At 36.4% G+C, this 72089-nt stretch overlaps 2 pseudogenes; one reads left to right on the top strand and one right to left on the bottom strand.

Moving 5' to 3' along the window:
- Positions 1–13881: 13881 nt before the first annotated feature.
- LOC144251781 (tRNA (32-2'-O)-methyltransferase regulator THADA-like) lies at positions 13882–52157 on the top strand (annotated as a pseudogene).
- On the bottom strand, positions 47897–48122 carry LOC144251780 (ATP synthase F(0) complex subunit C2, mitochondrial pseudogene; annotated as a pseudogene).
- Positions 52158–72089: the final 19932 nt, after the last annotated feature.

The following is a 72089-nucleotide window of genomic DNA, read 5'->3' as shown; positions in this document are numbered from 1 at the left end:
AATAGCATATATAGAAATAGAATATAAAATTAGTAGGAATAGAATTCATGATGAACTATTAATATAGTCTCTTCATAGTACTTATCCTGGCTTCTCTCTGTTATGGTTTGGACTTAAAATGTGCCCCAAGGCTCATGTGTTGAAGGCTTGGTAAATGCATCAGTGTTCAGAAGTAGGGCTTTTAGGAAGTGATTGTATCATGAGGGCTCTGACCTCATCAGTGGATTAGTCCATTGATAGCTGAATGGAATATCAAGAGGTAATGGAAAATGTGGGTCATGGTTCATGTCCAAGAAAGGCATTTATTCTCTCCCCCTTTCTCTTCTCTGTCTCTCCTTCCTGGCTGCTGTGAGCTGAACAGTTTTTCTCTACCACACCTTTCTGCTGAAATGATCTGAGTCACTTCAGATCCAAAAAAATGGAGCCAGTTGACTATGAACTGAAACTCTGAGCTAAAATAAGGTTTTTTCTCCTCTGTTTTCCTTGGGTATGTGTCACAGAAATGAAAAGCTAACAAAATTTCCTGAAAAAATTTTTTATATACATTACAAGTCAGCTGATCCAACTCTCCAGTCCATGTTCTCTTCAGCTCTTCATTTACATTTAGGATCTACATTGCAGTGGAATAGAGGAAAAAGGATAGGAATGATCTCTTTTTAATACCAGGATTTTGCCTTTGAAGCAATATAAACATGATTAAAAGGTGATTCAGTAAATAGAAAAATTTTCAGAATTTTCAATTTTTATCTACCTTTTTTTCATTTTGCAGCCACTCACAACTTCTCTATCAAATAATAACACATTTGAACATTGTTTTAGTAGTATGTATAGTGTCTTAGACAGTTTGTGATGCTATTACAAAACACCACAGACTGGGTAATTTTAAACAATAGAAACTTATTTTTTACATTTCTGGAGGCTTGCAGTCCAGGATCATGGCCCCAGCAGTTTCAATATCTGTTCAGAGCACCTGTCTCTGCTTCCAAGATGGCACCTTGAACATTGTATCTTCACATGTTAAGATACAATGGTAAGAGGTACAGAAGAGAAAAGAGGAGGAAGGAAACCTGCCTTTCTTTTCTTTCTTTTTATTTATTTTTTGTTTTATTTTGTTGTTGCAGGTTTTTGTTCTCTTGTATTTGGGATAAAACCGGAGGGTGCTTTGCCACTGAGCTACTTCCTCAGCCTTTTTTTATTTTTTTATTTTGAGACAGGGTCTTGCTAAGTTGCTTAGGGAGTAACTAATTTGAGGCTAGCCTTGAACTTGTGATCCTTCCCCCTAGTCTCCTGAGTTACTGAGATTACAAGTATGTACCATTGTGTCTGGCTACCTTGCACTTATTTGATAAGAGTGCTTGTCATCTTGAAGACTCAACCCTCATGAATTAATCACCTCCTAAAGGTCCTACGTCTTAATATTATTTAATTCATATTGAATGTGAATTTTAGAGGACACATTCAAACTGTAACCTGTGGTTTAATAATCTGTTTTATGATCATAGCAATTATATATGTCCCAAATATGCATGTAGACTCTGAGTGTGTTCCCCTAACATAATCCTTAATACAATGGTGTGTGAAGTGGGGCTGAATACAAAGTAATTAATCATCATCACCTCTCGATAATTCATGTCAGTGTCATGGGAGTGGATTGGTTATCACAACTATGTGTTGTTACCATAGTGAATTAGGACCCCTCTTGCTCTCTGCTCTCATGCTTTCTTGCCCATCTGCTATTCATCCTAGAATGATGCAGCAAGAAGGCCTTAGATGCAGGCCTTTCAACTTTAGACTTCTCAGCTTCAACTGTAAGAATGAAATCTGTTCTTTACGAATTACCCAGTCTTAGGTATTATGTTACAGCAGCACAAAAGGAACTAAGCCTGACTTTCTTGTTATCTATTTGGCGACATGACATTTCATCTAGTGGAAATACTAAAATTTACTAAATACTAAATTATGTGATTTATTTTCTTTCCCCATTGCACTTAATACCTGCAGTGAAGCAACATTTTATATATATATATATATATATATATATATATATATATATATATATATATTCCTGCTAGCTCATGATTCAAGAATATTGTACATTCTCAGTAAAAAGTAGTTCTAAAATTATGTTCTGATTTTTAGAAGAAAATAAAGTACTGCAATAATGGGGCTCTGAAAGACAAAATAGATCCAACTTACGATAGATCTAAGTAGCACTGTCTTTCATAAGTGTGTATGTCTACTCTCATGACTTCTCACTAGAAGTAAACCCAGAATTTTGTGTTTTACTGAATTGCAAAATCAGCAAATAAATACTAAAATGTATGCTAATTAAGACAATCAAATATATACAACAGGTATTTTTTGGTTAGAATAATAGGGAGAAATCAAACTTTTTAAACATGATAGCAGATAGTTTTTTTACCCTAGAAATATGGCCATATTTTTCAAGGATATCATTGTCTGACTGTCATATTTTTGCTTGATTGATATGAATCTTGATAGATTAATATTGTAAGTTATTTAGAAAATTTTATTTTTTTTCTGAAGTGTAATATGAACAAATTAATTAAGCAATATTTCTGAGAGTGGTATATTATTGCAGGTCTCTAATTCTGACATCTAGGAATATTGTGATGCTGGCCAAACAGGACTTACTTTCAGTACAAATAAAACAAGAGTTTATATGTTATTACTTTCCATCATTAAAATAGGAAAAGTCTAGGTAAACATATTATGATATGTTAAGCATATTGTATAACTATAATATAACTAAGCATATCTCTATGACATTATTAGTTATATGTCACATATATTTACCAAACCAAATTTTATTCTTTGAGAATATTAATAAAGTTTAAGTATTTATATTACTAAATTTGTAGTTAGCTATTTCACAGTGATAAATACAGAATCTAGTTATTAAATGGCATGTTTCTTCAATATGTGCTATAAATAAACTGAAGTTATTGTTTTTCCTAAATGTGCAAAATGTACATTAAAAACAAAATAAAATTCCAGTCATTCTTCTAGGTTATTATTCCTAAGGGCCTGAAAGTACCTCCATTACTTAGCCCAAAAGGTCAGCGGTCACCTTTCTGCTAATCTTTACAAAGAAGTGAAGTCAAAGAAAACACACCTTATTGTGATTTGATAGAAAGGCACCAGGGCTGTGGAATGTTTTTGCCTTGCAGTTGGTTTTTAAGCCTGAGTTTACTCAGAGAACTTTCAGAAGAATGTATTGAAAGTTGTAATAGAAAGTCCTATTATCTTTAATGAGAATTTCATGGCTAATTCCCTGTGCAGTGCTGAAAATGTGCCCCTTAAACTCTATTGCTTTTTTGCCTTAAGATAGATGGAGTGAGTGGAGTATTCAATTTAGCTCTGCTTCAGCCGCCAGGATCTCACTCAACTGTAACCCATCACTTTGCATTCTGTTCAGTGGGCCTTTCTCTGCCTTCCCTCTCTCTCTCTCTCTCTCTCTCTCTCTCTCTCTGTCTCTCTCTCCCTCAATATTTTTAAATACACATTAATCCCTTGCCTTTTGGCTCTCAAGACTATAAAACATAGGAACCCAGTATAGTCTTGGGAAGATTTCATCGGGACTGTTTGATAAGATTCAAAGAATTCATAATGCTGATAGCATCAACAGATATCCAGAGATTGTTCCTATAAATTATACTAAAAATTTGCCTGCATGATTACTGGGTTTTTGGCTTATAGCTACTCTGTTTTTAACAGTCATTCAAATTTTCTTAAAGGGAGAGTGTAAATATTTAACACTTTATTTTGTGTAGGTGTAAGATAAGATAATTCATTGATGAAACAAATTGACTGTTCTTTTTACACACACACACACACACACACACACACACACACACACAGTTTATTTGCTTCTGAAAACTGCTTTTCAGTAACCGGGGAACAAGAACATAAGCTCTGGGTTTTTGAAATCCCTGTTGACTTGTGGCAATTTTCTCAAGCTTTTCATTTGTCACCAAGGCATTGCTAAGGCTGAATAAGGTGGGAGAGATCAATAGGTCAGCAGCTGGCCTTTCCATATTAATTTTGCAGGTTCCTGCCTGTGGAGAATGACAACAGCCATTTGGGGATTGATGAGTGCTTAACATACTGCATTAGCCTTCAGGTGTACATTTCTACTCAGTGAAAGGTTATGAAAGGGAGCAGGGAAAATATAACTGTGCACCATGGAAGCTTTGGTTTCTTCAGTCAGGTGCTTCATCCTAGTTGTCAATAGACTTTCCACAATGGCACTCTGTTCTCCCATAGTTAAAAGTAATTAGAAGCTAGAATAAATGTGATCATTGCATGATGGAACACGTTTGCACAGAACTGTGCATTTTGTATAGAAAAATATATTTACTTAGCATGCGTCAAAATACTTAGCATGCTGCAAATCTAGTTCTTTTTTAATCATGAACATATTTTAGAATGACACATTAATTTGAGCTGCCTGAATTTGACTCTGCCAGAACAATGCATTTAAAATACAAATGCTGGGATCAAGATTGTTATTGTTGAATTATGGATGTTGGGAACCAGAATTCTCTAAATGTATTCATCTACGTGATTCGAATTTGGTGTCCTGCAAAGAGCCCTGGATTTTGAGTAAGAGAATGGTTTTTGAATCCTGTCATTTACTCCATTTTTATACAAGGAAGTTAGTGCCTCACCTAGTCTCTCAGAGATGTATGGGTGAAATGGGAATAAATGGTTTCTTTCACACAAAAATTGTATGAACATTCATTGAGCAGCATGCATTGTATGTGGGTGTATCTCATACAGGATTTAGCACTGGTGAGCACTCTGGTTATTCAGTCTAAATATATGTTTTTGACAGTGAATTTATCTTGTCATTGAAGAGTTAGAAATATGGAACACATCTAACTTTATTTTTTATTTTTGAGAACCTTGGGATTGAACCCAATGCCTGGCACATGCCAGACTAGCACTCTACTGCTCAGCTGCATTCTCCAGCCCACAAAAAGCATCTGCTTAAAATGACTACATCATACTTACTAAAACAGAGGAAGCCCAGTAAGAACTATTACAAAATCACTCTATAGGGTCACCAAAGGATGAAAGGGAGGAAAATTAAAAATACAAGAGTTTATTTTTCTGATTCAAAAGAAATAGAATCCACAAAACCCTAGACCCTATTAGAGCTGTATTTAGAATCCTCCTTTGATAACTCATAGGAAATCATCAAAGAGCAGCAGAACAGCTCCCCTTGAATTCAAGGTTAGGACATTTTCTTTCCAAGAGTGAAAAACCAAGAGCATGTGTTAGAGTAAAGACAAATATTTAGGACTTGAAAAGATTCAGGTGTTTTAGCATTTGTTTGTTCTTATCCTTTTTTTGATATTTTATTTTATTTTTTTATTATTAGTTGTTCAAAACATTACAAAGCTCTTGATATATCATATTTCATACATTTGATTCAAGCAGGTATGAACTCCCATTTTTACCCCGTATACATATTGCAGATTCACAATGGTTACACATCTACTTTTTTACATACTGCCATACTAGTGTCTGTTGTATTCTGCTGCCTTTCCTATCCTCTACTATCCCCCCTCCCCTCCCATCTTCTCTCTCTACCCCATCTACTGTACTTCATTTCTCTCTTGTTTTTCCCCTTCCCCCTCACTTCCTCTTATATGTAATTTTGTATAACAATGAGTGTCTCCTTTCTTTACCATGCAATTTCCCTTCTATCTCTCTTTCCCTCCCCCCTCTCATCCCTGTTTAATGGTGATCTTCTTCTCATGCTCTTCCCCCCTATTCTGTTCTTACTTGTTCTTATCTTTTAAGGCATATACATATAAAACCATTGGCACATATTAGGTAGGAATTCAGGTAACCTTTTCAATATGTTGAATGTTTACTGAATCCCAGGAATTATTGTAGGATGTAAGGCTGTGAGCAATACACAGACTAGTTCAGCCTGTTGGTGGTAGTGGTAGTGGTAGTGGTGGTATTAATAAAAAATCACTGACTTGTTGAGAATATACTGCATGCTACATACTCTGTGCTAAGTAGTAAACTTGAGTTATTTCAATGTGATCCTGGAAACAGCATCTGAGGTATATACTATTATTAAACTCAGTTTTGTAGAGGAGAAAACATTATTGAAGAGTTTGAGTAACTTGCTTAGGGTCAGCTGTTAGCAATCCCAGAATCCTACACAGGATGTTTCCTTCAGGAGGTTGTACCAGCAGAAGCAAGAGATTGGTATGAGCAGTGCAGTTAAAGAGATTTGAGGGATTGTAACAATGTGAAATCAGTAAGTCTGAAGCATACTGAAACAGATCCATTTACACACAGGACTACACTCATGTCTTGTAATGGAAGAGTTTAATTCAGTAACTTGGGCATTTATAAAATTCCTTACTCAAGAGGTGAAATATAAATAGCTTATAAAAAAATGCTAGACAAAGCAATGGAAAGCAATCAGTTTAATCCTGACCACACCACACCCATTATGGGAATGTTTTATAAAAATAGAAAGGCTGAGGTCACTTAAAATCCCTTTACAGTGCACCTTTAATGAATTAAACAATTTCTGTGTCTCATTTCTCTTTTTTTTTTTCCTCAGGGCCAATGAATCTCTAACACGTCTATTTCATACATATGCTTTTTTTATAGCTAAATAAAAAATAAAATGGGACCACAGAAATATCTAAATGCATTTTGAAACTGAGAAGAATCATTTAAATTTTACCAATAGGTAGAAATGTATGTGTGGCTTGAAAAAAATTGTTGGAACTAATCTGCCTTATACTTCCCAGGACAGAAGTTCAGATGGTGCCCTAGGATGAGTAAAATCAATTGTGATTCCCTTGCCTCTGTCATGAGAAGCATCTGTGTTTCAAAGAGTGGTGTGAAAGAGCAGGGAGAGCTGTGGACATCCAGCTTATTACACCCCCATCATTTTCCTGATATTGAAATAAGTAGTCATCATTCTTCTCCACAATTCTAATGAATAAAGTATCACAGAGAACCACAGTTGATTAGATTCCTAATAACTTGTTCACAATACTCACTTGAACAAAGATAATGAACTGACTTTTAATTGAAGGAGAAATAAAGAAGATTCTCAGAGGGTAGGGGCAATTTCGTGTTCTAAAGTCTGGATCTATAAGATTCTAAATATAAAACTAATAACTATATAAAGACATAATTCACGTGAAGGATATTATCAAAATGATGAGTTTCTCAGGCTGTCCTTCTACATAGGTTCTGCAGCGTGTGCCCTAAGGGAATTTTCTCCCTCTCATTTCTGTCACTGAAAAGCAGCACTATAGTTCTAAAGGGTGGTGAAAATGAAGCAGCACATGTGAAAGCCCAGAGCCAAAACTCAAAATCAGCTTGTGAATAATGAGGGTATCCTACACCAGGGCAGAACTCACTGATTTTAAATGTTTATTTATATTGCCAAGTACAAAATCAAATTAACCTGTTTATTGGTGCAAGGGGCAAATTTGGGTTTCTTGATTAACCAGTTTATCTCAATTGTTATGGGCCCTTTGTGTCCAGTGTATTTCCAAAGTCAGAACTACATGGTCCCTTCAACTCAGAAAACCCTGACATGGGTCTTTTAGACTTTGAATATGTGTAGTTTATCAAATATCATATTTTTATTATTAATAATTATTTTTCCGCACTGGGGATTAATCTCAGGGCCCCAAATGCCATGCTTTTCTAACAGTAGATTAGTCTGCTAATACTAAATTCATGCCCAAAAGATCCCATTTAAAGAATAGTTTTTAGTGGCAGCCAACTATGTAACCTTATTGAGATGAACAATTGAAATTTCAAACTAATGTTCAGTCCCACTGTAGATTTTCTAAATGTGGGGAAATAAATAAATGAAGCAATTTTTTATTAAAGATTGCATTTTCTACCTTTGGTTACTTTAGAAAATTTTTTTTCACCTCAACATCTGTATAATATCAGTTTATGACAAATTGTGGCAACAAATTTAGAAATCATTATCACTCCAGTTTTTCCTGTTTTAATGTGCCAGGTTATAACAAGAACCAGAATAATCCTCCTCCACTAGAAATAAAATCCTTTGTGATTGCCCCCAAGAGATAGCACTGTGATGATTAGCTACTAAGTAAAGCATCACAGGTCCTGCAAATAAATCCACTGGAGGAAACAAAATTTAAAGCCATTACCCTCATATTGTTCTCGTTCCTGTCAGTTTTGATGTGAGTTCTGCATCACCCTTGTGGCCCAAAACAGGTACTATATCTCCCCAAGTGTACTGTTTAATGCATTTCAACTCTTGGGATATTGCAATTTGGATCAATAGCACATGAATCAGTAGACCTCTGGAGGTCTCAGAATATAGTCAAAATTGTAATGATATTTTGGTATGTGATCATGGTAAATCACAAATATGTAGAAGGTCCTTACTTTTTGAGAATATTATTAAAATGTCATGGATTTTCAAAAGGAGGAGGATTAAGATGTATAAAGAGTTGCTTCAAGTAAGATGTGAAGTATTACAAAGTGAACAAATATAGCATAGTAGGTATGCATTAGTAAATGGTTGAAGGAGAATATTTTGCTTGTAAGCCAATTTAGGAAACTAAGGTTTGTCTCAGTAGTGAGGCTTAGTTGAGGAGAGATAGGAATGGGAGAGTGTACCTCCATCATTTGTACCCCTCACATCTGGTGAACAGGAGACTATTTCACATGCTTTTCCTGACCCTTACCTCTGCATCTGCAGTTGGGCATATAAAGTTGAAACCTTATGTCTAACATCAATTGAGACAAACTCATGAACTAAAAAAATCACAAATAATCTCATCAGTTCTATCAGCAAGTACCAGATTATGGTCAGGTGAACTCTAACTAAATGCCAATTTATAGAGAAGATGTTAGTGGAACTTTGTCATTAGTTTTATGAAATTATCATAATCCTACCATAATTTACTCTAAGTTGCCTTTAACGAGCACCTCTTTTTAAAATAAAGAGAATAAACTTTTTAAAAATTGGTAAATATGATAAGACTTGTGAAAGTGGAATTTACAAAAGCTCATGTTCCTCAGATTTTCAAAATAATGCCCATAATGAGGAGGCTTATGTGATATAATTCAATATGCATTTAGTAGCAAAGAGAGACAGAAATGAACTCACTATAGGTAGTGCTAAGTGACCACACACAGCACTACATGTCTTCCTTACAGACTTCATAAAGATACTGTGCCTGTTTTCTTCTTAAAGATGAGGAATGGAAACTGAGAGAGTAGAATTAACTGTCCAGGACCCCACAAGATTTTCCCAACATCCCAGGGCCTCTGAATGTGAGACTCCTATTGCCAACTGCCATTCTATATTTGGGAAGACACTCCAAGATATTTTGAAAGTCATGAAAGACAAATAAAATTGGACAAACATTCCAGATTGGAGCAAGTTTTCTGTAATGGTGCCAAGACATGGTCTACAAACAGAAGTCATTTGTTGGTTGGAGTAAGCATGCTATCCCGGGAGTTGGGGTGGAAGATGGTCGGGCAGTTGGTAGGAAACCTTAAACATCAGAATGAAGAGCTTTTATTTTGCAAATGTTGCCACTGGATAGCAATTGAAGATGTCTGGAATTCAGTATTGACATGATGTTAAGGTTAGACACTTACTGAATCAGTTTGAAAATTTGCTTAACAAATTGTTTTCTTATATTCCATAATGTGAATATTGCAATTCTTTCCATGTCAACCAAAGAAGTAAATAAGAAGCCCACTTACTGATAAACTCTGACCCCCAAGTCCTGCATGTTTGGGCCTAGGCTGTTTCCCTAACCTCATTGCCTTTGTCTTTGTATGTTCACTAGTGTATAGAGAATATCATGCTTATTTATGAGGAGACCAAATAGGTATTAACTTTAGAGCCTTCACATTCATTCTTCTTGAATTCGTTTTCCCCAAAACAGCACCTCCCTCTGCCGTCCCAAACTCTATTAGTGCCATTTTACTTTATAGTCTGTTGTCTGCTATAAAATTATTTTCTGGATTATTCCCATCTGATACTGTTGGCTTCTTTGTTTTCTTTTGTCTTACTAAAATTTGATTACCAAAAGGAATGGAACTTGACTTTGTTCATTGTTATACCGCAGATTTGCTGGAATAATGGAGATGTTGGGGGTCTAAAATTAAGTGCCCTCTTTAAGAAAAAGAATAGAAAGTTATCAAACAGAATAGAAATGAAAATTAATATTTACTCAGAATGCCAGAAAAACTTCATTGTAAAGTTTAAATATAAGCATTGTAAGTATAATCATTACAAAATCTAGAAAAATAATATTTTATTATTTTACTGCCTGACCCACTTCTTCCCTTTTCCTCCCACAATTTTTAGTAACATTGTTTCTGATTGACTCTCATAACCATTTTGTCCTATAATTTTCTATAAAGAGAATACAAAATTATTCTTTTTACTAGCATGGATGATTGAATTTAAATTACTGAGAGTTTAGAAAGCCTTTCAACATCAAAATGCATTATTGCTAATGTCTTGTAAATTTTAAATTATGGTGAAATACAAAAAGAAAATTTGGTGCTGGGCTGTAGCTCAGTGGCAGAGCTCTGGCCTAGTATGTGTGAGACACTGTGTTTGATCCTTGGCACTGCATAAAAATCAATAAATAAAATAAAGGCATGCTATCCATATGCAACTACAAAAAAATTTAAAAAGAAAAATCTCTGAAGTTCTTTAGCATTTGAGCCATAATGTTTGAAAGATTATTGCAGAGAATAGTTTCTGGCTTTATGCATTTCCAACCTGCTTCTTCTCCACCACACACACTTCGTAGTCCTGGTGTCCCTAGTACATAGGCAAAACCTCTGACCCTATATTTCTCTATTAAATGGGATAACTTTGTGTAGTGAGCAGTAGGAGTGTTTTGGAAGCAATTCCTACACCAGGACACAATAACCTAACTATAAACAGAAGTAACTGTAAATCACATAAATAAGCCCCAATAAACCTATCCTCAGTGCATCCCTAAATCAACTTCTCTTAGCTCAGTTCCAGAAATAACCAAGAGCCATTTAAACACTACACATCAGGACAGAAAGATGCTAGGATGCAAAGAAGACAGCAATTATAACCTTGCAGTTAAATCATTTTGCTTTTGCAAATTTCACATGTGACTGAGAGTATACTTCAAGGCCCCTACAAGAAACTTGAAAAAAGACCTCTGCAAGTAAGGGACTCTAAAAAAAGCATTTTTAGCTTTGCTGTGAATTCACTTCTGCCAGCACCTAAAGGTATTTGTAGGTACAAAGTAGACCCCAAGGGGGGGGGGAATATATATATATATATATATATATATATATATATATATATATATATATTGTGTGTGTGTGTGTGTGTGTGTGTGTGTGTGTGTATGTCATGTTTTATCAGGAAAGCAAATACATAAAATATATATACACACGGACATAAATTTTATATATATATATATATATATATATAAATTGTTAAATGAATAAGAAAGTACTTCTTTGTTTTTCTTTCATAGAATTGCTGAATTGAGGTGTCTTACATTTAATTGGACCCATTAACTCTAGATTTTATCTCTGAGTGATTTGGGCACTATTCTCAATACAAAATATGTCAAGAAAATATATTAATGAGAAGCACAGATACATTGACTCTTTTCTTTTCCTTTCTGTGGGGAAATGAACAAATTCTGTGCAGTTTTATCATTCCATCAAGTGCACCCACTCACAAGTACAGGGCAGAGCCAGTACTTAGAATGTCTTATTACAGACATTATGGGAAAACTTTTCTCGGTGAATATGTATGTCTTTTTAGGAAGAATAAATGCTAGTCTGTGACATTTATTCTATTATTTTTGCAACATCTAGGAAAGGAGTTTTTTTTTTACTGACATAGCAGCCAGAGGGAGCTGAAATTTTGATTGTTCATATTTTCCAGATGATATAAAAATATAACTTTACTTGAATTTTAATTTAACTGTCTAATATGAAATTAGAGATAATAATAGAAAGGAAATTGGCTGGTCAGGTAACAAACTTCGTATTGAATGGGATTTGCTTAGAGTTCCTGGCCTTCAGAATGTTCCTTTCACACTCTTGCCCAAGGTTACCAGATCAGACACTCTGGTAATTTAAAGAACGTATAAAATCAAATGATGCCTTATAAAACCAGACTCTTGAATATACATTTAAGTGACATTGAAAAGCCATGTGCCATTTTTTTGGATCTAGAGGCTTTTAAAGAACACCAGAATCAAAATATGTCTTGCAAATGCTGATTTTTTCTTCTTCTAGGCATTCAGATGGATAGAGTTGAAAAAAGATAAAAGGTTATGAGGCAAATAATGATCGATTGACAGCAAAGCTATGGATTACTGCTAGGCTTTTATTTGTATGCTTAATTTAAGATGATAGAATTTTTGTGATGCTTTGTGCGAAAATACTAAGCAATCCTGAATCAAATACAGAAAATATTTCCAACATTTACATTTTTGTCACTTTCACAATTTTTAAAAACTTCAAGACAATCTTGGGGCCTAATTGGATACACACAGTATTTAATGTGAAAGAACAAATGTAGGTGCAACAATTCATTTTGGATATTTTGGAAGGAAAATATATGTATCCATTTGATGGTGGATTTTTCTGGGAGGTGATTTGCTTTGGTTCTAAAGCAGTGAAAACTTTGAGGTACCTTGTCAAGGACCATGTTATTGGCCATATTGATTTTCTGATCATAGTAAAATCTTTTTAGTCTCTTGCAGATAATTTGCTGCTGTACTGCTGTTTACTGCAGCTTGAGGAAGGGAGGAATAGATCATTTTGAAAGGATTAAGAGAAAGGATAAAAATTATAGGCTGTCTGTTAAAATACCCTGATAATGTGTGTTTGTCAAAAGTAGAGTAGGGTGAGTCACGTTTTACCAGGAAAGCACAGATGTGTTTCAGTATGATTAGAAAAAGGTAAAGATTTTTGTCCTTAGTGTCATTCAGCTAGTATAATGAGCATTATTGATTAAAATGTTAGGATCAATAAAGATTTAAAGTTGCAGTAGAGGAGACCTTACAGAAGAGAAAAAGGTTACAGTCTGTTGAGTAGGCAGGCAATTAAATGCTTTGTAGAAAATTGATTTCTTAAACTTGAACTGTCAGTTACTCTGCTTGGTCTTCATCAGCATGGGTTCTTCTGCAGAATATGCACAGAAAACAATATGCATTCCTATAAGACTCATACACTAAATATTTGTGAACATTGTGTACAATGAGAAGTTCATTATTTAAGGTTTTCCAAAGAATTCTCCATAATGGTAATGAGGAATGATGAATGATGCCTTTCACGTCATTGAGTAATCAATAAACTTAACATTGTTTCTTCTTAGAATTTTTTTGTATATATATATATATATATATATATATATATATATATAGTCAGATTCTAGTATTTAAACAGTAATGTTTTAAATCTCTCTTTTTCTCAACTTATCAGTATCAAAATATACCAAATGTATTGGACTTTTTGTGTTACAGCCTCATAACCAAGGATAAGGAGATAGATATTCCTCACACAGAAGCAATTCCACTACAATTTGTTGTTTATTACTGTTATTTATAGAAGATAATCTGGACTGATCTGGAAAAATCTATGAATAGGATACCAAACCATACAGGGGTCAGTGCCAGAGTGGAGAAAAGACTATAATCAAACTATCAACAAGTCAAGAAAGGAAGTAAAATCCACTAATACAAATTTTAGGAAAAACATCTCAAATTAATGAGCATATTTTTGAAAGTGTGTACAAAAATAACCCTAAACAATCCAGAGGCCAGTACCTGAAAATACTAACAACTAAACATGGGCTTTAATGGGTGCTGTGGAGAAAAGGTGGAAAGGTATAAAAAAAAGGCTTAAGTGGAAGGAAAAGAACAAATGCTGACCAGTCCCCTCACTTCTGGTTAGGAGACATTTCTTGGGGCTATTTTTGCATTATATTTCCATATAACTAATTTAAATTTCTTTTAAAATTTTTACAAATAATGTTTTAGATTGGGCCCAAAAAATAATTTTTTTTAAAAATCAAACTTGACCTTAGTGAAACACTGAATTTCACTGCTTATTTTTCTAAGATATTTGTGCATGCATTGAATTGCAATAACTATCTATATGTAGAAATGAATGATAAACATTACAAATTCATTTCTTCTAAGTTGCATAAAATATCAATAAGAATAGTAGTTAATTATAAAGTTATTTAATCGCCTTTGGAGGAGCTCTTTTGCAAACAACTCATTATAGGTTTGCTTCAATTTTGAATTCTTAGTTGTGACTCTATAACATGTTTTCAGGTATTCCGGATAGAGAAATCTGTGGTTCATTGTCTAGCCCTTTGATTTTGGTGGATTTCCGATCTTGTAATCAATAGTTCACACTGTCTGGAAGAATGTTTTAGAAACCAGTGGGTTCTCACTTCCTCTTGCCTTGGCACACAGGTGCACCCTGAGTGTGACACTGGAGCAAGCCATCATTCTACCCAGAAGCCATGGGCTGCCTCCTGGCTACATTATGCAGGCTATAGATGTGATGCAGAAGCAGGTGAGTCTAATGCTTGTTTAGGGGAGTTTTAGAATTCCCTGTGTATGAAGGTTCCTTTGTTCATTCATCAGGTCAGGTGTCTGACTGGTGCCTTGATGTGTAGGACACTTTTCCAGACACATGACTTAGTAAGGTAAGTCGTGGGTGAGAAGCAATCCCGTGGGATGAGAACTTGGTACAGACTCTTAGGTAAGGGTTCTCCAAGAATTTTGGACAACCCTAGAAAAAAGGAGGTCTATGCAATAATCTCAAGGAGTAAAGGGAATTGTCAATTCAAATGGACAGGAATGGACTAGGGGCTTGTGTAAGGGACAAGATAAAGGACATTTGGAATTTTCTGGAAGTTGTAGGTGATTTAGTAAATCTTGAGGAATGGATTGAGAGAGGGACAGTCAAGAAAAAAGATGGAAAAATTGAGCAATCTGCTTACTTATTACATACTTCTGGTGATCTCTCAGACTTCCATGCTATGCTAAGAAGTATATGTTTTATTTCAAGGATAGAGTGCTGACTTCAAATTTTGCTTTAGAGAATGAAAAAAAACAGCCTTTGGACTGTGTTTAGATCACTGGAATACTCATAGTTGAGAATGTACTCTCTGAATTAATAGAATGAACGTTGTATGCCATCACCCAGTAGCTTTTTTAAAGAGTAATAGCTTAGTTTTTAACTTTTAAAATTCTTTTTAAAAACAAAATAAAAAATGGACTAACTTCAGTTTTCTAATTAGCAAATTGGCTTAATCTAGAAGAAAAGACAACCTACAGAATGACAAAAAATCAAAAGATACTAGATTTTACTTTATTCTATCACCTTTAAGCTACCATAATAGCAAAACTCTTTATTTGCTGCTTTGGTTCAAGTTGTCCAGTGATAGCGAATGATTATTTTTTAAGGTATGCATTTGCAATTATGACTGCTTGTATTTACCAAAGATTTAGTGTATAACTCCTAAGGAGACACATAAATCCCCTCTGGGCTTGCTCCCAAGATTACAGTACAGAATGTCAACCAAGCCAATGAAAAAAATCAACAAAAGATTACCACTGAGCTGGCACCTGCACTGTAGAGATCAGGTACAGTGAGGGTATATACATGACACTTCTGGGTAAGAACCCAAGAAAAGAAGATTGACAACCAAGATCATAGAAGGTCAAAGGATTTACTGAGTAAAGGTTAGGTCTACCAGAAGTATGGGATAAACTGTTGTCCAGCTGGCAAAGGACAAACACTGATGCAAATTGCCAGAGGGCTCAGGAAGAATTTTTGGAGAATAGGTATGCAAATTATCCTTTAAAAAGTAAATCAAAATAAACTTATGATTAGTCACATTAGAATTGTATTTGCATCGCTAATTTTATTTTATTGTGTCTCTCTTAGAGTACGTTTCTAGGAGAACTTGGAAGAGCCATCTCAAAATTGTGACATATGGCAAGAATCCACCTTTTTTTTTAGAATATTCCACTAAGGAGGTTAAGTAACTACATATGTATTCCAACATTGTGGAAATGAATAGCTATGATTCTAATATCTTTAACTTCCTAAAACTGAAAATTGAAATAGAGATAAAGTAAAGATTATGTTTTCTAGGCCTAATAACTTATTTCATGGTGCAGAGTTCTTTAGTGCATGGTATACAACATTAATATATGATATCTGTAATATCATTTAAAATACTGAAAAGTCATGCAGTTTCTTGTAATGTCTTTATTGATTTCTGAGCTGCATTATTTTTCCAGTATTTATCACTCTTTTCTGCTCCCTATTTTTTAAAATAAATACATTTAGAATACTTTCTTCCTTTCTTTGCTGATTCCTCAGCACCAAGTTATGCATCCCAAATAACTGATTTAAAACTTCTTTGTGGAAGATCTTAGGGCCTGGGGCTCTCTTTTAGTGAAAGCAAGCAGATGTTTCTACAGTATTCTTTCTGAGGCCAATCTTCTTTTCAGTATTCAGCCAAAGTACATGGTGGGTTTATTGGCCAGGATCCAGTCTCCAAGCCAATTCTTACACACTTAGAATCTGAGCAGTTAGAATACAAATATAAATCAAGAATAGAACTTGGATTTTCTGTCCCTTTTGCCTTCCAACCTCAGAGAAAAGTATTTAACAATTCTGGCTCAACTTTTCAGAGACAGAGAGGTTAGAAAAGTTTTCATCTTTACTATAATTTGAAGTATTTGAATTATTTCATTATCAATTTGAATTTTTATAATAGTATATATAGTTTATTATCTATGTATTGAAGTTTTGCAATACATAATAAACAATACAATGAATAAACTAAGATCTTCAGTTTCTTCCTAGAAATGAACTTTTTGACATGATTTATTCTTATTTATAATTTCAGTATTATTTTCATGTGTATATTTTTTACACATGGCATTTTAATTTGTTGCTTGAGTGTGAAGAAAGGATACAAAATAGAAGGGATACAAAATAGAAGGGAAAGTGACCATATAACTTGAATTTTTTATAATGTTTACAATAACCATAAGCAGCTCTTTTATATAACCAGGATATCTGAAAATATTGAGGTCTAAAATTTCATTTTCATTATAAACTTATTAAAGTTTTCCATGCGAGAAAGTATACATACCAAATGTGATTTTAGGAAGCCTATACAAAAATTGTTTTTGATCTTTTTAGTAAAAGCTGGGATTCCAACATATTCTGTCTAGAACTTTGGTTCTAGAATTAGGATTCAACTATTAAAAAGAAGGTGGAGACTAGAACTTGTGTAACCTTAGCTAATTCCTTAGAATTTTTTGTTAGTGCTCAAACAACTAGACCTGGGCTGCAAAGGGGAGCATCTCCAGGCATCTCCACAGTTAATGTGGATTCTTTGACCCACTTTAGAATCCACTGACCAGGTAAGCAATAGACGGCAGAATCAGGTGCCCAGTCTTTAGGAAACCCGAGCTAGTGTGCCTTTGAGATTCAAGCCTCAGGAATCTGCCATGTCAGGCCATTCACCTCCACACTACAGGCATAGTCCAAAGTGCAGTTAACTTCAAAACTGGTCAAAAAACCAGCAGAATCCTGTGAGGTATGAGCTGACTTCCTGTAAACAAGATATTCATAATGATAGAGGTGATGGCAATTATAATAATATTACCTCCTGGAATTCAGATAATAGATTTTTTACTACCAGCAAGCTAAGCATACTTGGATTGGCAGCACTGGAGCAGAACCGCAGGTTTTTAAAATGCAATGTTGCATAATCAGTAGCCATTGAGAGATGCAAAGAAACTTGGTTTTCTAAATCACAGGACCAAAATTTTAGAGTTTGCTTATTCATATGCTATGTTTAGTGAAGTAAACAATGTGTCCTTGACTCGTAGAACCAAAAGTAATTACTTTCAATGTATTTGTTATATCATTAAAATTATCTCAGGTAAGGTACACAAAGTGGGAAGCTGTCAAACTTACCTGTGCCTCTTCTAGGCTGTACAAGCTGTGTGAGCCCCCTCCCTCGGCTGGAGAAGAATGAAGAGAATCCCAAGGAACCAAGCAGGTAGAAGCTTCTGAACACTGGCCTTAACCAGTACATGCTGGTACAGCATTCTCCACTGAAAATAAAAGAACTGCATTTTTTCTTTCCTCTAAATCTTTTCCCACGGTGTTTTATAACTAATGCTCAGTTTATACTTGGATATTTATGCTGGAAATGGGTAGGAGTTTATTCAGACTTCAGCTTCACAAAGTGATCTCTGTAGATTGATATATGTCTTCATTTTTGGACAAAAATTCATCTCCTGAATTTATAGAAAAAAATGTCCAAGATAAAAATATTAACTATTGGTCTCCTCTTGGATTCATTCATTTGATTGTATCTGTTTTCAGTTTCCCCAAATGGACACATGTAATAATGGATAGTTTTGCTTGAAGAAGTCTGTCACTGAAAAACACATGGCCACACTTGGCACATCCTCAATTTAAAGTTAAGAATGGTATAGACTGAGAGGCATAGGTTTTCTGTCCCCCATTCATATCAGAGGAGGGTATATGTGTGGAAGCTGGAAACACATGCTTCTCTGTTTGTCCTAAGGGCTGCTCAGTAGAAGAGAAGAGAGCTTTCAGGACTCCAGCAAGACTTTCTTCCATTACTTCCAAGTGTACTTTATGCTCATGAATAAGTCCAGTGAGCTGGTGCTGTCCTTGGTCTCTGCTGTGGGCCTGGCTTCCCAAGGATACCTGTCTCGCATGCTGTAGTATCAGTGGCCCTGGGTAGGGCATGGTGTGGGGATCAGGAAGGTGAGGGGAAGGGGAATGGGTGGAGAAGAAAAAAATAAACCTATTTAAAACTCACATGTCTACCTTAAAAAGAAACCTAAAACTCAAATTTTTTGAAGCCTTTCCACAAGATGTCAGACTCAAAAGAATTCACCATCAGGAGTGCTTTTTTCATCCAAGTATTGTACAAGATGTGAAAAATAAAGCTTTACTTGTTACACTTTAAAAGGACCACTGGAAACCTTGATTGTGGACACAAAGTATATTCCATGTTCATCCTAAAGTATGTGTAATTTTTGTCATTTCTGCATTGATATAATAGTATGGTTTTTATCATTGTGAATAATTAACATTTTATTTTAAATTCATAATTCTCAAAATAATGGAAAGATTCTTCTTGTGTTTATAATAATTAGAGCCACACTTTGCTTCATAACAGGAGGAAGCTCTGAGAAAAGTGTCACTAGGCAATTTCATCATCATGCAGATATCATGTGCTTACACAAGCTGAGATGGCTACGACATCTTTAGATGGTGTAATTTCTGGGACCCCTGTCATATATACTGTCCTTCATTAACCAGAATGTCATTATGCAGCACATGACTGCATGTGGATTTAGACTAAATATGTGAAATAGCTATGGCTTAGGCAAATCATTATTAAATTTTAATTTGCAAAATCTAATAATGGCTTTCATACTATCATTAAAAACCTTCATCACTAGCAGTTGTGTTTTGAATAACAAAAATACCGTGTTCTATATTATGTCTGTAAACTTACTGGTCAAGGTAATAGTTGTCATTTGGCACGGAAGCACTTGAGACTCTTCTGTTGAGCCCATAGGTACAGTGATAAACAAGGAAACCAAGATCAAAGTTTCCAGAGAAAAAGTTGGACATTTTGAGTTTAATTAATATAATGATCTTCACATAAGTCTCTATGTTAAATAACTCTTGACTCTCAGAGGTCTCACATTCTTGACATTTTCAGCAAGTGATCCTGAAGGCTCATCTAATTTGTGATTTTTTCCTGTTCTGAAAATTCAATAACTTTCAACGCAGGGATAATGAGTGAACAAGATTGGATAATTAGCTGGTACTTATCATGTTGTCATTACTGTCTTCTAGTCACCATCCTGGCAGTGATCCTCATCAGAGGCCTGTCACCTAAACATTTTACTTTGCCACCTCTCCTGGGCCCCACTATCTGCTCTTTAGGTTTCTACAGATTAACATATTTTCAAGGGTCTAATCTCTATAATAGAATATGCTCAATAATATTTCAGGATTAAATGTAAGTGTACAATCTATCAATGTATACGCCACTTACTAAATTCATGAAAGCCTGAATGGTTTATATTAACGAGTCACTGTTTTTTTTTTAATGTATAATATCTGTAACTAATATTTACTAAATGATCACTGTGTGCTAAGTGGCACCTCTGATTGCTTTTCCCACATTTTGTTACTAATTCACATAGTCCTCATAACATTGATATTAGTTGGTATTCTTTTTATCACTCCCATTTTATTTACATTTGAGGAACTGAAGCAAAGAATGTTCCAGTGACTTGTACCAGTTCATATGACACACAAGTGATAGAAGCAAAATTCAAACCCAGGAAATCCTTTTTCTTAATATGTTATGCTGCTTTTCCATGTTGATATAACAACTATTGTAATATTACCAATTACTTGTTAGTAAAGTTGGAGTTATATGGCATGTGTTGCCATGAAAATACAGCTGAAAAAAATAGTGAATGGGGGCTGGGGTTGTGGCTCAGTGGCAAAGCACTTGCCTCGCATGTGTAGATAACTGGGTTCGATCCTCAGCACCACATTAAAAAATAAATAAAAATAAAGATATGTGTCCATCCGTAATTTTAAAAAAAGTGAATGGAACTATGTGAAATGCCTTTAACACATGAAAATCACAGGATTTCCTGGACATTTTACCATTTGGATACACATTTGGAGGAAACCCAATGCTGTTGCAAACTGAACAAAATATTTTATATCATTGCCTGATAATCTAAGATGGCAGTTTTAGATATATATTGTATGTCTGGAATGTAATGATATAAAATTTGACTGTTAATTCCAAAACAGTGGTAATAGTAGAAAAACAAAACAAAAAAACATCTAATGCATCAATTTTTTCAATACCATAATATGTCTCCTTAAAATACTGGACATTTAATTTCCTTTGAATTTTAGAACCATCTTCCTCTGTAACCATGGTTCCTTCTAATATTGCTAAAGACTGCTAACTGTTCATCCAAACTCTGGATTTGGACATCTGCCCCTTCCTACCTAAAAGGGAAGGATATTCATGCTTTGAAATTTGGGATCTCTGCATAGAACCTGACTTAAAAGTAATTAATTAGTGGGGCTTTGGTTGTGGCTTAGTGGTAGAGCACTTGCCTGGCACATTCGAGACACTGGGTTTGATCCTCAGGACTATGTAAAAATAAATAAATAAAATAAAGGTATTGTGTCCATCTCCAACTAAAAAGTATTTTTAAAATAATGATTAGTAATTCAGAATCAATGCATCATAAATATTCTATCATAACTGATATATGTTTTCTAATATTATAAAATTTAGTGTGCTGTTAAGAGTATGAGGAGTTTGAAAACATCTATTTCCATTAGAATTTAAAGATGGGGAAGAATTTCTGTACTAGTTTTACTTTTGTTAGCTATGCGATGTTGAATTTAGATTGTAAGCTTTATTTTAAAAACCAGTATCCCAACCTGAAGTCCCAAACTATCTTCTGTCCCTTCAAGTACATTCTTCCAGTGGTTTAGAGTCCTGTGCATTTGGCTACTCTTCTTGCAGCAACAATATTCAATTTAAAATGAGGTCAACTTCTTAGGATACTAAAAAACATATGACATTGATTACGACTATTCATTTAAATTTTGTAATCATTAAATGAAAAAGGAAATGAAGTTGATCTTAATGATAACTGTACTAGCCAAGAAAATGAACAGGCAAGCAAATTGTAACGGGCAAACTGATTTAAGGAAAGCAAACCCTTTTCAAGTCCTCTGGCAGCACATTTTATAGGCAACGTTAGTATTTATTGATTTGGAAGTATTAGGTTGAGAATAAATGCTCCATGTATTTAAAAACTAAGAATATATTTTTACCTAAAATACTAAAGTATTCTTTCACTAGATAAAGTACATCTTTTTCTGTATAACATGGTTTAATGCTGATTATTGGGCACCTTTTTTATTCACTTATGTTTTTATAAACTCATAATAAGGAAATGTAAAATCAATAGTCATCCTTCAGGTCGCTTGAACTTTATATTTTACTTTAAATGTCATTTTCCTTTACAAGTACTATTGAAACTAGATTGGACTGAGTTGATTCTGAAGTTTTGGAAACTATATTTAAGGACTAATTTTATGTGTAACATCTTACTAAATTATAGTTTAACAACTCATAGTAATAGTGACTTAATATATATATATATATATATATATATATATATATATATATACACACATATATATATATGTATATTTATATATATCACTTCATATATATAATATGCATATATGCATTTACCTGTTTGTTGAATAGGTTGTCAGTTGTCTTCTTTAACTATTAGGGGAAAAGATTTTGAGACAGTTTAGGATGATCTGAATTTCAATTATGAAAAAAATATTTTGTATTCTCTCAAGTGTTTGCAGTTTTAATGATAATTCTCAGCAAAGCTTTAACTTTCAGAACAGGTTGCGAAAAATATAAGAGGGGTTGTGCCAAGAATAGCCCCAGGTGATTCCCTTTACAAATACTGGCCACCACTATCTTCCTTGGTGCTGCAATTCCATAATAGTCATTATGGCTAATCTTTGGTTTCAGAAGAATTTGACTATTTCAACAATTTTCCATTAAAAGCAATGTCAATATTCATATTGGCAAACATCTATGAGCAAGCATGGAAGATTGTTACATGGCCTTTGCATCTTTTAGCCTTTGTTCCCTAGACACAAGGCCTACTTCACTCAGGATAGTTTGCGTCTCTCTCTAAAAAGAGATTTCTGAAGTCTACTAGATATACTAAATGAGATATATCTGTGTGTATGTCTATATATATTGTATGTACTTACTACTTTTGTTTTTATGATAACTCATTATAGAAGTCACTGAGATTCTTATGTCTTGTTTTACATTAATATATGAAAAATGGAATTGTTCAGTGTATGTAATGTAGACATCAGAGCTGTCCAAAGTAGTAAGTGTACTTGATTGAACGTCGTACTTGATTGAACGTCTTTCAATCACTGATGCTAGTTTGGTATATTTAAGTCTGCTTTTTGTAACCATTATTAAATGCCTGAAATAATAAGCTTATAAAGAAAAAAGCTTTGTTTCAGCTTACAGTTTGAGAGGTTCTAAATTATCACTTGGCCCCAAGGTATTGGACCTGCAGCAAAGCAACAGATCCTGACAGGAGTACATGGCAGAGCATATCCACTCAACTTGTGATCAAGAAGCAAGGAAAGAAAAGGGACCAGGGTCCTGCAGTCCCTTTCAAGGGTACACCCCCCAATGACATAACTTTCTCTCATAAGCCCCACCTGCATGGTTCCACCAGTAATGCCCTCTACTACTTGGACTTTTGAGGGAAATTCAGAATACAAACCGTACTACTCACAATTCAGTTTGAAATTATTTGATCTGGCTTTGCCATCAAGAAGTAGCTGATTAAAAAGAAAACTGTTAAATTTTAAAATTACAGTTCTACTAGAAACAGGAAGGTTTTGGTAGTTAATTTTAGGTGCAAATAACAGAATAAATGTCATGTAGATATTCAACAAATGCTTTCAAGATTTTCTGTTGTACATGGTGCAGCTGGTGGGTGAAGTTTTCATGTTGGTTTTTGGTTCAGTGTGTCTGTGTTTATTTATCACTTGTATCTTTTAAAAATGGCAATATTTGTAACAAACCTATTCTAATATCATGTGCATATAAATATTGTATGAAGTCAAGAATACTAAGTTGGCGAAATACTTTTGAAAACACTTTCAAATTTGAATATCTAATGCTTCAAGCAAATTTATTAGAGTTTCAGATGAATATATATTTTTGTAACTGCCATGTAAATGAGTAGAATGTAGCTTTTTGATTAAAAAAATATTTTTATAAGTACTCATTTACACAGTATTCAATATTTTAAATAGCAAAATATCAAATTGGTTCTATAAATAGTAATTGTTTTAAGTATATCTATATTTAACATCATATAACATCCCAAATTTAATGATATATTTCATCTGAATGTGTGATTAGCCCCTTTTCTTATAAAATATCTATGTAATATAGTTCTGATCACTTTATATTTTGTGTATGATTAAAATTATCAGAGTGCATTATGTATTTTATGTCATTTATTTGTGTGTGCATTAAATATTGAAATAGTAACATTGTATCATAAATATCAACAATAAAGGGAATTGTAGGTAAGCAGTTCAGCTCCTTTTCATTTACATGTAATTAATTCCTCTTACATTCTTCCCTGACTAAAAGACCAACTATGAAACAAATTTTTTTCACCCTTCAAGACTTCACAAACTTGACTGGCTCCATGGTGTGTGTCTGGAATCCCAGGGACTTGGGAGGCTGAGGCAGGAAAATCACATGTTCTAAGCCAGCTTCAGCAACTTAGCAAGGACCTACGCAATTAGTAAGACAGTATCTCGAAAATAAAAAGGGCTGGGGATGTGGCTCATTGGTTAAGCACCTCTGGGTTCAATCCCTGATATTAAAAACAATCATAAGCTCAGTAGAATAAAGTTGATATGTGTACATGAAGCAAATGTATAAATATGAGCTGGAGAGATAGGAACTACTAGGAAGGAATCAGAATAAGAAGCTTGATAATGAGACATGGCATTGGAAACTTCATGGGAGATAAGACCTGTGCTGTTCTCTGAATTAACTAGCTGAGCTTTCAAGGTGTCTCCAGTACTTAAATTATGTATGAGCCATTTTCCTGGTTGCTGAGGGTGTTACAAATACACATAATTCCCTAAACATAAGGTTAAAGAAATTGGTATATTTAAGGTGATTCATGGAGTGCACAGACCAAAATGTTAACTACCAATGGAAAGCAATGAGAAGCACAGGCAATAAAAATTGAATGTAGATTCAATTAAACTTGAATTTCTGGAACATCTACAGATTTCTTAGCTGCTACTGAGCTAAGCTGAAGAATTTGTAACTAGAAACACATATATGGCCATTATTGTAATGGAGTTTACAGGCTAAAGGAGGAAACATTGATATTAATATAAAAATGATGGGAGAAGGCTAGGTTAGCAAGGATAGTGGCTTTCAGAACAAATAAAATTAAGCAGCAGGATAAAGGAAAATTTTTAACCTTGTTAGCTAGAACTGAACGACTCTAAGACAGAAATGCACTGGTATTTTGGTAGGGTGGTGAACAGATTAGTCTGGACAGAGGATAAAGATGTGCCAATGTGATTAGAAAAATACTGATGGAAAATAAGATGGGGTTTGGCTGCTGTGCATCTCTGAAGGCTGGGCTAAGATGTCTGGACATAGGGAGTATAAGAAAATTGAGATAAATAGCTGATGGCAGTGATAAGGAATTAAAAATCTCAAGTGGGAAGCTTGAAGAATCTGTAGTAGTTGAAGGTGTGGGCTAGCTTTGGAAATGTCAAAAACAATATTAATGGAAGAATCAAAAAATCAATAACTGGATTTTACTATTTGCAGATTGCTAGTAGGCTCTGAGATGTCAAATTTAATACTGCTATAAGAGTGAGAAAATAGAATCAGCAAGTGTAGCCTGTTTGTTTTAAAATAGCCTTCCAGAGATGTCCCTGGGACATACAGGCACCCAGGCGCACACCATGAAAGATTTGTGTGTGTGTGTGGAGGGGTAAAATTAGGTTTGAGAAACACAAAGTTAAGCAAGTTTATTACAGGACTCCCCAACCTCCTAATGTCATAATAACAAACGTGATTTTCGAGGAGAGATGTGGTATGCAGTATTCTTTGAGCTCATGAGAAAATTGGATGTGTTTTGTGGAAGACTTGTTAATATTTCCCTGGAATGCAAGTATTCATCGAAGGACAATATGGGGAAACTGTTCTGGGAAATAACATGAAAGGAAAAAATAGTTAACACACTAATGGGGATGGCAGCGTGTTTACCTGATGGGGTGTCACTGAGGCTTGAAGGAAGAAATGACAAGTATTTACATAAGTGAACAGTCACAGCAAGTTAGGGTTAAAAGCATCATTCTTTCACCCTGAACCTATGTTCAGGACACCATGGCCAGGAAGAGCTTATTCCACAGGGATTCAAAGGTATCCTCTCCCTTCCCATGCCTAGTCATGTGATGCGATGTCTGGTTGGAGGCCACTTTGATATGTTAAAATTTGCCTCCAGTTTGCTCTGATTTCTGGACTAAATTTAGAATGCTTGATAGTTATGGCCTAGGTATCAAAAATTAGATGACTTAAAGACTAATTTTTTCTTCACAGAAGTATTGAAAAGACATAGACTGTATGGGGTTCTCCAGCTTGACCTTGGTTGACTACTTGAAGATTATCTAAATGCAGTGATATAAATTCTGATTGATTGCTCAAAGCCAGGTCATACTGTGACAATATAAACCCCTAGATTTAGAAAGATATTTGTCTCAACTATGCCACCTCCAAGATTTCTTTTAATCTGAAATTTTCCAGATAACTAAATGTGGACCCTCTTCCTTGTGAATCCATGGGAGCAAGGTTTAGTACTAGACTGCCTGGAAATTCAGCAAGTCCTAGACGTCTTAGACTCTCTGCCCTTGACTCACTATGTTGCTCTCATTTAGCAGAAGCCTGTGAACTCCTTGCCAGAAAAGTGATAAAATATATTATTCCAGAGCTGTGTACTCAGAGGGAAAGGGAGTGATTACCCCATGATATGATAGAGTGTTCTGTTGAGGGCACTTTACTTCAGAGGGATGAAGACAAGTGAGAACATAAATAATGGTCAAAGAATGACTAAGGACATGTGGGGGTTGATTGCCAGGAAATATTAGGTCTACTAAGAACTGCTGCTGTTCTGACTGCCTGCATGTTGCCTCACTGTTAAAAATGTTTACCAGAGGTTAGACATTAGGACGTTAACTAACTTTAGCAAGGAGGGAGCTAGAAACTGGAAGCTGGAAATACTGAATGATAAATAGACTGGAAGGTGCCAAGAGGCTTCTACACACAATTTTTGAAACCCTTATTTAAGTTGTATAAGTCATTAAACAGATGCTTTGCTAGGAGAAGTTTCTTTTCTTCATTCTCTTCTTGAGATTCTCAACATAAAATTAACTATCTTAAAATCCACAGTTCCACAGCCTTTAGTGTATCCACAATGTCACCTTTATCTACTGACAAATAGTTCTCATCACCCTGAAATGGGGAATTCTAAAATTAAAGCTTATATTATATCGAGACAATTGAAGATTCACATTTTTGACCAACGTGGAGAAGCAGTTCAATGAAGGATGGATAGCCTTTTCAACAAATGGGGCTGGGATGGTCAGATGTTTGTAGGCCTGAAAATGATCCTCCAATGAAATGTTACACACTACACAAAAAAATTAACTCGAAATGCATGGTGGACTTAGATTTAAAATATAAAATTACAAAATGTTGAAGGAAAAAATAGAGAAGAAATTCTTAAAGATCTAGAGCTAGACAGATTTTTTGAGCCTTGACATAAAGAAAATCATGATCCATAAAAGGGAAAGTTGATAAATTGAACCTTATCAAAATTTAAAACATTTTCTATTTTAAAGCCTATCTGAAGACAACAAAAAGTGAGTTGCAGACTGGGAGAGAAGTGGAGAACCATCCCATAAATCACTAGTTTCTGAAGAAAAGAATTCTGAAAAAAATTTGCAAAAGATTTCATGCTGTATCATTCATTCATACAAAAATTTTCAACCAGCAAAATGATTGAAATAGATAACAGATTCATTCCTGTGTAGACAGGAGGAAAGTTGGTGTGATTAGGAAAGAGCAACAGAAATTGTTTTTACTTTCACAGTATTCATGTCAATATTCTGGTTTGAAACTACTACGCTTTTCCAAATTGTAAACCTTTGGGGGAAATTAAGTAAACAATACATATGATCTTTACTTAGTCTTAAGAGCAAAATACCTGAAAATTAAATTACATTTGTTAAAGTTAATAAACAGTATGATTGCTTTCTTGTCCTGTCTGCCTTCTAGCATTGGTCATTTAGAAAGTCAGTTGCACAAATTGAGCATTTCCTATATAAAAGACTTGGTATTAGCATTTGGTATCCTGTTAAGGTCCTGAGGAATTTGTATTTCAGAAGTAGCAGCAACTTTGTTGCCTGATTAAGAATCCCACTTCACGACTTAATAGCTCTATGATCATAAGCAAGTTATTTCCTTTAGCCTCAGATTCCTCAAATGGTAAATTTATAATAATAATGCCATTTGCTCCATATGGCTATAAAATTAACTAAATAAGATCAACTGAATAAGATCCATAGATCAGAATTTAGCATTGAGCCTGACAGTTAGAAGCACCATTAATGGGAACTGAATGAAAGGGTATTAAGTATTATGGGATTGATCTAAGTCAGTGGTAGATGGAAAGATATATTCTCCGGAGACATTTCCTTAAGACAGATGGCTTCTTTGAGGAATTAAGAAATAGAATTTGAGGAGTTGTCTGCAGTTTGAAAGCATGGTTTGCCATGTGAAGGAGTTGTAGTGTATCTTGTAGGCAGGGATGAATCTTTGAATATTTTCAAGCAGGGGAGCCAATTAACAGATCAGAAGAGTTGCTGTTGTGATGATTCATATAGTGTTTCTCAGGACAAGCCCATAAGAACATCTTGAGGAATTGTACGAATGATTTCTTAGTAAGTTTTCCAGGTTTTGGGGATTTTATTTTTTGATACCAGGGATTAAACCTATGGCGTCAAACTACTGAGCCATTTCTCACATCACTTTTTTGTTTTGAGACAGGGTCTGGCTAAGTTGTTTAGGGCCTGATAAAACTGGCTTTGAACTTATGATCCTCCTGCCTTGACCTTCTGAGCAACTGGCATTATAGTTGTGCTACACTGCACTGGGCCCAAGTGGTTCTTTTTTGTACATTTGTATTTGTAAATTGTTAATCTAAAAGTGGTAGAATTCTTTTTTGTTGTTTAGTACTGGGAATTGAACCTAGGGCTGCTTTAATTGAACCTAGGGCTGCTACCCCTCCACTGCAGCAACACCCCCCTTTTTGAGGAAGGGTCTCACTAAATTGCAAAGGACCTTGCTAAATTGCTGAGATTAGCCTCAAACTTGTGATCTTTCTGCTTCAGCCTCTCAAGTCCATGAGATTATAGGTGTGCACCACTGCACTTGGCTTACAGTAGTGGAACTCTTTATTTTTGTTGTACACATAAATTTATTAAAAGGTCTAGAAGTTCCTGTTGGGTCGGGTAATGACACCAAATGGGCCTTTCTTAGATAAAGTTGCTAGATAATCTCTTGACTGTGGAGAACAGCCTGATACACAGGTGAGCATGTTTCCAAATGTTGAGGCTGTTTAGGTTTTCAGAATCCAGATCAATGGCAGTTTCTTATCCCTGGAACTGACCATCCTCTGGGAGATATGGCCTCCCCTGGGCTGAGGTACTGCCACCACGTCTATAGCCTGTATTTCAGCACTCCATTCTCAAAACCTCATGAAAACCCAATGTTCCAGGCTTTAGTACTCAGCTGCTGGTGATCCTTTTGCTAATATGCAACCTTATGATAAGCCACAACCTTCAATAATCTATATTAAGTCCGCCATTCAGTTTTCTCATATTTGTGCACTTCTCATGGTGGGCCAGAGTTCTGGGTCCATAATTTTGCAGACCCCAGGCACCTTCTACATTGATCCTCCATAAAGTCTATAGTGAAAAGCTGGAATTCTTAATGAAAGAGCATCTGAGAAATAAAGATGAGGAGATGTTTTGAGAAAGATTTAGAAGGTAAATTAACAAGAGTTGTCAATCCATAGGGTGAGGAACAGTGAATTGTAGAAACGAGATGGGATGTTGACAAAGTGTTTAGTTTGGACAGTTGGTCTCCATAGTGAGAGAATGCAGGATGAGTAGCAGACTAGGAAGTAATGAAAACACATGCCCTTTGGCACAAGTTAAATTTGAGGACTTCCAGATGGAGGTAAAACTCATCTGGATTTCAAGTGAAAGATGAGAACTGAAAAACCATCAAGTGTATATGAATAATTAAGGCATCAACAGAAGAATGTGGGGTGAGTAGATTGGAGATCTGAGGGTACCATCCTGAGGCACTAAAAATTAAGCAAAAGAAAAGATTCTGTGAATGAAATCCAAAACACATATTTGAAGTGGTTGGGAGGAGAAGATCCAGTTAATTGAGTGGCCATAAAAGTCAGAAAATGGAGTTCAAAAAGGGAATCATCAAATGATTTACTGGATCATATGACTGAGAAGTAGATAGGACCTTTAGTCCTTGAACTATTTTTATTTTTATATGTGTGTGCTTTCTTAAATTTTAGTTGCAAAATTTTAATGGGCTTTTCTAAAGATCAGGAATATTTTATTTTTCAAAAAATCTTACAGCAATAAACAGTCCTACGAGAATTCCTATTGCCCAGCACCTTTATCAACACTGAATAATATTTATATTAGTCCAATACTTTTAGTGTTAAGTACCAGAACCAAAGTATGAGTGGCTTTGACAGCTAAAACCAACATTGAGAGACTGTAACAAAACTCTAAAATGCTGCAGATGACTCTTCTGGGCAAGACCACACTTCATGGTTAAAATGGTGCCATCAGGAATTTCTCTTTATCTCCTTTTGCCCTCTTATACTGGCTGGCTCTTAAGAACAACCAGTTGACAATAAAGAAATAAAATGGAGAAAAATCTAAAAACAATTCAAATTATCACTATTTGCAGATGATATGGTCCTATACCTAGAAAATGCAAACAGCTGTACCAAAAGACTGCTAGAGCTAATATACAAATATGGCAAAGTAGCAGTTTACAAAACAACATACAAAAATTAATAGTTTTCCTATATGCTAACAATGAATCTGCTGAGAAAGAAATCAGGAAAACAATCCCATTAACAATAGCCTCAAATAAAATAAAATACCCAGGAATAAAACTAACCGGGGAGGTAAAAGACCTCTACAATGAAAACTAGAAGAAATTGAAGAAGACCTCAGAAGACAGAAGACCTCTCATGTTCATGGATAGGCAGAATTAATATTGTTATAAAGAACATACTACCAAAAGCAATACACAGATTCAATGCAATCCCCGTCAAAATACCAATGACATTCTTCACAGAATTAGAAAAAAAAAAAAAAAAACACAGTCCTAAAGTTCATTCGGAAGAATAAAGAACCCAGAATAGCCAAAGCAATACTTAGTCAAAAAGCAATGCTAGAGGTATCATAATACCTGACTTCATATTATACTACAGAGCTATAGTAACAAAAAAAACTACATGGTACTGGCTTAAAAACAGACACATAGATCAATGGTACAGAATAGAAGACATGGAGACAATCCTACATATCTACAGTCATCTGATTCTTGACAAAGATCCCAAAAATATACATTGGAGAAAAGACAGCCTTTTAACAAATGTTGATGGGAAAAAACCAGTTAACTATTTGAAGAAAAATAAAACTAGACCCTTCCCTCTCACCCTGCACAAAAATAAATTCAAAATAGATTGAAGGTCTAGGAATTCCATGAGAAACTATGCAACTACTAGAAGAAAACGTGGGGTCAACACTCCAGCATAGAGGCACTGGCAATGATTTTCTCTATAGGACACCATAGGCTCCTCAAATAATGTGAAAATTTAATAAATGGGATGGCATAAAGTTAAAAAGCTTCTGTACAGCAAGGAAACCATTAAGAATGTGAATAGAGAATCTACAGAGTAGGAGAAAATCTTTGCTAGCTACACTTCTGACATATAAAGAACTCAATAAACTTTGTAACCCCACCTCAACCCCCCAATAAACCAATTAATAAAAGGGCAAATGAAACAGTATTTATCAAAAGAAGAAATACAAATGCCCAACAAATATATTTTTAAAAATGTTCAACGTCATTAGAAATTAGAGAAATGCAAATCAAAACTACATTGAAATTTTTTCTCATACCAGTCATAATGGCAGTCATCAAGAATACAAACAATATTAAATGCTAGAGAGGATGTGCAGAAAAATACTTTTACACTGTTGATGAGATTATACATTAGTAGAACCACTGGGTATATCAGTATGGAGGTTCCTCAAAAGACTAGGTATGTAACCACCATATGATTCACTATATATCCTAAAGAATTAAAGTCATTTTACTGTAGTGATACATGCATAACTATGTTTATAACCAAATTATGGAACCAGCCTAGATGTCCATCAGTGGATGAATGGATAAAGAAAATGTACACATACACAATGGAGTTTCACTCAGCCATAAAGAAAAATAAAATTGTGTCATTTGTATAAAACAGGTAATACTTGAGACTATTATGTTAAGAAAATAATCCAAATGCAGAACATCAAGGGTTGTATATTTTCTTTCATTCACAGAAAGAACAATAACAGAAAGAATAGCAACTGTGATAATAAGGACAGTCAACATGTAACAGCATTTACAAGCCAGGGCATGTAAAGGCATTTTACAGGGATGATTTTGTTCATTCTTACATCAAATGCATGAGATATCTGCGATTATCTTCATTTTACAAATGAAGCCAATAAGACAAAGTTTTAATAACGTTTTTAAACTTGGTTTTTAATTGCAGTAAATACATGTAAAATTTACCATCTTAACCATTTTTAAGTGTATAGGTCAATGATATTAAGAACATTCACATTGTTGTACAACCAATCTTTAGAACTTTTCGTCTTGCAAAGCTACTTCTATACCCACTAAACAACTACCTACTCCTTCCTCCTCCTAGCCTCTGCCTCTATGAATCTGACCAGTCTTAAGTATCTCATATTAATGGAATCATACAGTCCTTGTCTTTTGAAACAGGCTTATTTTACTTAGATCAATGTAATTGAGTCCATCCATGTTTTACTATGTGCCATAACTTCCTTCCTTTTTAAAGTCAAATTTTATATATATATATATATATATATATGCCATATTTTGTGTATTAATTCTTTACTGATGGACACTTGGGTTGCTGGTAGCTTTAGGCTATTGTGAATAATATTCTGTTATGAACATGAGTGTAATAGTGTAATAGCTGAGCTTCTTGCCTATTGTTAAACACACTGACCTCATTAAAGTTCTTCTTACCCTATGGCCTTTTTGCTATCTTCTTCTAGGAAAGCACTTCCCAAATTCTCCTGGATCAGTCTTATACTTAGCTCAACTCTTTGCTGAAATATTAGTTGCTAGAAGAAGAGGCTGTTTCTGTCAAACCCATCTAAAAGTGCATCTGTCTGTGTTGCATTCCTGTAATCCTAGCAGCTCAGGAGGCTGAAGCAGGAGGATCACAAGTTCAAGGTCAGTCTCAGCCACATAGTAAGATCCTAAGCAACTGAGCAAGTCACTGTCTCAAAATAAACAGATGGAAGATGTGGCTTAGTAGTTAAGCACCCATGGGTTCAATCCCCAGTACCAAAATAAATAAATAAAAATAAAGGTGCACCTCCACAGGCATGTGGCTCTATTGCACTTACTTTGCTATATTATTCTTTAGAGCACTTGTTGACATTAGCATCCTGTTATGTATTGTATTACTTGTTTATTTTTTGTCTCCTCCTACCCTCAAAGTTATCTTCAAGAATGCAGACTTGGCCTATTTGTGTAATGCTCTATTTTAAATGCCTAGAACAGTATCTGGCAATGAGTAGGTGTAAGTATTTATTAATGAATGGGTGAATGAACAAATGAATGGAGTGGTGGAATCTGTATTCGAACCCAGGCCCTCTGCTTCCAAAGCCTCCACAGGGAAGCCCCCTTGTCTTATAAGATGGATGGAACATGAGAATGGAGTTTCTAGGTGGAAGAAAACTTGTGGTTGGGATGAAGCTCTTAAAGTATCAACCAGGTGCTGAAGGTTGAAGAAACCAGATCCAGGCATAAGAATGATAATCAAAATAATATAACAATGGGTGGAATGGTAGCTCCTAAAATCTATGTCATCTATTAATCCCTGAAAATCTGTAACTTTGGAAAAAGGATCTTTGAAAGTGTAAATAAGGTAAAGAATATGGGATGAGATCATCATGGATTATCTGGGTGGACACTAAACCCAATGACAGATAACATTAGAAGAAAAAGGCAGAGGGAAATTTGAGACAGAAGAAAATCCATGTGAAGACAGACAACACGGATGAACCTGGAGGTCATTGTGCTAAGTGAAAGAAGTCAGACATACACAAATACTGCATGATCTCATTCCAATACAGATTCATAGAAACGGAGTAGAAAAGTGGTTGCCTAGAGCTGAGGGGAGGGGACTAGGGAAATGGAATCTGGGTGCAAGGGTTTAAATTTTCAGTTATAAGATAAGCTCTGGAGACCTAATGTACAACATGAGAAGTATATTAAGAATAATGTATTGAATATGTGGCATTGGCTACATGAGTAGATCTAAGTGTTTTCATCATAAAAATAACTTTTTGAGGTGATGGATATGAACTTGATTGTGGTAATAACTTCAGAACTTACATCAAAACATCTTGCTGTGCACCATGAAGTATAAAAACCATGTCAATACAACCTATCTAAGACGGGAAAGGAAAGTCAACGAAACAGAGATTGAAGCAATACAGCCACTAGAAGGGATCCCCTGAGGCCACCAGAAGGTGGAATAGGCAAGGAAGGATTCTTCTCTAGATCCTTTGGGGGAGCACATTAAGGCAGACACTTTAGTCCTCTAAAATTTTAAGAGAGTAGATTTATGTTGTTTTAAGCCAATACCAAGTTTTCAGTAGTTTGTTAAAGCCACCTGAGAAAACTAATACAATTCTCTAGATTTAGAGAAGCAGAATTGATTAGGAGAAAAGGCTGGAGTTTAATGTTCTTGTTGGAGCCAAGACCCAAATTAGCAACAGCAAAGTCTCATCTTGATGCGATATGTGTTATTGCATGTAATATTCCCTATTCCTCATCTGCAACCTGCTGGGCTGTGGCAATGGACAAGGTTTCATAGGGCAACATCTCCACATTGTGGAGCTGGCTGGGAAGGTGGGATGGAATCAGCAGGCTCAGACAGCTGAGTATGGTAGGCTTAACAAGCTGCCTGTGCTGCTGGCTCCACAATCTTTATGATTTTACATTCTTCACTCTCCAAATGCAGAGGGTTATAAAGATGTACAGCAAGTAATAAAATACTGCAGGCATTGAAAAAAATCCCCACAAAGTGAATTATTGCCCAAATAATAAAAGAATTCCTATCTTTTTACTGATATGAGAAAAACATTGAGGGAGGGGGCAAGAGGGAGAATGGATATAAACAAAGTGTGATTATGCATGTGTGAAGATGTCACACAGAACCACCCCTCCCCAAAAGCCAACTGAGATCTTAAAATCAGAACTATATGCTTCAAAAAATTTTTAAACCATATATGGATTACAATTTTTAAATAATTAAAAAGAAAACTTTTTAACTTAAAAAATTTATTGTAAATTGACAATTTTAATTGTGTATGTTTATGGTGTACAAAGTAATGTTATGATTTATAATATAATGTGCAATAATTAAATCAAGCTAATTGCTATTCATCATCTCAAATATTTTTTTGTGTGTGTTTGGTAGCAACAAGATGTTTACTCTCAATAGCTTTGAACTATACTGTGTGAGAGATCTCATGGAGAAAACATAAACTCCTGAGACTTTGTACCCTTTGACCATCATTTCCCCACCTCCTCCACTCACAGCCTTTATAGCCCAAATTCTACTCTCTTATTCAATTAGTTTGTTTAGTTTAGATTTCACAGTAAAAAAGCTTGTATGACAACAATTCTTCTTGGTCAGGAAAAACCACATAGCAAGTGAAAATGTGTGGTATTTATCTATCTCAGACTTATTTCACTTAGTGTAATGTTCTCCAATTCTATCCATGTTGTTTCAAATGACAGAATTCCCTTCTTTTCTAAGCATAAGTGGTATTCTTATTGTATGTATATACCACATTTTCCGTATCCATTCATCACTTAATGGACACTTAGGTTGTCTATTACTTGACTTTGTAAAAAATGCTTTGGTGAACATGGGATAGCAGATATCTCTTTGACAAACTAATTTCAGATCTTTTGGGTACAAACTCAGAAGTGAGACTGCTGGATCCATTTTTATTTCTTTATGAAGTATACTGCTGAGCGCCATTGCCAAGTAGGAATGATGCATCAAAATTTCCTTGCCAGCTTACCCCATGTTAAATTTGCTGTGTCATTGCATGTGTCTTTGAGAAAGGTGACCCTGCTCAAGGACCAGGGTGGATCCAGGTTTAAAATTAACTGAGAGCTTTTGGCTTAAATTATTCAATGTCAACTTATTGAATAATATCAAATTATTCAATATCAACTAAAGAATAGGATTAAAAAATCTCTTCTGTTTTTTTATATAGTATTTATTCAGAGCAGTAATAGAAGCCATATTCAGACTTCTATTATAATTAGAGCTAAATAGATAGGATAGGAAATTACTTACCTTTTTAGTATTATTAAAAAAAATTTCTGTAGATTTGAATCCTCAAAATTTTTCAGCAGGCACATTTAAAAGTTAAAATATAAAGATTATCCTCATTAGTATTTCAATTACTATTTGAATTTACCATTTGAGCTTACATAATATTTCTTTGGAAAGAAATTAAATAGATTACCGATACTACCATAATTTTAAGAATGCTACAAATTTTCTCTACCTTAATCCTTTAATAGGTCTGTAAGTCTTAAAGAGGTAGGTCTGGAGTAGGAAAAGGGATTTAGGAGCATATAGTGAAAAGTTTAATAAATACTAAAAATAGATATTTTAAATCAGTACAATATGGAAAACATTCCACAGTACAATCAGTATAATTGAGATTTAAAAGAGTGTTTGTAACCAACCATATTACTTTGTTATAGTTGATATTAGAAAAAATGACTTTGAATTTTTTTGGATTATATAGATTGTGCCTCTACTGTAGAAGTTAGATAAAAATGGCCTGTGTGATCCCACTGTTCAAAGTTGTTTGGATATTTTAGCAGGCATTTATTTTTCTTTGAATCTGAAGAATCCCTTGAAGAAAGTATTGGCAAGGTAAGGAAAAAAAGGAAGGAAAGTTGGGTATTATAAAAAGTAACCAGGGCTGGGGTTGTAGCTCAGTGGTAGAGCCCTCGCCTAGCATGTGTGAAGCCCTGGATTTGAGCCACAGCACCACTTAAAAATAAATAAATAAAGGTAGTTGTATCCAACTACAACTAAAAAGTATTAAAAAAAAGTAACCAAAGTTCCTTTCCTGTTCTAATAAAACAAATATATCACTAAAAATTTCATTTATACAATCTCTCTTTCTTCTCTCTCTCTCTTGTTCTATCTCAGATTCTTTTTAGGTCACAGACCTTAATGAACAGACTGCCACTTTGGTCTGGGTGATAGTTTGCTGACTTTTGGTTCAGTCCACTTCTTGCTACATTTTTCTCTATTTGTCTCAGCTGTTTCAATGTGGATAATCCAGCAATACAGAACAATATGCTTGATTTAAAAATGTCAAGCAGTATAGCAATACACCAAAAAACTAGGCTTATATTTCACCATTTCTGTCCTATCTCCTTTTCCTTAGTAAAGGGTTATCACTTAACATTTTGGTATCCATCTTTCTAGACTTTTTCTTTATATTTAGCACATATGTGTTGTATTTTAGGTTTTTTTTTATATAAGTGAGGTTATATTCCACATAATGCTCTAGAGTTTGTATTATAACTAAACAGCATCGTAGAGATATTTCCATCTCAGTATAGTCCTTTTTATTTTTTAATAATGGGAATTGAGCCCAGGTGTGCTATATTGCTGAGCTACATCCTCATTTCCTCTCCCTGACTTTTTTTTTTTTTTTCAAATTTTGAGGTAGGGTCTCACTTATTTGCCCAGGCTGCTATTGAACTGCTTTATTTAGTTTCCTGAGTTGCTGGGATTACATGTTGTGCTGCTGTGCCCAGCTAGGTTAGTTTTTTTTTTTTTTAACTGTGGTAAAAAACATATAACTTAAAATTTACTTTCTTAACCATTTCTAAGTGTACAGTTCATTATTGTGAAGTGAATCCATGCTACTGCTCACCAAATCTCCAGAACCTTTTCATCTTGTAACACTGAAACTTTGTGCTCATTAAGCAACTCCCTGTTTCTTCCCCAGCTTCTGGCAACCATCATTCTACTGAATGTTCTTAGGAATTTGGTTACTTTACGTACTTCATGTAAATGGAACATTTGTATTTTTCTTTTTGTGACTGACTTATCTCACTAAACATAATGTCCTCAAGATTTATCCATGTTATAGCATATAATAGAATTTCCTTCCTTATGGATTAAATATATTTGTTTATATGTATATGCCTCATTTTGTTCATTCATCCATTGATGGACGTTTGGCTGTCTCTACATTTTGGTGACTGTTTAATGTATCTATGGACATAAATACTCATATATCTCTTTGAAATCTTGCTTTTTGTTCTTTTGGATATATACTCAGAAGTGGGCTTGCTGGATCATATGGTAATTGTTTATAGTTTTTGAGGAGCTGTCCTCTTGTTTCCTATAATGCAACATTTTACATTCCCGCCAACAGTCTTTATTCTAAGAGCTATAGATATATTCCATATTATGGATATATTAGAAATGTATTTCCTAATTTATTTAACCACTTTTCCATTGATGGACATTTGGTTCATTTTCAGCTTTGCTTATTTCAACAATTTTGCAATAGTATTTTTTTTTGGTGGGTGGGCACCAGGGGTTGAACCCAGGGATGCTTAACCACTGAGCCACATCACCAGCCCTTTTTTTTGTATTTCATTTAGAAATGTGGTCTGAGTTGCTTAGGGCCTTGCTCAGTTGCTGAGGCTGGCTTTGAAGTCACGATCCTCCTGCCTCAGCCTACCAAGTCTCTGGGATTACAGGCTTGTGCCACTGTGCCTGGCTAATATTTTTAATCTTGTTCATAAACATATATGTGTATACATTAGAGAATTCCTAGAAATTGAATTTTTAAAACCAAAAGTTATTCATGTTGAAATTTTTATAGCTATTATTAAATTGTACTCCCCAAAAGTTATGCCAGTTTGTACTTCCATCAACAGTGAATGAGTGCCTGTTTCTTCATAGCTCTCTAGCACTGGTTAATATCATTCTTTAAATCTTTAAAATCTAAGGGTGATAAATATTCTCTTGTATAATTTGCATTTCTCAGATGCTCATGTAGTCGAACATTTTTTAATGTGTGAAGTTTGTCTTTTTAATCATTCCATAACTTTGGTATATCTTCTCATAATTTTTTTTCATTTGTAAGAACTATGAGTAGATTATATGCCATATATATTTCTTTTTCTTGTTTTAAGTTTTCTTCATGTTATCTTTTAATGAAAATTAAAGAAATATTTTGTTATCAACATTATTAATATTTTTCTTTGTATAGATTCCTGAGCTTCATGCCTTACTTATATGTTTTCTCTAAGATGATGATGATGATGATGAATCATCCTAGGCAAGCACTCTCTACTGACCTGTATTCCCAGCCTTCTAATACAAGATTACTAGAGAATTATTTACTTGTCTTATAATTATTATTATTTTTTGTTCAGCTTTAAAATTCATCTGGAATTAAGTCCTGAGTATAATGTGAGGTAGAGGTTCAACTTAGATTTCTTTTTCATATAAACGTCACTAATCACCAAACTCTTGAATAGTCTTGTCTTTCCTCACATATTAGGGATGCTACGTTGTTGTGTTATATATGCTTACATAAACAAGAGTTTTATTGATTTTAGACTTGGACATGTTCATTGATGTACCACATCATAGTCTTATTTATTGTAGTTCTATAATGTGGCTTAATTATGTAATTGTATGTTACCTCTCTACTGACTTTCTTTTTCAGAATATTCCAATTTTTGAATTTTTTTCTTCCAGAAAAGCTATTCAATCAATCAAACAAAAAGCCTATTGATTTTGATTTAGATTTTTTTAAAAATATAGTTGTTGATAGACCTTTATTTTATTTATTTATATGTGGTGCTGAGAATTGAACTCAGTGCCTTACACATGCCAGGCGAGCGCACTACTGCTAAGCCCCAGCCCCAACCCCTTGATTTAGATTAATTGAGGTAAAATTGACATAAGTTTAATTTATCCATTCAGTAAAGTTTTATCGACTACCTACTATGTTTTAAACAACCGTCTAGGAATTGGAGATATAATGAATCAACTAATCTAGAATGGGGTTGTATTACAAGGAGAAGATAGAAAATAGACAAAATAAACAACGTATAGAATATTAGATGGCATGGGAGCTTAGGGATGGGGAAAAGAACATCAAAGGTGGGGTAGTAATTTCAGTGTAAAATACAGTGGCCATTTCACATAACTTTGCTCTATGTGATAAGGTGATTTTTGATTATTGGGTATTTGAGAGAAGAATGTTCTGGGTGGAAGAAATAATAATAGTAAAGACTGTTAGGTTGTCAGAGGCCAGGGTTGTCAGCAGGCCATGTAACTAGAGCTTAGTGAACAAGGAGGTGAGGTTGGAGAGCTAATAGTGGATGGTGCAGATTGTATAAGGTCATTGAAAACTGTGTTTGTATGCATGTGTTTTGAAGTTGTTGAAGGCTTTTAGGCAGGTCAGCTCTGCATATGTGCGGGTTTTTTATTCAGCCAACCATAGATCAAAATATTTAAAAAATTGCTGTGTGCTACACATGTATAGACATTTTCCTTGTTACCATTCCTAAACAATACAGAATACTAACTATTTACATAGCATATACACTATATTGGGTATTTAAGTAATCTAGAGATGATGTAAGTATATGGGAGGATGTACACAGATTGTATGTAAATACTATGCCATTTTATATAAGAGACTTGAGCATCTTCACATTTGGTATTTGTGTGGGATCTTGGAACCAAATCCCTGTGGATACTGAGGGAGGACTGTCACATGGCATTTTAGAATTATCACTCTGGCTTTTCTGTTGAGAATGGTATAGGAGATGTGAGAGAAGCAATATGGAGCCAGGGAAACCAGAGGAGAAATGATAGACCAGGGAATTCCAGTGATAGTGATATGAAGTTGTAATTTTCTGGCTATACTTTGAGGGTTTAGTTCAGTATTTCTACATTTGGATGATTATCCTCCTTCCCCACATATTGGCAATACGAAGTTGTCAGATTTTTAATATTTGACTCTTTTTCTAGCTCACTAAATGGCCTACCTAAATTTTATCTAACTGAGGCTGTACACAGTTTTACTTCTCATCTTCAAGAAGAATTGAATACTACTGATCTACACTCATATAGGAAAGTAATTGACAATATATCTTCCTGTATGGAGAATTTTAATTTGGGTAAGCCAGCACTTTTCTAATACTTTTTCTGGATAATAACCTGTCATGTCATTATTTTTAAATGATGTTTAGTGAATTTCCTTACTAATATTTATTTTTCCCCCGATAGGTAAACCAAGTATTAATAATCTTCTTAAAAATGGTAAGTGCTATTATTTTATTTTTGATATTTAATTTTTTAAAAATTTTATTTATTTTGTTTTAGAGAGAGAGAGAGAGAGAGAGAGAGAGAGAGAGAGAATTTTTAATATTTATTTTTTAGTTTTCGGCGGACACAACATCTTTGTTGTATGTGGTGCTGAGGATCGAACCTGGGCCTCATGCATGACAGGTGAGTGCGCTACCACTTGAGCCACATCCCCAGCCCATTGATATTTAATTTTAAAAGTCAAATTATTATGAGAATAAATGTGAAAGAGAAGAGCCCTTCTCCTACCTTTGATCCTTTTTCATAATTTACTGTTCTTATTTCATGGGGTAAAGTTTCCTATGTTATTTCTCTGATGATATTAATGATGGTTGTTTTTTGTTTGTTTGCTTCAAGTATTCTTATATTTACATGCTTTTATTTTTTGTAAGTTGCTTTTTTTCTGTTTGCTGGGTTTTTTCACTATATTTCCTGCTAGAAACTTTCCTGTCAGAAGTCTAGTGATCTTTTGGGTATTCATATTTAAAAATAGGGCACTGAAAATTGATTTGCATCTCTGTGCATATGAATGGGGTTGATTGCAAGTTTTATTCTAGGCCGGTCTGGCTGGGCTGTATCTTGATGGAACCCTTTATGTCACTATCTTTAGGTCTTTTTTTGATCTAGTGGTAGATTCACCATAAAAGAATTATCAGATCACTGTCTTAATATTCTGGTTGCTGAATGAGGGCAGAAAGTTGAGGTCTTGGCTGTAGGCATCTATTGTGCATGCATTTACACAATTTTCCTGTCTGCAATATGACATTGTGTGTGCTGTTTTTTTCCCAGACACTTGACAGTTTATATTCTCTAAAGGTAAACCAGTTGTCTGTTGACAAGGGAATGTGATGCAGAGTTCTCAAGTAGGCTTGTAGCCAATCTTCCTGTTTTCAGCTTTGCATTTATCTCCAATTCAAGGAATGTTTAGTGTCCAAAATCTCTGAGCCTTTTAAGCTCAGAATCACCATACTTTTAAAGTATGGTGATTGTCTTGTTTACTGCCCTTATGTATTTATGTCTTTATGTCTTAAAGCCTATGGCTATTGGTTTAGGAAGGTTCTGGAAGGGAACAGAAGTAATACCTGTATGCCATCTTCAACTTGATGTCTCCTTCTGCCACACTAGAAGCTCCTTCACTGTCTCTTTTTAGACTCTTCTTCATCAGCTCTTCTCTTAAATATGGCTTCAATTCTTTTTATTTTATTTGTTCTGACTGCTTAGAATCATTCTTTTTTTTTTGGTATTATCTACCATCTATATATTCAGGATTCCCAAATTATCACTCTAAGTTCTCTTTTCTGGGTGGTAGGCTTATTTCTGGACATCTCAAGTTGGATATTTTACAGGTACCTCAAATTCAATGCATCCAAAAGAGAGTTCCCTCTCCACCGCCCCTCGTAACTAGTAGCTTCTATTCTACTTTTTGTAGCTTTTTGAATTTACCTGTTTTAGGTACTCATATAAACAGAATCATATTTGTCTTTTTGTAATAGGCTTATTTTACTTTAAAAATGTTTTTAAGAGTCATCTCTGCAGTAGTATGTATCTGAAATTTATTCCTATTTACAAATAGTCTCTCTATCTATATGCCACATTTTGTTTATTCACCTGTATGTTGATGGACATTTGGACTTTCTCCTCCTTTTGGCTATTGTGAATAATACTGCTCTAAACATTGGTGTTCATGTTTGAGTATCTGTAGAATAGCTGGATCTTACGATAATTCTGTGTTTAATGTTTTGAGGAATGGTCAGTTTTTAAAAATTTTAGTTGTAGATGGACACAATACCTTTTTTTTATTTGTTTTTATTTTTATGTGGTGCCAGGGATCAAACTCAGTGCCTCACACATGCTAAGCAAGCGCTCTACCACTTAGCCACAACCCGGGCCCCCAAGTGTTTTTGACTTACTTTTTTTTTTCTTTCTTATTTGATAATGGGGATTGAATCCAGGGGGGGCTTTATCACTCAGCTATATCCCTACCTCTTTTTATTTGTTATTTGGGGACAGGTTCTTCCTAAGTTGCTTAGGGCTTTACTGAGTTGCTGAGGCTGGCCTTGAATTTGTGATCTTCCTGCCTCAGGCTTCTGAGTGGCTGGGACTACAAAACATTGTAGGCATGTGCCACCATGCCTAGCTTGTCTTATGATTTTTTTAGGATTTATTTTTTAGTTGTACTTGGGCACAATACCTTTATTTTATTTATTTATTTTTATGTGATGCTGAGGATCAAACCCAGGGCCTCACACATGCTAGGTGTGTGTTCTACCACTGAGGCACAACCCCAGCCTGCCTTATTATTTAATAGGATTACTCTATGTTCTTCTGTGTTGAAAATAGACTGGGGGATAGGGTATAGCTCAGAGGTGGTGCTGTTGCCTAGCATGTGCAAGGCCCTGGGTCAATCCTCAATACTACCAGGAATAAAAGCCTGGGAATGGCAAGAACAGAAACTGAGAGATTGATTGGAAGCTATTGCAGGAATCTTAGGGGGGAGAAGGATCAGGTTTAGGCCAAGATGGTAACAGTGGAGGCCATCAGATTCTAGATATTTTTTGAAGGTAGAACCAACAGGATTTTCTGATATATGGAATGAAGGGAGGAAGGGAAAATGATTGCAGTGTGTTTGTAGATAGAGATTCCAGCAGACGGAGCAGGAGTTAAAGATAAGTTCACATATTTTGAGATAGTCAAGTGAAGATATTGAATAGGAAGTTAGTGAATGAATCTGGAATTAAAGAGATCTAAATCAATGAAAGTTTGGGTATTGTTAGTAGATACCCAAATTTTGGCATAAAAAGATAGGGAGAGGCTGAGAACATTGCTAAGTGGTAGAGTGCCTATTTAGCAGACATGAAATCCTGGGTTTAATCCCCAGCACCATCAAAGCAAAACAAACCAGATGAACCCCCAAAAACAATTAGGGAGAAAAAGATAGACTGGTTCTAGTGTTTAAGAAGCAATGTAGGAAATCTAAGAGAGCCTAGCATGTTGGAAGCCAGTTCAAAAAAGGGTATCAAGGTTGAAGGAGTATTTAAGTTGTGTTATTCATTCTTGAATTTTTTTCTTGATTTCTTACCTTTTCCCTAAAATAGGAAGTGAGATTAGTCATTGGCTAAGAAAGAGGTGCCTGTTGAGGTAAGAGTGTTGAAAGTTTACAAAATTGGAATGTTTGGAAGACAGAGGCTTATCTAGCATAATATAAAATTAATTTTGGCCCTTTGAGGAGTGTTTATTTTGGATAGGTATAAAAATGGTAACGCTTATTTGAATTTCCTTTTTTAATAATGTCTTTTCTTCTTTGTAGAAAATTTGCTGGAAATCATATTGTTCAAACACAGTTGATGAATGACTTGTTGTTAGGCATTAGAGCTTCAATGATGTTAATACAGAAAGCACAGACTTTCCAGGGGAATCTCTGGAAGGCTTCCAGTTCTCCCATATGGCAAAGTATGTGTGACTTGCTGAATATTTTCACCAAGTTCTTAAGTGATGGTAAGTGTAACAGCAAACAAATTATGGTTCTAATTGAGTGTCAGACCATTCTTCCTAAAAATGGTCTGCAATACATTTTACTGAGATGTGGAACTTCTTTTCCACCTTCTCAAAGTGGGAGAAAAGTCCTGGATTACATGTTTTTAATGACTTTTTCTATCAAATGTACCAATTTTCTATCAAATGTACCAATTCAGCAAGGGTTAATGTTGAAGGACTTTTATAAGTGTGTGTGTATTGTATACAAAGACGAAAACCTAACAATCTTAGTGTTGAAAAACTACAGACTTTAAATAGCAAAAGAAAATTCTTTATAGAAGAAATTTCCAAATTTTGAGGGAAATTTATAAAGATGAGAACAACACTTACATTTCTCTTTAGCAGCAAGAGCTATTTTCAGATGGTGACAGTTGTTGTTGATTGTGGGCCTCATCAGTACTCCTTCATGTATCTTACATGTTACTTCTGTCCATAGGAACTATGCTACTAGGATACCAAATAGATGAGAGGAAATTTCTATTTATTTGTTTATGGTGCTGGGGATTGAACCTAGGTCCTCATGCATGCTTGGTTACTGTTCTACCACTGAGCTACATCCCCAGCCCTGTAAATTTCTCTTTATAAAAGTCCTTTAACAGCTGGGACTGGTGGTGCAGGTCTGTAATTCCAGCTGCTCAAGAGGCTGAGTCAGCAGGATTGCAAGTTCAAGGCCAGACTAGGCAACTTATCAAGACCCTATTTCAAGAAATAACAAAAGGCTAGGGATGTAGCACAGAGGCAGAATGCTCCTGGGTTGAATTCCCATTTTTTTAAAAAAGATTCATCTTATAAATTAAAAAAAAGAAATGAAGTGATTGAATATCATCAGTTTGAAACTCCCAGTGATTTGATGTAGGCATTATTAAGCATCAACAATTGCTAACATTACAGAAACCAAAAACCAGGGTGTAATAGGCTATTAAGGAAAGAAGCTATTTTCCAGGATTTTAAAGCTTCATGTTGATATACAGTGTTTAGCAGCAAGTAATAGAAACTGAACTTAAGAAACTTAAGCAAATGTGCCTCCTCTTTCTTCCCTTACAACAAGAAGTTCAGTAGCAAGTGATCCAGAACTGTGCTAGGCACAGTAGGACGCAAATGTTTTCTATCTTCCTTCTCTGGCATGTTGGCTTTCACCCATGTTGTTTGTTGCCTCATGTTTGCTGTGACTGCTGTAGCTCCAGACATCATGTCTGTGTTCAAGGCAGGAAGAAAGAGAGCCCCTACATCTGTACTTTTAATTAGGAAAAACAAAGATAGCTGAAGAACTTCTGCTTGTATCCTATTAGTCTGAGCCCTCTCATCTGGCTGCATTTAGTTGTAAACAAAAAAAATTGGGTAAGTGAGTATCCTGCCTTTGGCTGGACATGTTAGATTTGCTATCAACAATAAAGGACAGAATGAATGTTTAGTAGATAATTTGTAGTGTCTCTCATACTTCTTACCCTGGGTTGAATAATCACCATATTGTTAGAAGTTAATAAAGATAAAATAGCAAGAAGATATCCAGTTAAAATTGTTTGGTTGCTTAGGGTACAATACCAGTCATAGTAAAGTTTGTGATAAGCGTGGATATAGATATTTTTGCACAAGCCCTGAAATTTCTTTGAGAAAAAGTGTATGCATGTGGGTTGGGATTCAGAGGCATTGGTGGATGGGAGGGGACAGGTCGTACCGCTATGAGGCATGCTGGGAGCCTGTAGGTGGAGAGAAAGAGTGGATGTTCTAGAGAGAAAGGAATCAACATTTATTGAGTATATAAAGCCTCTTCATTTATCTTTTTAAACCTTATGAAAATGTGTCAGAGGTTATATTTTCCAATTTTACAGAAGAGAAGGCTGAGTTCCTGGGATGTTCAACAACTTGTCTAAGACTTACTCATCTAAGAAGTGGTCAAGCTAGAAGCTTTACCCAGGATTGACATTACAGTGTTTCCTTTTTTCATGGCACTGGAAATTCTGTCATTTAATACATGTTGCCTTTTCTTTTGCCAAATAGATGACCTATTACAGACTATTCAGAGTACATCAGGATTAGCTGTTATTCTTTTTATTAAGACAATGTTTCATCCATCTGAAAAGACTCCTGAATTGGTAAGTGCATCCTTTCCTTTTTAGAATTAATTGTATTCTATTGAGAGAGTGGGACAGTGGCTCAGTGGTGGAGCACTTGCTTCGAATGCACTAGACTCTCTTACCTTTTCAATTCCCAACACTGCCAAAATTAAAAAAAAGAGAAGAATTTGACTTTACTGAGAATTAGAATTTTTTTTTGCAGTGCTGGTAATTGAACTCAGGGCCTGTGTATGCTAAGCAAATGCTCTGCTAATGATCTATATTCCTAGCCCCAAAACAAAACTTAGTTTCTTTTTTTATGGTATTAATGATTGACCCTAAGGGTGCCTTTGTGCTGAGCTATAGCCCCAGCTCTTTTTTATTTTGAGTCAGGATCTTGCTAAGTTGTGGAAGCTGGCCTTAAATTTGTGATCCTTCTGCCACAGCTTCCCAGGTTTTGAAATTATTGGCATGTGCTACTGCCTTTGGCTTCCCAATATTTTCTTATTTATACAGTATTTATTTGTTTTTCTTCTGTCATACCCTGAGCCAACCACTTTCCCAGAGTGCCTTTGGAGATATAGGAAAAGGAACATATAGGGCAGATAGGAAGAAAGCAAGGTGGAGACTGCTCTTTCACATAGCAAAGAGCATGAGAAAGGCCACTATCTGGCAAAAGAGCCCTATGGCCCCTGAAAGGGCAAAGCCCAGAATGGGGTAGGAGAAAAGCTTTAGAGAAGGGTTTCTCAGATGTCATCGTCTCTGGTCTGTTCAGCATCACTGCAGATAGTGGTTGGCTCAGCAGCTAAGAGATGCTCCTGACCAAGGAGTAGGTGGAGAGGATTTTGGAACAGGCATACATTTTCATGGGGTCAGGAGACATGGCAAGAGAGTTACTGCCAGTACAGAGAAGACCTTCCTAAACATATTTTTAAGGTGAAATAAAAAATGCCATGTGTTGTGGCACATGCCTGTTATACCAGGGACTTGGGAAGCTGAGATAAGAGGATTGCAAATTTGATGCCAGCCTTTGCAACTTATGAGATCCTCAGCAAATTATCGAGACCCTTTCTCAAAATAAACATAAAGGGCTGGGGTTGTGGCTCAGTGGCAGAGCACTTGCCTAGCATGTGTGAGGCACTGGGTTTGATTCTCAGCACTATATAAAAATAAATAAACAAAATAAAGTCATTGTGTCTATCTACCACAATGACTTTAGGATTGTGGTAGATAGAAAGAGAGCCCACTACATCTGTACCTTTAATTAGGAAAAACAAAGATAGATGAAGAACTTTTGCTTGTATCTGAGCGCTCTCATCTGGCTGCATTTAGTTGTAAAAAAAATTGGGGAAGTGAGTATCCTGCCTTTGTCTGGACATGTTAGATTTGCTATCAACAATAAAGGACAGAATGAATGTTTAGTAGATAATTTGTAGTGTCTCTCATACTTCTTACCCTGGGTTGAATAATCACCATATAATTAGAAGTTAAAATTATTTTTAAAAAATAAAGAAAACAAAAACATAAAGAGAACTGGGCATGTACCTCAATGTAAAAGCGCCCCTGAGTTAAATCACCTGTACCAAAATAAAAAATAGAGTGAAATAAAAAATTCTTTTGCATAGACCATCTTTCTGATGACTTTTTTGTTTTATAATAAGATAACTTGAAAAATTCATCTGTACTAAAAAAGTAACAATTCTTATAAGTCTATTTTACAATCATCAACATTTTTGGAATATAACCTTTTAATTTCTTTGGTGCTGTTTGTTCAGTTCTATATCTCCTCAGTATCATAAAAAATACTCATAATACCAAAATTATGCAGAAAATTAATGTTTAGATACATACACAGTACAACCTTATGATAAATAAATATTCTTTTTACTAGAAATAACTCTAAGTCATGAACTTTAGGTAGGAATCATACTACAATAAGTTGTTAAGTGAGTTTGATCCATTTGGAAAAGAGTGTGTGTGTGTGTGTGTGTGCATAAATATATTTGTGCACATGCACGCACACACACACACACACACATATTTTTATTGTGTTATGCTGGAGACTAACCTAGGGTCTTTTGACTTCTAATCATAGGATCTACCACTGGGCTACATCCCCTGCACCTATATGGAAAGCATAATAATTTAGACCACAGTACTTACATTTACTGCTTGCAGTTCTTTTTCTTGCTGTATCTAGAAACTCATTTTGTTGTTTTACTTAACTTTTTGCTATATTTATTATGTGTGCAAAAAACAATATACACACATATACACATATACATATTCTATGAGATCACATAGGAATTATCATTAGATAAAATTGAATTTTTTTTTCTCACATCACCTCTCAAAGTGTTAAACTCATCACCTGTAGGTGGTGGTGATGTAGTGTGCTATACCAGTACATTCAAATCAGTAAAATGATTCATATGCCTAGTTTTAATATTTTTCCTTTTAATACTAATATAATTTAATGTCTATGGATATTTTAGGTTTAGTTACTTTTCCAGGGATATTTCAGGAGAAAGCATTTTTTGATTTGTATTTTGAAGTGTCTCTTGGAAAGTTTTAAACCTTTATATATATTAGTTTTTTTTTTTTCTTCCAGATTAGCAGTTTGCTTCTCCGTTCAGTAGACTGTACCAGCATCCCTGAGTGGTTAATGAACAGCTGCAGGAGCCTCTGTTGTGCTGATATTTCTGTGTCAGCTCTCTTATTCCTGTGTCAGGGGACACTTGCCATGTTGGACTGGCAGGATGGGAGCATGGGACTGAGTGGAGAGGCCCTGCTTTTGGACACTGTGCATGTTTTGTTCACCTTGAGTTAACAGTGAGTTTTCATGCTGCTGTTTCATATTTTTTTTTTGCTTATAAGACATTTAAAAGTTGCAACTGTACCAGTATACTTAGTAATTACATGAAAAGTGCTCAGGATAAATTCTAAATTAAAAGTAGAATATATGTAGGGAATGAAATGGACGTGAAAGTGAAGGGAAAGATTTATAGGGAGTATTGGTACCAGTTAACCTGTAATTAATTTCTAAAATTAATTTTAACATTCAGTTTCTCTGTTACCATTTTTGGTGGGGGGGAGTGATGATAGTACTGGATATTTAGCCCAGTCACTCCACCACTGACCTACATACCCAGTCCTTTTTATTTTTATTTTGAGACAGTGTCTTGCTAAGTTGCTGAGGCTGGTCTTGAACTTGTGATCCTCCTGCATTAGACCCCCAAGTTGGTGGAATTATACATGTGTGCCACCATGCCTGGCTATGCTCTCATTTTCTAAAAACTATAAAAAATTGGGACTGTGAGACTGTAGCTCAGTGGTAGAGCACTTATCATGTGTGGGTTTAATTTCCAGCACTAAAATGCCTATAAAAAACAAAAAACTAAAAATTTTTATATGTACAGTGCTAGAGAATTGATGAAGAATTTCAGCATGGATAATCTAATGTGACTTTCATATGTTTGATAGAAAGAATAAGAAATCTAATTTGTTGATTGGTTAAAGTAAAGCTTAGAAGAGTAAATGCTTTCTTAAGTATGTTGCTAATAAGAAACCCAAGCCAACAACTGTATAAGGTCTTCTGACTTCACAGTGATACACTCTGTGTTTTTCTTTCATGTGTGTTTTTGCCATAATGGCTGAAAGTGCTCATGTGCTTAAAATGTCAAAACTATAGATATGGCTTGATAATAATGAGCATGTGGATAGCAGAAGAAAATGATCATGTTTTAAAATAACTGCTTACATAGCTATAATCTACATATTATATAAGTCACACATTTAAAGTGTGTGACTTTTAGTATATTTAGATTTGTGCAACCATCAGTGCAGCCAACTTTAGAATATTTTTATTGCCCTAAACCCCATTTACCTTAACTTTCCCAGCCTGGGGCCCTTATATTTTAAAAGACTTTTGAAACTGTCATCGCTATGAAGATAGCCAGTGATTCATTCACCTCCAGTAGTTTCCAATAATTCATTTTGGATTATTTTTTATAAGTTGAAAAGATTCATACACAAATTTGAGATCTGTTTTGGCTTTGTAACTTTTTTAAATTGTAAATTTAATAATAACTATTTTTTCTGTTTATTCTTTATATTTAAAATTTTAAATGGTTAAATGCTTATAAAATGAAATGACTTTTATGTGCCATTTTACAATAATATGGTTTATGTTTCATTTTTCTTCAGGATAAAGGAATCAACACTGGAAATGTTTCTATCTAGAAACTTTGCATCTTGGACAAATTCAGCCATACATATCCTTGAATCAAGTTCCCCAAGCCTGAAGGACCATCTGAATGGGAATTCAAGCATAGTTGGGAGACTTTTGGAATATGTCTATACACACTGGGAACATCCGTTGGGTGCTCTAAGACACCAAACCAAAATCATATTCAGAAATCTTCTCCAAATACACCAACTAACTTTGGAAGGGGCAGACTCAGTCACTGATCCTTTCTTTTTGGAATTCACTAAGAGTGTTCTGCTATTGGAATGGCATATTAAAGGAAAGTACATATGCCTGGGGTGTTTGGTAGAGTGCATAGGAATTAACATATTTTGGCAATAGACAAAACTATTCCATCTCAAATCTTAGAGGTCATTGGGGACCAATCATTGGTACCTTATGCATGTGACCTCTTGGAAACAATGTTTAAAAATCATAGAAGTCATTTGAAATCCCATACTGTTGACAGCACTTGAATTGGCCAATGGCATGAGACTTGGGTTTCTCCTCTCCTTTCTATATTATGTGAAGGAAGCCTGGATCAAAAATCTTATGTGATTGATTATTATTTGCCAAAATTATTGAATTACAGCCCTGAAAGCTTAAAGTACATGGAAAAGATTCTTCAGACTTCTATTGATGCCAAAACTGGTGTCCATCTACAGCTAGGGAAAAAATTAAAAAAAAAAAAAAAACAATTCCCTATTTCTCCCTGCCCTCAGCCACAGACACTCACCATTCTACCTTCCATGCCTTGGAGCTGGACTACTCTTGAATATCTTGTGTAAATGAAGTCATAGAGTGTCCTTTTGTGACTGTCTTACTTAATATTACATAATATTCTCAGAGTTCATCTGTATTGTACCATGTGTTAGGATTTTCTTCCTTTTTCAGGATGAATAATATTCCTTTGAATGTATGTGCCACGTTTTGTTCATCTGTCATGGGACATTTGGGTTGCTTCTACATTTTGACTCTCGTGAACATTGCTGCTATGAACATTGGTGTACAGCTATCTCTCAAGACCCCGTTTTCAGTTCTTTTGGATATATTCCCCAAAACTGTACTGCTAAATCATGTGGTAATCCTGTTTAAAATGTTTTTAGGAATCATCATACTGTTGTCCATAGAAACGTAGGGAATCTTAATTTCCTGTTTTACTTAGATGGTAACTTCACTGAAATCCTGGTGGTTTGCTTCTTGGCCTCCAATTCTTCCAATATTAGGAAGTATTATATATAAACTTTTGCTTTCCCAGTTGTCCTCTGGTACTGTGTTGTGGATTCCAACCCCTCTCTGCCCTACCTTCATATCTCAATCCTATTGAAACAATCAAACCTCCTACATTTTCCACTTAAATTGTTTGAAGAGCTGGAGAAGTAGTTGGAGATTGGAGATTCAGTGGTCACAAAAGGAAATTACTAATAATGTGAATGTAATTTTAGGTCCTCTCTTGTCTGTGACTTTTTCCTAATAAAATTCCATGACCTTTAGGTAGTGAACTTTCCGTCTTCACTCACCTTCCTCAGAACTTTCACTAACTGAAACCCCTGAGGTTTTGTGTTCAACTTGTTGGACAGTAAATTTTGCTTGCTGGTATTTTTTTACTTCTTAAGTGAAATTAATCTCATTTCGCATTTATTGGGGTTGCATAGAACATATTTAATTAGTTCAGTCTGCACTAAATTAAGAAATAAAAGGGAGAAAAGGATTAGCAGTTTAAATATCCCCTTCTCTCTCAGTAAGTATGTGCCCTGGAGTTAACCGGAGATGGAGATTAGGACTATACTATCTCTTTAGTGTTTCTGGCTGTCCTGAATATGATTAAGTGAAGATTTTAACTGTATATAATATTTACCTTGGTCACTGGCTGTAGACCCTCCTTTCCATGTAGGATGTATGCTGTTTCCTTAAATAAATCATAAATTCATAAGATTATCTTCCTTGCACCTCCAGGTCAGGAGGCAAATGTAATCTAACTCTACCCCTGGCCCAGCCACAAACCTGGCCCTCCACTGATCTTCTGGTCCTCAGTAAATAGCACTACCATTCACCCAGCCTCTCAAGAGGAAATCTGGGGATCACGTTTTGATCTCTCCCTTTTCTCTAGCATGGTTTCTCATTTACAAGTATCTGTACTTCTCTCCTCTCAACCTCCACACTGCTGTTCTTTTCCAATGCTCACTTTTTCCTCAGACAGTTGCATTTGCCTTGAATCTGACCCCCCTGCTTGTTCTTTCTCCCTTCAAACCTATTTTCTATATAGAACAGAAGGGCCTTTTTAAAACAGGTGAGGTTAACTTAATTCCCTGCATAAAATCCTTTTGTCATTTATCATCACACTTAAAATCATCTTTCTTACAATAGTTTATAAGCACCAAAAAGACCTGATCCAGCCCATGTCTCCAGTCTCACCCCTTTCTGCATTCTTCCTTTTATTCAACCCTAATCCCATAGGCCTTTCTCTAATCCCCAGGCCTTTTAATGCTCCTGGGCCTCAATACTTGTTCTTCATTCTGCTTAGAAGGCATGCAAGCAAATGTCAACAGATACTTGCAGAGTGAATGAGTGCTTCATAAGGACAGAAACTGTACTAAATGCCACCTTCCCAAAGTGGCTGTGATGTGTGGGTGCATACAGGCTAGAGTGCTTAGTGCAATGGTTCTCAATCCTACAATACACAGAACAACACCCACAGCAAAGCATCATCCAGCCCCAAATGTGAGTACTGCTGAGTATGTAAACTTTGCTTAGGCTAATAGAGTTGAGCTCAGAGAAGTCAGGGTTTTTATTCTTGTGGGGTTTTTTGGTACTGAGAATTGAACCTAGGATCTTGTGTATGTTAAGTAAGTACTCTACTACTGAGCTACATCCCCAACCCAAGAAGTCAGTTTAGTAGCTCTGCTGGGCCTTCAAGTCTATTGTATTACATTAAAAGCTTACTTGACTATGAGGAAAAGGTATCCTCCTGATGAAAACCAACCTCCCTCAACCTCAGAGATGCTTCTCTCTAGAAGGGTAAACATACCTAGTCCACAAATTTATGAACCAAGACTCCCTTGTTGGTGGGCACCTTGCTCATTTCCTCATAATGCTCAGCTGCTGTACATTTCTTTTCCCAATGATAAAGTAACTCACTGACCACTGAAGTTGAAGGCATCCCTCGGGATCAGGTTAGAAATTTCTCTCTTTCCCTCCTACCACTTCAGAGGTTTCTTGAGTGAACAACTTTTTCATGATAACCAGGATTATTCCTTTTGTGGAGACATGGTTCATGCATACATATTCATACACCTTAGAAATAACACTATAATGTGTAATCATAAGCCTAAATTCATTTTATAAATATCCAGCTATCCATTCTTTGAGACTAATATACATAGGAAAGACACTTGGCTTCCTTTGAATAAAGCAAAGGCAAACTGGACAGATTCACCCAGAAAATGACCTAAGTGGAAGCTGAAGCATTTGTTAAAGTGTTACCTGATTTGGGTCACTTGGGAAATACTTAGGAAAACAAGAATGTGCTTACATTACTTCACCTATTTTAAAAGAGTGTGCCTCTCAAAGCAACACAAAGGAGCTCAAAACTCTACCTCTGAAGATGGGAATTTATAGAACATGTGCAGTTGGGAGACTATCAAGGATAAACCTCTAGAGGGTCATAACTAACAAAGCTAATACCTTCAAGAATCAACAAATTATTCTTTTGAGACATCTAAAGGCACAACTCTTAGATGTAAACCACAAACACTGAAAATTTAGCTTTAAGGCAAAAAGGGCAAACTTGGAAATAAGGACTATACTTCTTAAAGCACCCAAGGAATAATAATTACTTGTCTTTGCCATACACATGTCATTGTTGGGAAGAGTGGTAAGATTATTAGCCAAAAAGCATAATCTCTGGAAAAATCATCAGAGACCACTAAGAAAGTAAGTGCTGCTAAGGAAAATGCCACTAAAAAAGGAAAGAAAAAAACAAGAAGAGTAGGTACTCAGAAGCATAGGAAAGATTCTAAAAGAGCAGTGCCAAGAGATGGCTAGAAGGAGTAAGGAGAGATACTAACACAGAGAGAGATGCTACAAATTGCCCACGTAGAGCATACCATCCATTAACATGGTGGACAAATTTCTTAAGGAGTAATTACAAAGCACTTCACAGCATCCTTGTTAGATGAGTTGTCTTATTAGCTCCATTTTATAAGTGAGAAAATGAAGGCTCAGAAAGGTTAAGTAATTTTCTAAGGTCACTAGCCTACTCTTGGTTACAAAGCATGTGGCCTGACAGTTGTCCTGGGCTCCTCACCTCAGTGCTTGTGACAGTTTGGGCTGGATCATTCTTTGTTCCTAAATGTTGTATCGTGCCTTGTAGAGCGTTGAGCAGAATCTTTGGCCTCTACTATGTGCTGGTAGTTCCCACTTTCAGTTGTGACTCTCAAGAATGTTCTAGACATTGCCAGATATCCCCCAGAGGTACAGTTACTGACTTAAAGACTGAAGTTTATCAGTATGAGTCTGGTGGAAACCAAGAACGTCCTCTTGTCCCACTGCTGTCAGTCCCGGGGGAGTGGGGGGCGTTGTTAAAGGGAAAATCCATAACAGTTTTGAACTTTAAAAACCTGGTGCTCAGAACCTTCCAGCAATATAGTGAAAAAGGAAAGTCCAAAAAGGTTCATAGCATAGTGGGTGGGTAGTGACGTCATTGTTTCACTCAGCAATATTATTTCACAAATAATAGTTCCAGGGAGAATGGTTTCATAGAGGCATCAGTGTTTTCGATGGAGCAGATTTAGAGGAAAGATTCTGAGTTTCCTCAAATGAGTTTGGGAGATGATAAATTCACACAAATACCATGGCCTGTCAGTAGGTGAGGAGGAACAGGCAGATGGTCTATCACAAGTATATCCAGTCTTAAGACTTGCATTCATTGGGCATCTTACCTTGTCCACCAGCTCATTTGCAAGGAGTTTCATTGTTTACTTTCACTATGGAGTTAACTATTGCCTTGCAAGTATTGTTTATCTCAGCCTGCAAGGTAATTGCCTTAAATTTAAAATCAAATCAACAAACTTTTGCATTCCGGCAAGGCTATGTAAGGAGCTAAAACAGCATGGTTTACTTAAAAAGATAAATAGCAATCAAAGCAACATTTCTTAGGTGCCAAATGAGTGGTTCAGATAATAAATACTGTGGGATGAGAAGATGGAAAGATTGCCATGAGCTGGAACTTTGCAGAGGGAGTTGGGGAGCTGAGCCCTGATGGACGAGGAGAAATAATATGAAGTCTTTGCTGTAGACTGAGAATTGCACTTTGGTTAATTCGCTTAGCATGCTGATGTAAAAGGTATCTTTTAGGTGATTATTTTAATACCATGTGAGGTTTGTTATCAAGAAGTATGCCTAGTAACAGTTACAAAGTTCAGTTAGAAGCTCATTCATGATGACTGCTCAGAGTTCATTGTCAGCTCACCTAAGAACACTCCTGAATCAAGAGGTTTTGATCACTCTTAGGGATCAAAGGAGGCTCATAGGATTGATTTCACTGGCCCTTTGCTTCATTTAGATCTTACAGAGTTGCCTTCTCTGAACAGTGATACCCTCTTAGGAAGCGGGGCTCAGGATTTGGAAAGACCTTACTGCAACTTGTCTGTGGGATGTTGGATGTCACATAGCTCAGCAGGATTGTGGGAGGTTCAGTTATTAATAAAAGGGCTACAAGAGGCCTTCACTTGAGACACAGAAGGGTTTACTCCACAAACCCCAGCCATCCAGTAGACTTATAATTCCACACAAAATGGACACAGCAGATGTTCCTGGTCCTGGCTGCTGGAGGGGTTGAGTGGCAAATGAACAAACAAACTGCAGGGAGGGGGTGGAGTGGCCACCCCAGTCCTGTCTCTCAGGGCTTAGAGGGATAATTTTTTTCCTTCCTCCATTTGAAAATATAAACACTTTATAAACAGTTGTCACTTTTTGACTTTTAAAGATTCACAGTCTTTTTCTTTTATTTACTTTGATGACCCTTGAAATAAGCTGCAACCGAAAGAGTAAAAGAAAAAAAAATTCATCCTCATTTTTCAAAAAGAGGAGTCTGTTCATTACCACGGTACACAGGAAACCCTCAGACTCCAAGGCTGCCACAGTCCAGGCCCAGGTTTTTAAATTTTTTTGCCCCAAACCCTTTCTCTGGACAGCTTGGATAATGTGAGTTACCAGCCTGAAGACCAGATGCTGAATGCTCATCTAATTTCCATAATTAAAACTCTTTACAAGGCAAATTTTAGAGCTGCCTTAAATTCTGGAAAGTGCAAATTAATTTAATAGATTTGCATGTCCTTGGACCTTGTTCGCTGAAAATCTCACTGCCACTTTTGAGAATGCTGCTGCATGTCCACACCAGGGGCAGCCTTCTCTCCCCTCAATGGTCTTCTCCTCTGATCTGCCCTTCCAGGGCCACAGGGCTGCAACTGAGATGTCAAAGGAGGACACCAGGGAGATGCCTTGGCGATATCATGAGATCTTCATTGTACTGATGCTTTGAAAATTCCATCTATTGGTGAAAATACCACATAGACACCTGTCCCAATAATTAGTATGTGGATTTTCATTCTAACAATGGAGTTAAGAAATATATGAATGTTTCTGGTTCCAAAAGTCCTATACTCTTCCTTTGTGATGATAGGACCACACTGTATCTTGATTGTGGTAGAACTTACACAAATCCATACACTGGATAAAATTATCCCCTGCCACAATGCGTGTTAAAAAAAATGGTGAAAACTGAATAAGATACATAGCCTAGTTGACAGTAATGTTTCTGTTCATTTTCTAATTTTGATATAAACTAATATAAGGTACCACTGTTGGAATAAGCTGAAGGAAATGTACACAGATTACTGTTTTTACAAATAAAATGAGTATAATTCTTTCAAAGGAAAGATTTTTAAGTAATGTATTTTCTTACTGTAAAAGCTTTCTAAATTACAAAAATATGAAACATTGAATATAAGAATCCCACCCCCTCTATTAATAAAAATGAGATCACAGTGCCTTACAGCCTGTCTTTTCACTTAAAAGTGTGATTTGGTGCTGATACGGAGGAACATGCCTGTAATCCCAGCAATTGAGGAGGGTAAATGCAGGAGGATTGCATGTTTGAGGCCAATTTCAGCAACTTAGCAAGATGCTCAGAAACTTAGCAAGATCCTATCTCAAAATAAATGCAGCTTAGTAGTAAAGCAACCCTGAGTTCAATCCCCAGCACATTTCCTCCTCCACAACCCAAAAAAAGAAAAGTATGATTTGGGGATATTTCCAGTTCTGTCCATATATATCTCCAACACTTCTTTTGAATGGCTATATAGTTTGGCTCCACTTGTAGGAATATCCCATGATTGTTTTCATCTGGTTTTGTATTGGTCATTTCTAAACTTTACTGGTACAACCAATGTTGCTGAAGGTTATCCTTGAGCATCTGTATCTTAGTCCGCCCATGGAAGGATGTCTGCAAATAAACTCCTAGAAGTAGATTTTGCAAGATTGAAGAAAGTATGTGTTTTCCATTCTTATGGCAACTGCTAGACCTCTAGATTGCTGCTTTTCCCCAGTACCATGGGGGACACATTGTGTATGCAACAACATGGCTCTGCTGGTTACCCTCCAAAGAGGTAGTGCCTATTTATATTCCCACCAATGATGAATGAGTATTTATTTTCTTATCCAGATATTAATTGGATCTTACCCATTCAATAAAAAAAGATTCTGTGCCAAATTTATGAGTTGAAAAAAAACATTGTTGTACTTCTTTAAACAATAATGAAACATTTTCTCATGTTTATTGGCTATTTATAGTTCATCTATGAATTGTTTGTTTATTTTATTTGCTAAATACTTGCAGTTCCCAAAGTGTATGCCAAATTTTAAATTTTGGGGAGAAGCACAGTGACACTTGCCATCTGTCAGATGATATGTGAACTACTGACTTGAAGTAATTTAGAGTTAACAACTCTAAATTACACTACATTCCTTTTGATAGTAGTAAAACTGAGTATTTGATAGTTACTGTGATAAAAAGCAAGAGCCATGAGAAATCAACATGGAACAGAAATTAAAGTGGTACAATCTAATGATTCTAAGGCTTGGGCAGTTATGAAATATCCAATAGGCACACAGGTCCCATGAGTTAAGTATTGTGGTTATTTAAGAATGAAGTGATACACATACGTTCTTTTAACTTTTATGTGTCACTTTTTAAAACAACCATTACTTTGTAAGGGCATAAATACTTATTGGGTTGTTTGGATATACCTACTTAATGAAACTATTAGGTATTTCCTTTGGCCAAGAGAGCACCATGAAAATATTATTGAGGTACTGAACGGGCTATGAACTGAAAAACTCTTGGAATCCCTGCCATATTTAACTTTATTTTTGTTATTGATAAGGAATCAGCAAATATTTCCCCCAGTTTTTATCTTCACTCTTGAATATTCACAGTAGATTTTGGTATGCAGAAGTTCTCAGTGCTTTTTACACATCCATATATCCTTTGTATCCATCATGGCTTCTTCTTTTGTGTGTCTGTGTGGAGTGCTATGGATTGAACCTAGTGCTGCTCTACCTCTGAGCCACTCCCCAGCCCTTTTTATTTTGTATTTTAAGATAAGGTCTTCTAAATTGCTGACAATGCCCTTGAACTTGTGATCCTCCTGCCTCAGCCTCCCCAGTAGCTGGAATTACAGAGGTGTGCCACCACACCCAGCTTCTTCATAAAAACCTTTTTTACCTGAAGATTATAAAACATTTTTTCTCTAGCATTTTTATACTTTCTATTTTTACATTGGACTCTTTTTTTCTATCTATCTGGAATTTACCTCAGTACAAGGCTTTAGGTAGTTTTCCAATTATATTATTTCTCAAATGACTGGTTGGTTGTTTTAGTATTTTTTTTCTTGAATGAATCAGTCTTTTCTCTACAGCCTGAATGTCATTTTTATCATGTATTCTATTTCTATATGCAGAATTTCCAGCAAGTTTATCTCTGGACCTTGTGTTTTCTATCTTATAGCACTTATATTTTTTCCACTTAAGTTATTTATGCACATTTCTTATTTCCTTCACAAGATGATAGCTCTTTATTAATCTCATCTTTGTATCTTACATACATTTTACTGTTTTTCTTCCCTCTCTGAATATTTTAAACTTCATATTGTAGAAAACTTTAAGTGTTTACAAGTAATATAATTAATCCCAGTGTATCCATCACTCAGCTTCAACAGTGATCAATTATTGACTAATTTCCTTTCATTTATTCTTCTATCCACTTACCCCCTCCTGCATTGCTGTGTTGTTTGTTTTTTGGAGGGAGTGGGTACTGAGGATTGAACCCAGGGAACTTGACCACTGAACCATATCCCCAGCCCTTTTTTGTATGCTATTTGGGGACAGGGTCTCACTGAACTGCTTAGTGCCTTGCTATTGCTGAGGCTGGCTTTGAACTTGAAATCTGCCTACCTCAGCTTCCCAAGCTACTGGGATTACAGACGTGAGCCATGGCACCCAGCTCTGTGTTGTGTTTTGACTGAACAAATTGTTATTTTTCATTAATTAATAAGTTTGCTACATCAAAGAGTTCCTTACAGATCTCAGTACTATCTTTAAGGAATCTCAATAGTTGAAGATCCAGATAGACAGAAAAGTTAAATTAGCCAGTATAGAAAAGGGTTCTCCTAAGGAATCTAAACAGAGCCTTATTTTGCAAATAAATATAACTTAATTTTTTATACATAGTTTCTCATAAGTGAAATTAGAAATTCTTTGGTTAGAACCAATTTTATGTCAGTGTAGAGGCCTTTGACACTACTGCTGGGTGACAAGACTCCTGATTGTGTTGAAAAATTGAAACATCAGGCCAGAGGTGATCCAAGATAAATATATATTCACTCTATAAAGCTGATAGGTTGTCAGGAATGGGGAATCATCTCCTGTGGCCATAGAACAGGTTTTTTGCAATAGAGAATGTACAGGAAGTGAAACCAGAAAGGTTAGTTGAATCTTCAATTCCCAGTAAGTTCTTGAGAAGATTGAAAGTCATTGACAGATTTTGAACTTGGGAGTGATAGCTCTGAGCTTGGCTTTAGAACTTCTGACAGCTGTGTGTAAAATCTGTGTGGGAGAGGGAGAGACTTGCCAGATTAGGTTGTTCTCATCATCTAGGTACAAGGTCTTTTGGATTCTGAACAGGACTGTGGGAATGTTCTGGAAAGGAGGGGTAGATTTGAGACACAAAGTGATTTGCTCAGTTCTCACAGAGATGGTATTTTTGTACATTTTAGTCCTTAAAGATATTTATGGCCTATTTCCTACAATTCTCTTCCCCCAGCCAGAGTTAGGTAGGAAGTAATTACACTTTGTAATTAGTGTCCTCTTCCTGGTAGCATCAACATAATATAGTGAAGTCACCTTTTTGGAACTTACCAAGACCTTCCTAAGGATGTGGTCTCATCTGGTAGACAGGGAGCAACCACTTGAAATGCTTCCCGGCCTGCCCTCTGGCGAAGGGTTCAGTTGGTGGGTGAGTGTGGGTGGCACATGCCCACTAAGTCATTCTTCTAGGAATAACTGGACCAAGGGGCTCCAGTTTCTTAAGGTTCTGTCTGTAGCCCACACTGACCCTCAAGACTGGTAATAGTTGGTCTGTCAATAAAAAATAGGACATTGAGCTCTCTGTTCTTGTGACATAGGCAGGTACATATGCCTTGCAAGCATTGCCCTGAATTTGGAAGTCTGTAGCAAGAGGAGTGCTCCTGAGAAAGCACAGTTGGGCTGGGATTTGATTGATATACCTGAAGCAGAAAGCAAATCCTAACCCACCTTGTTATGATTAGAAATGATATATAGGTTAGACAACTTTTTTCTCTCTTGCTTTCCCATCTCCTCCACACACACATGCAAGCACAGATCTGCCTTTTAAATGACTTTTGCTGTATCCGTTTCCCAGCAGTTATGTGATTAGGCGTGTTTCTGTGAATTAGAAAGTTTAGATCCCTCCTTCAGCCTCCCCCCACTCCCAGCTTGCAATCTGACTTACAGCCATAAAATACTTCTGCCTGCCTGCCTGCCTTTAGTTCTGTTTGTATGAATTAAGTCGACAGGATAAATATTCACATTCCCAACTACAGGCTGAAACAATGTTTGCCTGTTCTGCCCAGTGAGTCGAGAAAAAAAGGGGGCCTGACATCACCCTATACTGTACAATCCCGGCATAGATCATTTATTTAAGTCCCTGAAAAAATACAGATGTTTTACCAGCCGAAATAAAACCCTGTGTAAACACTGAGCTTGGAAAAATGAAGCACTGACTTAGCTGGGGGGTTAGAGCAAAGCAGAGAGAAGAGGCAGAAAGGTAGAGACAGGACTTTTATACTTGGCTGAATGTGATAGGGTCAGAAGTACGCACTCACAGTCTGCATGCTGCAAAAGGAAAAGATTGAATTTGCTTTTAAGAAAATACAGTTCCAAAAGTGGAGAGACTGGTTGATCTTGAAGAGTCTGGGATTGCTAGTGGTTCCAGTTCATTCACTCCATAGAGATCTAGCCTTTGAAATGAGAATCTCTTTTCTTACTGGCATTAGCCTTTTTCATGGCCTATCTCACTGTCCTGTTATTGCTGGATCCTGCTGGTTTCTGGAGCTCAGCTGCTGTTGATTTTATAAGGGGGAAAATTGCCTGGAAGCCATGCTTGGTGAAGAGGAAAACCCATCTCAGCGTTACATTCCCAAACAGCCATATATCATCTTGATCTTGTCTAACACAAGTCACTATTTTAGTCCAGCAGCATAAACCAGACATATTTTACTGGTGCAGTGTGAGTTTTTTCAGGGAACTGCCTCATGACTCCTTTTAAGCCTGTGGCATTTATTCAGAGAACCTTATATTTTGCTCTCTGGAGTTGCTTTTAAGATCTTGTACTCCCCAAGTGGACCCTGAGCTTTGCACAGATGCCTGGGCCCTCTCTGTTTAGAGTTGGGGTGGGGTTGGGGACAGAGGGTAACCACTTCTAGGTTCTCCAGATGGAGTTTCATTGAGCCTTGTGTCTTAGGGGCAAGAAATCCAGCACATTCTCTGGCCCTCTTCTGCATTTCCTGCTTCTTCAGTGACCACCCCTCTCCAAGGCAGGGCTGACCGTCCCATGCCTGTGATAGTCATGGGCAGTGCTGTTGGTCTTCTGTACTTTTGGTCTCTTTGTGACTGGGCATAAAGCAACAAAGCTTTTCTTTGTTTTCTTTTGCTGACAACTCTAAGTCTACCCCTCACCCTTCTCCGAGGGGCATGCTGTAGCTAGGGGGGTAATAACTATCTGTTCTCTGTTTGTTCTGATGTGATTATTAATTGAGCTTTCTTTCCTCACAGAAGAATTCCTGGTTTTGCCCTAATTAGAGCAGCCATAACCTTGATGTTCCCAGCCAGACTCTTTAAGTCCCCTCCCTCATTCTCAGACCTGTTGTGTATTCTCTTATGAACCTGGTCCTGAAAGATGACCCTGGTTCACCAGCTGCCCCTCAGCTCCATGTCCACAGCAGTTGTCAAGCCCTACTTTGCAGCCCCCAGAAGAATGGATCCTTTCCTCTGAATCCACTGCTGCTGGAGTTGAGATAGGGTGGGTGAGATGGGAAAGTTGCAAAATGAGAGCCCTGCTCAGGCCAGGTAGCTAAGTGAGCCAAGACGGGCAGTGAGGATAAACTCATGGCCCTCTCTGTCCACACTTTGCTCAGCCACAGCCAGGTGACTGTCAGCCAGCAAGAAGGTGGGCCAGCTACAGCTAGATCTTTTGACTTTCCAAAAGAACTGGGGAATCAGGATGATTTTGATGTGATCTCCCAATTCATAAATGTTGGTTTAAAAGTACTGTATGGGCCAAGTAAAGCCTCCGCCCACAGACTGTTGGCCTTGAGCCCTGTTTTCAATGTGCCCATCTCTTGTCTAGACTCTTGCTGTGGTCCTGGCCCTCCACACCTTACCCCCGCTCCCAGTGACTTTTCCTCTCCAGGTCACAGCTCCCCCACTGAAGTGCTCTCCGAAGAGGCCTCTGCTGTCCACAGGGCAATGCTCATCCCAGCAGGTTACCTTTAAGTACTTTCTCAGTCTGACCCCACCACCCTCTGCACACCCTGGCTGTGCTCTTGTCACACAGGATGCTTGCTGTCTCCCAAGCTGTATAAACATGTATGTTTTTTAATGACTAGACTATTTTCAAGAATAATTTTAGATTTATCAAAAATCAAATTGATAGTATTGGAAGTTCCCATATATTCCTCTCCTCCCTGGACACCCCAGTTTTCTCGTATTATTAATATCTTCATTAGAGTGGTACATCCGTTACAGCTAATGAACCAATATTGATAATCATTATTAACCAAAGTCCATAGTTTATGTTAAGATTCACTCTTTCTGTTGGCAATGCCAATATTTTGATACCATTTAAAATCTTTTTTGTCACAGTGGCATGCACCTGTAATCCCAGGGGTTCAGGAGGCTGAGGTAGGAGGATCAGAAGTTTAAAGCCAGCCTTAGCAAGTTTGGTGAGGCCCTAAGCAATTTAGCAAGACTGTGTCTCAAAATAAAAAATAAAAAGGGCTGGGAATGTAGCTTAGTGCATAAGCACTTCTGGGTTTAATCCCTGGTACCAAAAATAAATAAATAAATAAAAAGATATAAAATAAAAGAGAAAGTGATGGTCATACAGCTGTGCAAACCAGCAATTTAGAATGCTGAGACAGGAGGAGCAAAAGTTGGAGGCCAGCCTGGGCAACTTAGTGAGACGCTGTTTCAAAGTAAAAATCAGAAGGTCTGAGGATATAGTTCAGTGGTAGAGCACCCCTTAAGTTCAGTCCCCAGTGTCACCAAACAACAACAAGAAACCCCACCAAACTTCTCAGAGTTCTCATGTGTGTTCAGTTCATCACCCTCCACCTTGGGTCTAGCAGCTTTGGATTTTCTGTGCTTGGTTCAGGACAGTGTGGGATACAGGCTGTTTGCAAATTATCCCAGGCCTGGGCTCAACCATGCTCTTAGCCCAGAAGTTCTTCTGGATCAGAACTGTAGGCAAGAGGGAAAAGGAGAAGGAGTAGCCTTGCCTCTGGCAGCCTTAAGAGCTGGTGGACAAATGACCTTTCAGGTTGGAGCTGCCTGGTATGCCTGTTTCTCACTGTAGATCCCAGTTCCAGAGGCCTGGCCGTATGCCTGGACCTCACACCAAAAGATGGCCTCTTTTTCCTTGAACCCAACACTAAATGTCATGTGAAGGTGGTTGTGTGTTCAAATATTTTCATTAATTTTCTTAAAGAAAAAATATTATCTAAAAGTCACTAACTTACTAATACATTTGCTTTTAAAACTTTTCTTTCCTCTCCCCTTCCTCTGTTTTTCTCCTCCTTGTCTTTTCTACTCCATTTCCTCTGTGACTGCTCCTATTCTGTGCTTCATTTATATTACTCTGTCACTCTGCTTGCTTCTTTCTGCAAGTTCTTCTAAGTGTATCTCTCTCTCCATTTGACCCATGGAAACAGATCACTCTCCCTTCCTGATGAATAACCAGGATCACAATTGTTGTCTGGTTTGTGCCCAGAGTAACAGAACTGATGGGCCTGTAGGCTGATTTTCCTAAGCCAGAGCTACCAAGCGTTTCAAAAACAGTCTTGTTTTTGCCAAGCAAGGTGAGCAAATATAGGACTAAGTTTAAACATCCATCAGGAGTTATTTTTGAAGTGATTGCTTCTAAATGAGAAGCATTTGAAAATCTCACAGCTTTCTTTACAAGTAAATTCTAAAGTCATGTATTTTGCTGGTGTCTACTGATTAATTACAATCCTGTGACACCATGAAAAGCCCTGGTGGTTGGTTTTGTGCAGCTGTGGAGAAAAGAAAGCAAGGCCCAGTGACTGTGCCATCTCTTTCAGGACAGTGGGGATTGAGGCTGAGGGAGGTATTTTTCCTTCTGGCAGTTACCACATAAGAACAAAAGCCCCAGCCAGACCCACTTCTGCAGACTCCAGGCTGGGTGGTTTGGGTCCCTGTGGGGGTGTGGTGAGGGAGCGACATCTGATCTGTTGCTTCTGAAATAACAGATCCTTTATTAGAGAAAGCATTTCCAGTCTCCAAACTGGGACTGTGTGCATTCTTCTATACAGTTAATTCTGTTTCCGAAAAAAAAAAATAGTAGTAACATATAGCAGAGTAATCAAAACTTACTTTGATTCTCCAAACAGAATGTGCTCAGCATGTATTTCTTGGTAGTGATTGCAGATGTCTGACCCCAGAATACCTGGCAGGTCACCCAGCAAGGTTCTGACAGCTCTGGGGGGGGGGGGTTTATTTGTTTGTTGTGTTTTTTTTTTTTGGCGGGGGGGGGTGGGACTGGGAATTGAACCCAGGAGCATTCTACCTTTGAGCTATATCCCTAGACCCTTTTATTTTATTTTGAGATAGGGTCTCCTTAAATTGCCCTGTCTGGCCTTGAACTTATGATCCTCCTATTTCAGCCTTCCTAGTTCCTGGGGTTATAGGGGTGTACCGCTGTTCCTGACCTGATCTATTTTATCTTGGCCTCTCACATTTCTTGTTACTCCTTTCCATATTGAACTCTCAATTATTTTACTACCGTGAGCCCAACCCCTTGTTGGCAGATGGGAAAGAAGAAAAAGTTGATTCTGTTTACTTAGAAAAAATTATCTGCAGCTCCAGCAAAGGATCTGAATAGGGAAAGAAAATACCATTAAAATAGGCTTCAAAGTTCTTGGTGCATTTATCTCTTCTTGCTTTCCTACACCCACCCACCTCTTCCCCTGGAATTAGATAAGGGAGCTGAGACCAAGGATTTCTCTGACATGTATCTTTCTCCTTGGCACTGGCTAAGGTCAAAGACTCTTGCCCACCCCTTATTCTCTTTCATTCCCTGCAGATTTGTACTCCTCTCAGAGGCTTCATGGATGTCATTGCTGAGTGTGAATTGAGCACACACACTTGCACTTGGCCTTAGTCACTTATCTGTTGGAACTATGGCCATCATTCTAAATATAGGCACAACAGGACCTGCTTTGCTCTGTTTAACTCTAGTGTATTATGTCATGTAAGGCTGGGGGTTACACATCTGCATTGTTGTCCCCACTTCTGACCCCTAAGGATAGATCTGCTAAACATATATAAAATTATATATATAATTTTAATTTACATATATATATATAAATATAATTTTAATCCACATATCATTATTCAATATTTGCAAGGCAAGCATTGGTGTGCCTGCTCTTTTAGTCAAAACTATTCTGATGAACCCACAGTGTTAACCAGCTTGGACACTCAAAATTATTTTTCCTATAGGAAGACTGACTTGAAAATGCACATTTTATTTTCATGTAAAACTACTGACATATTTGTGTTTCTTTGCTGATATAAATGATAGATTGTTTCTAATAATAAATTTTTGTGTGGTCACAGAATAGTCCCCAATTTTTGGAATTGTGTGAGAGACACAGAGCACAACTATGGGTCAAGGCCGCAGGTTTGACCCTCCTCCAAAATCCACATGCTTTTCTGCAGAGAGCAGCACCACATTCTGCAGGTGTCTGTTTTCTCCAAGGGGAGTATTTGGAGGAAACCTAAAGGGAGGAACTGAGCATTTAGGAAAGATACATTTTCACAGCAGGATGTTGCTTTTTCTCTCTCTTGGCTTAGGTTTTTCATTTGTTGAAAGCCTACACAGACTCCAAACACTGAACGAGTTCAGATTTTCTTCAGGATCTGACTGACATCACTGTTTGTACCAAAGCCAAACTCTGGCTGGCCAAGAGGTATGTTAAAACCCCACATTAGCAAAGAGTTATTGGGGTTAGCAGCACATTCGAAAGTTGCCATTATCTACTTGTGGAGAGTTTTAAAAGTCATTGGCATGAGTTTTCTAAACTTACTGGAGTATGTATCCTTGTAGAACTTTAGGTTGTAGTAAAGAAAGAAGAAAAATATTTTTCTGATGATTTTTCTAAAATTGCTGAGTTACTAGGAGGGCATGTGATATGGATTTAAAAAAAAGTCTATGTAGTTTTTTTTTCTTTAATATCTTTATTTATTTATTTTTTATGTGGTGCTGAGGATCGAGCCCAACGCCTCACACATGTGAGGCAAGCGCTCTACCACTGAGCTACAGCCTCAGCCCCTGAGCTACAGCCCCAGCCCATAATATGGATTTTTACTGCCCACCAAGTAGCTAATACCCATTATGTGCCCTGTGTTAGAAATAAATAGTGAAAGACAGTGATTCTCTCAATAATGTGCTACAAACTCTTAAGTACCCTGGCAGCTCACAGCTGTGGGATTGATGTCAGACTTGAGCAGCACTGAGGCTCAGAGAGATATCCTAGGGCAAGGATAGGAACAGGAGAGGGAAGTTGCCGTTTTCAGGTGGGCACTAGGATAGCTTGACAGTGCAAGGCAAAGAAGGGGGCTACTTTTTTTTTTCATCCTTGCCGTTGTTCATTTATTTTAGAACTTAGAACTTTTTGTATGTGAAAGATGAAGGAATAAAAAGAATTCTGCATTTAATATACATGAAGGGTTGTCTGTAACACTGTGTTCAAATGTATGTTGGTGTACCTGATACTGGTAGGACGGTAAGTGCCCAGCGACTGGGTCCAGAGGAGACCCACACACTTCCTCACCACATTCCATACTGCAGTCTGTTGAAAGAGCAGCCTCTCTTCTTTATTTTTTTAAAAAATGTGCTTATTTTTTACTTTCGTTAAGTCCCCCACCTTATATGGCAAATCAAGTAATGAGTGACATGAGGCCCACAGATCATTTTGGTCCAAGAAAATATTGTTAAGCAAAGGCTCCAGGCCAACTTTTGTCTTAGGAGAGGTGGGGATACACAGAGAAAAGTTGTTCTGGCTTTAAGGGCCACCAGAGGTAAAAGAAACAAAAAGTAGGTTGCTAGTTCCTAGATACTGGGGGCGGAGAGAATGAGGAGCTTCTAGTTAATGGAGGTAGAGTTTTAGTTTTACCAGATGAAAAGAATTCTAGAGATTAGATGCACAACAGTATAAATGCACTTAACCCCACTGAGCTATACACTTAAAAATTTTTAAGATGGCAATTTTTATATTATATTTTGTTATGATTTTTAAAAATTGAATGACAAACATTGAAATCATAAAGCCTTTTACCATATCACTCCTTCAAGCTTTTCATTGTTTTGATATTTTGTGATAATTCTTAGCTTTTATTCCTTTGTGCAACCCCAAAACTAAAATATTTTGCCAGTTTTCAAATGAAGAACATCTTTGAAAACATCATTCGTTGAAGGCAGCATATTTCTGTCACCTGAATAATCAGTCATTAAGTTTACCTAACCATTATTTTATTGCTGGCCATTTAGTTTGTGTCCCATATTTTAGTGTTTTAAATAGTGTTTCAGTGAAAATCTTTGTGGTGATTGTGTGCGTGTAAACGTGATTGTCTCATGCTTGATTTCCAGAAGTGGAATAAGTTGATTGGGAGACACAAAAATGTTGAAAGGTCTTGATATCAGTGCTAGATTGTTTTCCAGAAGGAAAATTTCAGCTCATCTTTCCACCAACAATGCTGTGGCAGACCTCTACGAAAATTTTAATAAGGATTTTTAAAATTAAAATTAGGTTAAGGAAACTTTTCCTTTTTGAATGCCTACTTTTCTCTGTATGAGGAGATTAGTATATGTTATTTCAAGAACTCTCCTCAGAACTTTCTTAGTATAAGAAATCAAACCCTGTGTGTACAGCACCCAGTTTAGTTAGCCTTTCACCTTGGCCTCAGTTAACAGTTAAGTCAGACAAGCATGGGTAAATTTTTCTTTCAATTTTTGCTTCCTGCATCACAGCACAGTCACTGCTATACTTGCAAAGTATTGTGTTTTATTTGATCTGCCTAAGAAGGGGTCTTCCCCCAAGCTCTGCACAAAGTACTGCTCAGCAATGGGCATACAGCACTTTTAGCCAGAGGGGTCAAACTGTCAGTGCATTTGGATCACGTTGAACATGCATGTACTTTGTTCGGCTTGTACAGGATTTAATTTTCTTTCTTTCTTTCTTTCTTTCTTTCTTTCTTTCTTTCTTTCTTTCTTTCTTTCTTTCTTTCATCTTCTGATCAAGAAATTTCACAATAAATCAAGATATTCAACTTTTTTGAAAAACTAGAAGATCTGGCAACGTCAGACCCCTGTTGCCACCTGGTCTTAGTTTGCCAGAGCTCTCTGGATGGAGCATGCTCTTCATGCATTACCACTGTCCCCACCATTGCTCCCTGCTGAGCTCTCTTGGAAATAGGAATTTGTAACTATCAGTGTTGGCATTTATCAAGTACCAGGTTGGCTGATGGTCAGTTTTTACTCCAGGCAGTAATTCTTAGTGCATGTTAGAATTGTCTAGATAGAGTTTTTAAAACCTATGCCAGGCCCCACCCCAGAGGGTTTGTGTGTGTGTGTGTGGGGGGGCTGTATACCAGAGATTGGACTCGATGGCACTCAACCACTGAGCCACATCCCCAGCCCTATTTTTGTATTTTTATTTAGAGACAGGGTCTCACTGACTTAGTGCCTATCCTTTGCTGAGGCTGGCTTTGAACTCATGATCCTCCTGCCTCAGCCTCCCAAGCTCTGGGATTATAGGCATGTGCCACCAGCCCAGCTAGAGTTTTTGATTTAGATATTTTGTTTCCTTTGCCCTCAGAAGTGTCATTTAACGCTGATGGATACTCTGGCATGGTGGTTATCCTGGCAACTGTGGCACATTTTCATTTTTTGGGTGAAGTTTGAATAGAGGGGACTATAGCTATGTCACTTCATTTGATGATTTAGTCAACTTTTTCATGGCTGTGCCCCAAACACCTAACAATTAGAGGAGGAAAATTTATTTTGTGGCTCACGGTTTCTGTGGTCTCATTCCACAGATAGGTTCCTAGGCGAGGCAGATGTCAGGGGAAACTAGTTAGGACAGGACACCAGGAAGCAGAGAGCAGCTCTCCTCACCAGATACAAACCCCAAAGGCATGTCTGACCCCAAAGATCCACCTCCTCCAACCACACCCTACCAGCCCACAACTCACTTAATTTCTATGAGGGGATTAGTTTGCTAATTAGTTAAATGTTCTTATCATCCTATCATTCACCTCTAAACTGTCATGCATTCTCACACATGAGCTTTCAAGGGGACACCAATATCTAACCCGTAACATTCAATAAACTATTTCTTAAGCCCTGCCATATGCCATGCTGTATCAAACACTGTGCCTGGTTATTAAAACCACTACTTCATTGTAAAGAGGGCAGAAAATTAGAGTTTTCTGAAGTATACTCATAGACCTGGAATTTTAGATCTAGAAAAACCATGCAGCTTATTGTCATCCACTCCCAGCACCATGCACGTGGAAAACTATAGCCACGGAGGTTGGGGACTTGTCCATTTCCCCCAGCTGGCCTGGAGTAAGATCCTCCTGACTACTGCTAGTATTGTTGGGGACCAATCTCCCAGCTCTTTGTGGGACTCACTCCTCTGGGCC

Source organism: Urocitellus parryii, unplaced genomic scaffold (assembly GCF_045843805.1).
Source record: "Urocitellus parryii isolate mUroPar1 unplaced genomic scaffold, mUroPar1.hap1 Scaffold_211, whole genome shotgun sequence".
NCBI lineage: Eukaryota > Metazoa > Chordata > Mammalia > Rodentia > Sciuridae > Urocitellus > Urocitellus parryii.
The sequence above is the reverse complement of the archived record's forward strand: the minus strand, read 5'-3'. Positions and strand labels throughout refer to the sequence as shown.